At 34.9% G+C, this 72,089-nt stretch overlaps 1 pseudogene; it reads left to right on the forward strand.

Annotated features, from left to right (window-relative positions):
- The first annotated feature begins 21,603 nt into the window (after nt 1-21,603).
- LOC141516084 (alpha-enolase pseudogene) lies at nt 21,604-23,055 on the forward strand (annotated as a pseudogene).
- Nucleotides 23,056-72,089: the final 49,034 nt, after the last annotated feature.

A 72,089-nucleotide genomic window follows, 5' to 3' on the forward strand; every position in this document is an offset into this window, starting at 1 on the left:
AAGGTGCTAACTCTAAAAAAAAGGGATGATAAAAATGCCATCTCAGAAGGGGAAAACATTAACAAAATGAAGCATGTAAAGCCTAAAATGGATCTATAAATTGGTCTCAGAACCAAAAATACCTCTTGGAAGAGCTCAGAAAGGATTTTATAAAACCAAAGAAGAGAAAATGAAGAAAAATCCAGAAAAGAAATGAGTCTTGTAGGAGAATTATGAAAAATTGACTGAAGAAAATAAGATCTTTAAGAGTAAAATGGACTAAATGGGAAAAAGGAAGCCAATTCCTTTAAAAATAAAAATGGCTAACTGGAAGAGGAATTAACTCATCAAAAAGTAAAATTAACCAAGTGAAAAAGGAAAACAACACATCTAAAAAGTAAAATTAACCAACTAGAAAAGGAAACACAAAAGCTAACCGAGGAAAGTAAAACCTAAAAATTAGAATTGGACAAATGGAAATAATTACTCTATGAGACACCAAGACTCCATTGAACAAAACCAAAAGGTTGATAAAGTAGAAAAAATATGTTAGGTACCTTTTAGGAAAAATGACCAACCTGGAAAATAGATCCAGGAGGGATAATTTATGAATTGTTGATCTACTTGAAAACCATGATCATTAAAAGAGCCTGGACAATATCTTGAAGGAACTTATCATGGAAAACTGTCCTAATATCCTACAAAAAGAAGATTAAAATAATTCTTAAAAGAATCCATTGATCACTGCCAGAAAGAGACCCCCCAAATAAAAACTCCAAGGAATATTATAGTCAAATTTCAGAATTCTCAGTTAAAGGAGAATATACTGCAAGTAGTTAAAAGGAAGCAATTTAAATAAGAAGAAGGCAAAGTCAGGATAATGCAGGACTTACCATTTTTAGCATTAAAGGATCAGAAGGCCTTGAATATGATATTGGGGAGGGCAAAAAAAAAAGCTTGAATTACAATTAAAAATCAACTACTCTGCAATATTCAGCATATTCTTTCAGGTGAAAAGATGGATTTTTCAATGAAATATAGAACTTTCAAACTCACCTGATAAAAAGAGCAGAAATGGACAGAAAATTTGATCTTCAATTACAAGACTCACAAGATGCATAACAAAGTAAAAGGAAAGGGAAAAAAGTGCTAGTCAATAAGACTAAATTGTCTACAGTCCTGTACTGGAAGGCAATATTTATAACTCTTGAGAATTGTATTTCTCTTAGGTCAGTTGAAAGGAGCATACTTAGACAAAGGATGTGAGCTGAAAATGACTATGATGTGAGGGTTGTATTTCTATTGGAATAGTTAAAGTGGGTTCTTGGAAGGAGGATTTGTGTATAAATTGATTATAATTTGATGATGCTTATAGTTCTTGAGAACTGTTTTTATAATGGCATAGTTGAGAAGAGGGTACTTGAATAGAGGATGCATGTATCATGTGAGGAAGGTTAAAAATCAGAAAACCAACCAATCAACCCTTGAGAATGGTACTTTTATCAGGACAGATACAGGAGTATATTTTGACAGATGGTATGAGTGTAAGACAGGTATAAAAGAATTAAGACATGAAAAAGAGAATTATCCTGGGAGAAGAAGGCATTAGAAGATAAATAACAACACATATTAAATCACAAAAGATCTATTGTAGTAAAAGAAAAGGAGGAAAGGTGTGAGCACTGAGTAGATCTTACTCTCAACAGACTTGGCTCAAAGAGAGAATACAATTGGGTTTCGAATTTCATCCTGCCATATAAGAAAGTGGTAGTGGTGGTGGGGTGGTAAGAAAGATAAGGAAACAATTGACAAATGGTCAAAGGATATGCAAAGGCAATTTACAGATGAGGAGATCAAAGCAATTCATAGCCATATGAAAAATGCTCTAAATCATTAATTATTAGAGAAATGCAAATTAAAGCTTCTCTGAGGTACCACCTTACACCTCTCAGATTGGCCAATATGATCAGAAAGGATAATGATCATTGTTGGAAGAGTTGTGGGAAATCTGGGACACTATTCCACTTTTGGTGGAGCTGTGAACTCATCCAACCCTTCTGGAGAGCTATTTGGAACTATGCTCAAAGGGCAACAAAAATGTGCATACCCTTTGACCCAGCAATACTACTACTGGGTCTACATCCTGAAGAGATGATGAAAAAAGGGTAAAAATATTACTTGTACAAAAATATTTATAGCAGCCCTGCTTGTGGTGGCAAAGAATTGGAAATCAAGTAAATGTCCTTCAATTGGGGAATGGCTTAGCAAACTGTGGTATATGTATGTCATGGAACATTATTTTATGAGGACTTTTCTTTGCATTGAATGAATAGGAGGGACAGGTATTGAGTACTTGTAAATTTTTTGAATCAAAAATATATTCAAAGAAAAATGGGGAGATGATTCTGGGAAGATGGTGAAATAGGAAAAATAAACTTTCAGCTCTTAAAAATTTCCTCCACAAAAAGAAAGATAGAACAGAACCTCAGAGCAGTAAAAATAAATGTTGTAAATCAGTGATCCTCCAAAGACAATTTGAGAAGACCCCAGAAGGGGGGGTGGGGGAGGGAAGTAAGATGGGGAGAAAAATTGTAAAACTCAAAACTCAAATAAAATCTTTAAAAAAAGAGAGAAAAGACTCCCAGAAAAGCCTGGATCTGGGAAGGTTGGGAGGGAAAGAGGAAGGGGCAGGTTCAGTCAGAATGAAGTAGAAATACTTTCAGCCCAACTCTGCAGAATCAAAAAAGCATAAGCCCTGGGGCAAATGACTTGAGAGGCAGTTTCAACTTAAGAAACTTTACATCTTGCTGCCTAGAGATCTGACATTTGAGTAGGAAAAGACTGAAAGGTCTTCCACTGTCAAAACATGCCAAATCAAAACTTAAGAAAGAAAATAATTCCTTGAAAACAAAAATTGGGCAAATGGGAAGTTAATGACACTCTAAGATATCACAAAACAAAATCAATATAATTATTTAAAAAAATAGAAGAGAAAGTGAAACATCTCATCAGAAAAACTGATCTGGAGAAAAGATCAAGAGGAAATAATATAAGAATAATCAGACCACCAAAAATTATGATTAAAAAAAGATTTTTGATACATTATAAGAAATTATCAAGGAAAATTGTCCTGAAGTTCTCGAACAAGAAGGAAAAGCAGAAATAGAAAAAGAATCCACCAATCATGACCTGAAAGAGATTGCAGGAGAAAAGCTTACAGAATATAATAGTCAGGTTTCAAAGCTCCCAGGTTAAGGAGATGTTGGAAGTCAAAAGAAAAAAACATAATGTCATAAAGCGGCAACAAGGATTATATAAGACCTACCATCTACTACAATGTTGAAGGACATGATAGGGCTTATATAATCCTTGTTCAAGTACTGAAGGTCCTTGAATACTATATACTCTAGAGCAAAAAAAAGTAAGGTTATGACTAAAGGTAACTTACTCAGCAAAGTATAATACTGAAGGAAAAAAAAGAACATGAAGTCAAAGATTTTCATGTGTTTGTGACAAGAATCACAGAAATTAAGGGAAATTTTGAAATATAACATTGAGGAGAAATATGAGGTAAATATTAAAGACCAATTATAAGGAAGTCAATAAGTTCAAATTGTTTAATTTGTTTATATAAAAATATTAACAGTAATCATTATTTTCTTATTATTTGGGTAGCTTGAAAAAATGTGTGGGCTGAACTGAGTATGATGGGGTGATTCTAAAAAAATAAAACTCTGTTGGGAGAGATAAAAAAGGAGTAATTATCTCATACCAATGAGTCATAGAAGGAAAAATTGACATAGAAGCTAGTATTGGGGAGGGAAGGTAGTGCTAGAACCTTATTCTCATTGGGAATAGTTTTAAGATGGAATTCTGGGAGAAAGAGGGGGAGAGAGAGAGAGAGAGAGACAGAGAGAGAGAGAAAGAGAGAGAGAGAGCACAAGCTTCTAAATTTGAAAAGGAATTAAGTGGGCAAAAATAGGGTGGAAATAAGGATGAGGGAGGGTTTCTTAGTGGAATGGGTAGGTTAAGGAATAGGAGAGAAAGGTAGTATGTAGAACTAAAACAGAGGAATGGGGAGAGTAAATAGGGAAAGAAAGATAGTGAGATAGGAAAGAGGAAAATATCCAATAAATAATTGTAGTTTTAGAATGTTAATGGGATGAATTTACCCATACAACAGAAATAGATAACATATTAAAAATTTAAATTCAACAATGATGATATTTATCCTTCGTTCTCGAAGAAGAACATGATATCAGGGAGGTAAAAAATAGAAAAAATACCTAATGTGTCAACAATTTTATTCAATTGTATTTAAAATATCTTGATGGTATAAAAAATACACAAGTGTATATCTTCAAAAGAGACACAGGAATTTTATGAATATAAACATAAAACACTTTTTATACAAATAAACTCATAACTAAAGTAATATTTATTATTCATGGGTAGGTAGAAACAATATGATTTTAAAAATTAAAATTTTTACCTAACATATTTATTAAATATCATCCCAATTAAAAATGCTAAAATTTATTTTACTGAGTTAGAAAAAAATTATGATGAAGTTCATTTGGAAGAACAAATGCTCAGGAACTTCAAAGAAACCCGGGGGAAAAGATATAAGGAAAATAAATTCAGCAGTATCAGTCCTTAAACCCATTTTATAAGATAAGAGCATTGTTAAAATATATAAAGAGGATGATTTTGGTTATTTTAAATTGAAAGTTTCTTGTCTAATGAAGCCTAAACAGCCAAGAATAGAAGGAACACAGAAAATTGAGGAAAAAACTTTCATGTACCACCTCCCAGATAGGATGTGATTGCATTAGAATATTTCTGTGGTATAGGAAATGATGGGCTTGTTGATTTAGAAAAAGACAGAAAAACATGAAGGGAGATGCTATCCAACTTCAAAGAAATAGAAGATAGGAAAAAAAAGTATGTATGATCTTATATAAATATATATTTGTGTATATACATATAGGTGTCTCTATACACATGTTTATTTATAACCTTCTTTAGGGTGATGACAGTAGGGATGGGAAAAAGAAAGTACAAGTACACAGTAGAGAATAAAAGAAAACTAACAAATAAGCAAAGAAAAACTGGGTAACTTTGAAAATAATGTGTATTATTTATTATATAGATTTTCTTGAAATGGAAATTTGTTATTTTGGTATGCTGTCTATATGGCATTTTTTTCTTTTATCATTTTGTATTCTTTAAAATAAAAAATACCAAAAAGAAAATGTTGTTGATATTTATGCCCACTGAAATTCAGGAGAACTTATGCAAAGAGAAAACTTGATACCTCTGAATAAAAACCTTCTCAAATCAAGTCCAATGGAAATATAGTTAAATAAAGATGTAAATAATAGCTACCATTTATATAGGACTTTATGATTTACAGGGATCTCACTTTATTCTCATAATAACCCTGGGAGGTAGGTTTAATTATTATCTCTATTTTACAGGTAAGAAAATTGGCATGGAGAAGGCAAGAGACTTGCCCAGGGTCACTCAGCTAGTAAATATCTGCAGTAGGATTAGAATTCAATACTTACTAACTCCAGGACCAACACTCAAAGACCAAGAGCTCTGAATTCAGTGAGTGGCCATTGGTATGACCCTGAACAAGTCATTTAACCTCAGGCTCAATTTCCTCATCTGAAAAAAAGGGGATTCTAAAAGTATCTATTTCACATGATTATTGTGAAGATCAAATGAGATAATGTTTATAAGTGCTTGGCAAAGCTTTGAATGCAATACAAAGGCTAGATATAATGCTCAGAATAATCTTGCCTATTAATGGTAATATACTTAAAGGCAGGGAAAAATAGTTAAGAAACTTCATTCTAATGGAGTAAGATAATATACAAAAAGAGGCTGAAGAGCAGTCCTTTGTCCCACCTCTGGGAATGATACCTGGTTGGGCCCTTAACTTCTTACTGTTCTACAGTGATGGTGAAAAAGTTCAAATAGAAAAGGGAGCCCATACATAAGAATCCCTGTGACAAAGTTGACTTAGAAAACTAAATATTAGCATTATTTACATTCTTTCGCATTTTGTTTTATTAAATATTTCCAATGTACATTTTAATCTGTTCTAGGTAATTCTCTGAGACTACGAGATGCTGATCTCTGTTGGTTGAGGGAATTGATTCATCCAGGTGTTTCCTTTTTCTAAAGAATAGTTTTAAAGTCTATTCCCAGTTAAAGAAAGCTTTAAACAACTATCAAGAAAATGTCTACTGATATTTCTGAAAATCTTAAAGTAATAGTATTGACTTTTAACAATGTGGGGAGGGGGATAAGAAAGTATCCCAGGCATGGTGGAAAAATTCCAGAGAATGAGGAATGACACCTGGAAGAATATGAATCATGGCTAGCTAGGTCATTTTACTTAAAAAAGAAGGTTCAGAAAGGAACTAACCCAGGTATGATGTGAAGTTCCAGTGTGAGAAGTACAGGGGTAAAATGAACTTACAGAGTAAGGAGATTTTTTTATAGCATGATAGAGAAAATCCAGAGAGTCAAGTGGAGTCTGGAGAGAAATAAAGATATGTTTTTGGAGGGAATTTTCCTTAAAATGAAAGTTTTGCTTGTTTCACATCCATTCAGTATGCTGTGTGCTCCATGAAGGTAAGGATCAATAACGTATATTATCTCTGTATCCTCCCAACAACCCAACAAATATTTATTGTTTATTGATTGACTAAATAAAGACTATTTTTTTAAAAAGAATTTTGAGGAAATTTTTCTGCCACTTTTGGAAAGCCCCAATGATCTTTTAATGGTGTTTTTGTTTTCCCTTGGAAGTGATATGAGGGAATAGCAGTGATGAATATTGGCAAAACTGCAAAGGGACATACACATGCTTCTTGTTCAAATTATTTTATTTCCACCTTTGCTCATTTACTTTTCCTCCTACCCTTTTAGCTATCAAATAGCTATTGAGTTGGGGCTGAGTATCTTCCCCACATTTATTGCTTGATCTGAGAAAGCAGGAGATTATTAGGAGGGTTATAGATGATTGTGAAATGGCAGGAATTGAAAACAGGAGGTATGTGTTGCTAAACTGAGGGGGCCAGAGACTGAAAGTGGGTTCTACTCAAGAAGAATGAGGCAGCCAAAAGATCAACAGAAAGAAAAAAAATGCCGAGGCATGGTTTGGAAAAAGGCAGAAGAATTTGGAACCAAGAGAGAGAAAAGGGAGTGGTGGTTTGAGTTCTACATTAATTTAAAATTAATATGTAGTACTCAGCTTCTTAGGGTTATAACTGCTGTTAAGCCAAACTCACCTTTTAGCTTCCCCTAAATAAGAGATGCTGGACAGTTCCCTGAAGCCCCAGACTCAGCATTACTACCTGAGGAAATGGTTGTCTTTTAGTGGCTGTGGACAGCTCCCTTGTCTTCTTTTCACTGTGGTGAGCCAGAAAGCCAGATTGTGTTCAGCATTGAAGATAAGGGGGGAAAAAATGAAAATACCCTCCTTTTCCCTCAAGAACTTAACATTCTGATGGCAGAAAGCATATAAATATATACATATAAGATATTTCCGTCACAGAAGGAAGAAACTGAGGGTAGGAAGACAAATGTCTTTCTGTAGGAAATAAGATTTGAGCAGGGTCTTGAAGGAAGCCAAGGAAACTTCAGATCCAGGAATCTCCCTTCCCTGCTTCATTTCAGATATTGTTGGAGTGAGGAGGGGCATTATAAAAAACAGATTCTCTGAACTTAATTGCCATTTGTTCCTGAAGGCTGACTTCTTGATTTATAAAGATGTGATGCAAGGAAGTGAGCAAAGATATGAAATCCAGATCATTGGAAACATTTCTTTTGAGTGAGCTTTTTTTTTTTTGTAAAGAAGCACAGCCAGATTGAGCTGGGGTTAGTCATTACCTTTCTAAAAAAATTTAATTGATAGTAGGCAATAAGTAACTCTTTTTTATTTTGTCATATGTGGTTGGTGATGTTGCCAGCAGACATATATATGACTTAACCAGTGACTTATGTTTATTAAAGCAATATCCCAGATGAGGAAGGAACTGCCAAAAGGGCAATCAAAGTTAAAAGATTCAAGCATCTGTTTTCCTCCCACACCACCTCAACCATTTGCTGAGAAGTAGGGCCATCTGTATTTTCAGGATGTTTCAGTAACTTCAAGGTGGTGTCAATGGGAAAGAAGTAGAACACCAGGAAATTCAAATATTGTCAGGTTTTGGAGGGGTAGGATTGACAGTAGATATTTTATTTTAAAAGACTCACCTCTGCAAATGAGTAGACATGGCAAGATTGAAATACAACTCTTATTAATATGATCATGATGCAGTGGAATGAGTGTTATACTTTGAGTGAGGAGATATAGTTTTAATTTCTACTCTAAAACTAGTAGTAGTATGACTGTGTTAAGTCATTTAATTTCTGTTAGCATCAACTTCATCATCAGTAGAAGGGATAGGATAATATTATTTCCATTATGTTTCTTGCTTTCATAGAACTCCTAATCTAATTCTCAATTGTTTTTAAATTTCAATTTAAATTATTTTTCTTATTAACAACATGACTTTTCTCCTCACTTCTTATCCCCTGCCTGAATAATTTTTAAAAAAAGGGGAAAAAACTCTGCATAATAAATACACATCATCAAAGAAAACAAATTCTTTCACTGACCATTTCTCAAAAAGGTATTTCTTATTCTACATTTGAAATCCATCTCTCATCAAGAGGTAGATTCAGTTTTCAGGATTTGAGGTTGGTCATTGAATTGATCAGAGGCATGAAGTGTTTTCAAAGTTTTTTTAAACAATATAGTTGTCATTTTATAAATTGTTTGCCTAGTTCTTTTTACATCACTGCATCAGTTCAGGGACCTTTTCAATTTCCTTTGAAGCTGTTCATTTTATAATTTCTTATTATACAATAATATTCTATTACATTAATAAACAATAATTTTCTTTTTTGAACTAAAAATAACTGTAAATATTTTGTTCACATGGATTCTTTTCTTCTTTTATTGATCTCTTAGAGGTACAAACTCTATTTTGCATCTCCTGCTCTGGCTGGTTGCAACTTTACAAAACAAGATTTATCTCCTTTGATAAGTTCATTACTTCTAAACTTACCAAAGTGATGCTAACTTGAGCTTTGATTGACACCCCCTCTGTCAACCTCCCCCCCCCCCCCAGTTTGGAGGGTTAGAAGATGAAACTCATCCAATCCTTCCTATATAGAGAGAGTAGAAATTGCACCCTCATCTTGCTTTACTTTACATTAGCTGTTCTTCCTAGTTTCAACTCCATGAAATGGGGTGCTCCATAGCATTCCTACTCCACTTTCCTGCCTCTTTTTGTATGTTATCTTTTCTCATTGAATTGTAAACTTCTTAAGAGCAGGGACAGTCTTTCTTTCTTTTAATCTTTAGCACAGTGCCAAGAACATGGTAGGAGTTTGATAAATGTTTATTCAATTGGACATATGGTTGCTTAATTGTGCAGGTTCTTCTGGATTCTTGAAGCTTATGCTAAGAGAACCCAGGTTCTATCAGGCTTTAATCATACTAGAAAGACTTTAAGAATGGTTTTAAGATGGTACATCTGTCATTGGACTAAAAGCCTTGCCAAACTCAAAGAGAGAATAGGTAAGAATAGGTAATGATTTTCTTATACCCCTCCCTCCCTCCCTCTCTGACTCCCTCCAGACAAACATAAATCACACACACACACACACACACACACACACACACACACACACAGAACTGCATGGAAATGGTGTACTAAAGTGAGGAGAGCTTGTGGATTGTATGGGAAGACAATGATGACATCACTGATCCAATTTATCTCATGGGATTGTGTTAGGACAATATTTGGAAATTTAAGTGTGCTATGGAGAAATGTTGTATAGTGGCACTATTATACAGGGGAAATAATAGCAACTTTGGATTCAGTGGGCCTTGGGACAACACTGTCATTCACTCACTACCTTGCATTTCAGTCAAATCATTTTACTCCTCTGGCCATCAACAGCTCCAGCCATAAAATGAAGGAATTGGCCTAATTAGATTTTAAGGTCACTACTACCTCTAAGTTTATCATAATCTATAAGTGTGAGGTGCTATTTTTATCACTTGGCACATATGAAATTCATTCTAGCCATCTAAGAAAAGTGGATTAGGAATGAGCAAAGGGACATTTTAGTTGGCTGCTTTCCACCAGGTGTAACCAGAAAGCCCAGAGCAGACATCAGCATTTTCTAGACATTGAGAGAAGAGAGAATCATTCTCTAAAAATGTCAGCATTGATCCCTTTGGTTTGTTGTTTTCACTTATTTGAATTGTGATAGCTTTGTGCCTGAATATAATTGATATTTATAGTTGCCCACTAATTCTAGGCTTTTAATAAACCTTTCCAGTGATGAACCAATTATTATCTCTGAAACAGTGGAGAAAAAATGCTAGCAGATCTGCAATTATCCATCAAAAGCAAAACAAACAAAACATTATAAGACTCATTTTTTTTTAGGATTTTGCAAGGCAAATGGGGTTAAGTGACTTGCCCAAGTGACTTGCCAGATTTGAACTCAGGTACTCCTGACTCCAGGGCTGGTGCTCTATCCACTGTGCTACCTAGCTGCCCCAGGACTCATTTTTTAAAGAAGTAATACTTTCCTCTTCTCCCTCCCTCCCTCCCTCTCCAGACTGAGTATTTTCATTTGGTTTAGGCTAGAAATTCAATGACCATTTATGAGACAGATTCCATTATTCATCATCACTGGAGTTTTGACCTACTGCATTTTCAACATGGGCTAGTTCAATTTTCCTTAGGCAGGCTGGTGATCTTATACCTTTGGGGTTTTGCCATATTGGTACTATATTGAGTGATGATCAACTAAGCTCACTGACATTCAGAATTCATGAGCTCCTCAGAGTCAGGGACTATACTATATATATATATATATATATATATATATATATATATATATATATAATATAATATATATATATGACATCTTATCTGGGTAAGAAGTAGTTTTTAGTGGACATTGATAGTGAAAGCAATAAATTTAAGAGGAGACAATGCCATTTCATCACTCATATAAAATGTCCAGAGAAGAATAATTTAAGAAAAGCAAAAAAGTTAAGGGAATACTTTTAGTAAGAAAAGATTAATTCTAATTTTTTGGAATTTAAAATTTTTATAAGTTAGCATGCTATACTTTTACTCAAGTGATTATGATATAATTTTGTAATCTGATTTCTTTTCTTAAAACTATACTTTATAGTTGAACAGCAGCAAAATCAGTGGAAAGAACAAAGCAATTAGAGAGAGGAAACGTGGATTGTGGCCCTCCCATGACCATCAACTGGTCAAGTCTCTCAATTTCTCTGCCCCTCACTTGCTTCACGTGTAAAATTAGAACTATTGTATTTTACCATCACAAAGGAAGGAGACTACAACAAATGATAATTTGACATCCTTGGTTTATAATAGGTGCTTCTTGGGTAATTTATCCTCTTCTTTTTGTTTAATTGTTTCAGTAATGTTCCATACTTTGCCACCCGATTTGGGGTTTTCTTGACAAAGTGGTTTGTCATTTCATTCTCCAAATCATTTTACATATTAAGAAACTAAGGCAAATAGGATAAAGTGACTTTCCCAGGGTCACAGAACTAGTAAGTGTTTGAGGTCATATTTGAACTCAGATCTTCCTAACTTTAGGGTCCAGTGCTCTATCCACTGTACCACCTAGATGCCCAGAGACTATGGTCTTTTAGGCCTCTGCTTTGAAGGACCAACAGTGAAAGAATTATTTTTATTCTACATTGTGAATTTGAATGCCTCTGTGTTGGCTGGATACTTAGGAAAAATTAAACAATTTAGTGGTTTGAATGCAATGAAAACTTAGAACCAGGTAAGCCAGATTCCCATTACATAAGCCAGGATCCTGAAATCTTAATGATGTGAATGTAAGTGCTGCAATTCAGTAAGCAAAGGTTGCTATACTTGCCCAAACTCATATGACCAGTTCAGGTTGGAGACATTTTGATGAGCAAGTTTTCTACAATTGCTGATATCCCCCATCTCTGATATATGTCCAGGAGACTAATTTTCTGGCATTTACCTTTCTCTGGTTGCCATATTTCTAATTCTGTGGATAGAGTGCCCTGGGGAAAAATGTACAACAGCTCTCCATTTTTCTTTCCTTCACTGAATTTTTCCTTTGATTCTCAACTCTTAGCCAAAGTGATTAAATCCAGGAGGTTCTGGTAAAAGTTTATTTTGTTTTGTAATTCACTTGAAATGTGTTTTTAAAAGAATAATCATTCATATTTGACCTCTAATATTTTTGCTTTTTTGTTTCTGTGTTTCACAAATCTATAAACTAGAACAAATAAAAAAATTAAACAGGGTAATTAATATCTTCTCATTACTTGCTGTCACTTTCCACTGTTTAGTTTGGAGAGTGCTGATGTTCTTATTGCCCACCAGGGGGAGTTACATACACATAAAGAGCTCAGGTTTTTGAGTCCCAATTATTGGAGAGAGCATCAAACATACCAACCTGTAATAATGACGGAAAGGAAACTGCTAAATATACTTTGGATTGCAAAGGAAGCAGTAATTCAAGTTGGCAAATATAGGTTTCAAGATTTGGAAAATTGTTTTATGGTTTTCTACTCTCTGCTACCCTTTAATCCCTCCCTCTCTCATAGGCATGGAAACTAATGGAATAGAAAGGACTATCTTATGAGAAAATATATCACTTTTCTCTCTAGGACCTCTTCCTTCCATCCCTATACTTAAAAAGTCTTCATTTGAATTGAAAAATGTTGACAATAAATATATTTTATTTAATAATTTTATAATTCTTTAAAGAAAGTAGCCATGATATATAGGCTTGAGGCTTCTTTGCAGATGATTACCCTTTGACCTACCTTTTGGAATCAGATGCAGAGCAGTAAAAGACCTCAGAGTCTATCTAGTCCCATCTTGTCATTTTATAGAGGAAACTCAGGTCTAGAGACATAAAATTATTTGCTTAAGGTCACACAGGTGTTAAGTGGCAGAGTAAGGATTTGATCTTAGTTATATGATTGAACTCAGGGCTCTTTCCTTTGCACAATTCCTTAGTTCTGAACCTCATTTTCCAATCTATTTCTTGCTAAATTTTATGTCTATTTCCTTAATATTAAATATTAGAAGATATATCAGTTCTAATTGGAAGGATTAATCAAGTTCTCAGTAAAATTCCTCTAGCTATTCAACTGATGCTGGTGCAAAAACTTTATTTTCAGTCCTTTTGAAAATATTTTCATCAATACTAGAATAGATGATGACTAAGTACTCTATGAGTGATGTTTCTGTTGATCTAATTTCATGATGGCTAAGTGTTTTGTATGCCATCCTAACAGATTGTAAGGTCATGTTGCTTATATAAAAATTCCCATTAATTATTCTGGGAATTTACATGAATTTTTTCGTGGCCCCTCCAACTACTAATTTTTCTCCTTCCAATTACCTTATGATTATTTTATATATAATTATTCATATAAATATTATTGCAGAAGGTCTACTATTTGAGCATAAACTGAGAAAATGTTTTTGGTATCTCTAGGTGGTAAACAGAGTGCCTGGACATAGTAGATTTTTAATTAATTTTTAAATTTTTATTTGTCTTGTTTTCTCCATTTGTGACTGTTTGATTTTAGTTGTGTTCCACTCTTTTTTTATTAAAGATATTATTTGAGTTTTACAATTTTCCCCCAATCTTGCTTCCCTCCCCCACCCCCACCCCACAGATAGCACTCCGTCATTCTTTACTTTGTTTCCATGTTGTACCCTGATCCAATTTGGGTGTGATGAGAGAGAAATCATATCCTTAAAGAGAATAGAATTCTCAGGGGTTGTGTTCCACTCTTTATGACTACATTTGGGTTTTTTGGGGAGAGATTCTGGAATGGTGAGGATTAAGTAACTTGCCTAGGGTCACATTGTTAATAAGTTTCTAAGGCCAGATTTGAACGCAGGAAGATGAGTCTTCTTGATGTCAAGCCCAGCACTCTCTTCACTGAACCAGCTAGCTGCCCCTTGTCAGTCACCATTTTCCAGTTTCTACTAAGTTCAATTTCTTTTTATTTTTTTCTATGAACTAAAGGTAATTTTCTTCAAATTTGTCAAAAGACAATAGCAAGAAACCAATCTATGATCGTGAGTGGTAGAAAATCATTGTAGCATCATCCATTGTACTTAATACCATGGTACTCTTTCTTGATTTTATGCATTACTGAATAATGTGCCCTGAGAACATGTGGAAAATAGGAGAAAATATAGGATTCTGCATTTAGTCTGTTTACTACTCTTAAGACCTTCTTATTGCCAGAGAAAGAGGAGAGCTAGTATATTGGAGATCCTGCTGCATTAATCAAATACCAACTGTAGATCAAGAATAGTGCCAGATAGTGAAGTTATAATTATAAAAATGAAATGGTTCATACTCTAAAGAAGCTTGCATTTTTAGACATATTTATCACTAATGATGAAGACTTTTTTACTTTAACTGGTGAATTTGGGACCTCAATCTACCAAACATTTCTTGCCTCATTTGCTTTCTAGTTAACTATATATTTATGATGGATTGGTCATTGTCAGAGTAGCCACTTGAAAATGATGGCAGTCCCTGTATAATTCATGAGTTGTGATGGATGGTGGTGGTGATGATGATCATAATAACAACATTTATATAGCATTTTAAGATTTGCAAATAACTTTACAAAGGTTATCCTCACAACAACTCTGAAAGGAATATAATTTCCATTTTTCAAATGGGAAATCTGAAAATTAGAGAGGTAGAGTGACTCAGGCAGCATTATGTGGTTAGGAGATATCTAAGTCTGGATTTGAACTCATATCTTTCTGTCTCCAAGTCCAGCTCTTTAACCACTGTATCACCTAGCTGTTTCTAATCAATTTTGGGTCCAACTGAAGTGCTTGTATTTTATATAGTCAGTAAGTCAACTAGTAATTTTTAAATACCTACTGTATTTTAGTTACAGTGTTTTGTTCTGGAGATAAAAAGAATGACAAAATATAACTATTTGCTATGTGACTGTGACAAGGGAGTGAGTTGACTTGTACTCTGAATTTAAGCCAACTTCGTTGATTCTTACTGGAACTTTTATTACATTAAATTTCAACCACAAGCACATTTCAACTCATCATTCCTTCTTGCTGTTTATTCCTTTTGTCCCAGCTATCTCACAGTCACACCCAGTTCTTGATGTGACTTAAGGTCCAATTCTTTTGTGCCTATAGAACTTACTCAATCATTGTTTGTTTCTTATCTGCACAATATATCCTCAGACTTTGAGTACATTTGTAGCCCAAAGTTATTTATGTTTCAGATATTTTATATATTCCATTAAAAAAAATCTCTAGGTGCTCAATCAATCCCATCCCCTCTTAATTTCAGTTTTATCTCTACAATCTTTTAATCTCAAGCATCTTTTAATCTATTGATTTATTAAAATAAAACCTCATCTTGTTCCCCTTTCTGTAGTCAATCCTTCCTCCAGCCTTTACCCAAAGCTGCAATTCTTCTCACCCACACACTTTCCTAAGACTCTTCTTTCCTCATTGCTTATTAATATTCTCTTATATGTTAGCCCATTCTAATCTCTGATAACTAGTAACACCTAGAAGGATGATAAATTATAATGATAATGCATAAGGGATCAGGGAATTCATGAGATTTCTTAAATCATTGATTTAAGTTAATGATTCCTTAAATCATTAAAGAACTTGATAATTAAATGGTTTTTTAGGTTTAAATCATTCCTTTCCATGAATCTTCCAGCTCAGATAACATCTTGATCATGGTATTTAATCAATGAGCAAGTATTATGTTCTAAGCATTGTGCATTCTGATAGTACTAATTGCCTAACTCAATGGACTGTCCTTTAAATGATATGACAGAATTTAGTCAAAAATGCATTGTTCATACACTTGGTTTTCCTTTGTGGATTGATAGGCTTGGATTTCCTATGTGGATTGATAGGCTGATTTTTATTTTTTTATTATATTTATTTTTTTGTACAAATGATGTTTTTTATACATTATTAAAATATTCTTAAGAGTAAACAAAATACCCCCTCCCCACAAAAAATATAGACCCTCATGATCAATAAAGAAAAAAATTAAAATTAAAATTAAAAAAGTAATAGGGGCAACTAGGTGACGCAGCGGACAGAGCACCAGCCCTGGATTCAGGAGCACCTGAACCCAAATCCGACCCCAGACACTCAACAATCACCCAGCTGTGTGACCCTAGGCAAGCCACCCCAACCTCATTGCCCTGCAAAAACCAAAAAATGAAATAAAATAAAATAAAATAATAATAATAATGGAGCGGCTAGGTGGTGCAGTGGACACAGCACCATCCCTGGAGCCCAGAGCAGCGGGGCTCAAATCTGGCCTCAGATACCCAACAACCACCCAGCTGTGTGGCCCTGGGAAAATCACCCAATCCCATTTACCATGCAAATCCACCCCCTAATAATAATGATGATAATGATGATGATGATAATAATAATAATAATAATAATAATAATCATTGTACTGCAGACTGTGTTTCAACATCCCCAGCTCTGTTGCGGGTGGATCACATTCTTTAAGATAAATCCATCACAAAAGCTACTTCCAGATTTTTCCACTATTGCCACTGCTAATTGCAACTCCCTCCATTCATACTTCCCCACTACCATGTACTATATTTTCTCTCTCCTTTCACTCTGCCCCTCTTCTTAAATATTCTGTAGGGTAGCTGAGTGGCACAACAGAATGATCACTGACTCTGGGGCCAAGAGGCTCTGAGCCCACATAACACCCCTAAGGCCCAGCATCCACCCGGCCCTGTGGTCCCGGACAGGCCATCCAATCCTTGCAAGAAGTAAAAAAGAAAATGTGTTATATCTGACCACTCTCCCCCACAGTCCACCTTCTCTTCCATCACTCATATTGCCCCCCTTCCCCCTTTCCCCCTTCTCTCCTTCTTACTCTAGATGTCTATACCCCATTGAGTATATATGCTGTTTCCTCTCTGACCCCTCCAAGCCACCTCTGATGAGAGCGAAGGTTCCCTCATTCCCCGTCATCTTCCCCCCTTCTGTATCATTGCAATAGCTCATTATAATGAAAAAATATTATTATATGAAATATATTAGCCTATTTCAGTTTTCCTGTTTCTTACTCCCATTACATTTCCCTTTTAGCCATTGGCTCCATTTTTACAATATATTATATCTTCAAATTCAGCTCTCTCCTGTGCTTCATCTATAAAAGCTACTTCTACCTGCTCTATTAAATGAGAATTTTCTTAGTATTATCAGTATCATTTTTCTATACAGGAATACATGTAGTTCATCATCATTATGTCCTTCATATTTTACCCCTCTCCTCCACTCTCTGAGTCCTGTATTTGAAGATCAAACTTTCTGTGCAGCTCTGGCCATTTTAACAGGAACATTTGAAATTCCCCTGGTTCATTGAAAGTCCATCTTTTTCCCTGGAAGAGCACATTCAGTTTTGCTGGGTAGTTTATTCTCAGTTGCATGCTGAGCTCATTTACCTTCTGGAATATTATATTCCAAGTCCTACGAGCCTTTAATATAGTTGCTGCTAAGTCCTGTGTGATCCTGACTGCAGCTCCATGATATTTGAATTGTGTCCTTCTGGCTGCTTGTAATATTCTCTCTTTTACTTGGGAGTTCTAGAACTTGGCTATAATATTCCTGGGGGGTTCTTTAGGATCTTTTTCCGGGGGAGGTGGGTGGATTCTCTCAATTTCTATTTTTCCCTCTGCTTCTAGGAAATCTGGGCAATTTTCCTGTAAGAATTCTTTATAAATGATGTCAAGGCTCTTTTCCTGATCATGACTTTCAGGTACCCCAATAATTTTTAAATTATTTTTCCTTAATCTATTTTCCAGATCAGTTGTTTTTTCAATGAGATATTTCACATTTTCTTCTAATTATTCATTCTTTTGGTTTTGAAGTATTGTGTCTTGACTTCTCATAAAATCAGCAGCTTCCTTCAGCTCCATTCTGCATCTGAAGGATTTATTTTCCTGAGAGAGCTTTCTTATCTCTTTTTCCATCTGGCCAGTTCTGCTTTTTAAAGCATTCTTCTCCTCAATAACTTTTTGAACTGTTTTATCCATTTGACTTATGCTGGTTAACATGTTATTTTCTTCAACATCTTTTTGAATCTCCTTTCACTAAGCTACTGACTTCTTTTTCATGTTTTTCCTGCATCTCTCTCATTTCTTTTCCCAATTTTTCTTCTATCTCCCTCACTTGATTTTCAAAATCTTTTTTGAGTTCTGTTTTAACCTGAGCCCAATTTCTATTTTTCTTGCAGTCTTTAGATGCTGGAGTTTGTATTTCCTCATCTTCAGATTGAGTATCTTGATCCTTCTTGGGATCATAAACAATGTATTTCTCAATGGTGTTCCTCTTTTTTCTGTTTACTCATTTCCCCAGCCTGTGCCTGGTCTTGGGGGGCTTCCTGAGCTTTTGGGTATTATTGGGACACCACCCCCCACAAGGATCTCAGTGTGTGAGGCTCTGTCTTCCCTGCTGGTCTGTGAATGACCACAAGTGCCCCCCTCTGCCACAGGGCTGCTGTTCTATGGGGTGTCTGGGCTGCGATCAGGATCTGAATGTGGTCAGAGCCCCAGAGTCCTGTTTCAGGGACAGAGGACACCTACCTCAGCTCAGCACTCATGCCTGGGGGCTCCTGCTTACCAGCACTTTCTGTTTCCAGTTCCTGGATCTGAGCTGCCTCTGCCACGCTGCTCGCTGAATGCCCTGAGGGCTGAGTTTCATGGGTTCTCTCTGGCAGAGGTGTCCCCCACCCCTGCTGATTTTCGAAGTTGTGCCCTGTGCTCCCTGGGGTGTAGATCAGGAAACTGCCCCCACTTCCTTGAGCCTTGGCTCTCAGGCACCCTGGGGTTGCCTCCGGGAGGCTGAAGTTCCTTCACTCTGGTGGGCCACCCCTCTAACCCTGTGGAACGGAGCCTTTCCAATATTTTCCATGTTAGCTTGGGCTGGAGAATTACCTCACTGGATCCCTCTGTGGGTTCTGTCTCTCAAAAATTTAGTGAGTTTTGAGAGAGAGCACCTTAGAGAGGTTCTTCTCCTGTTGCCATCTAGGTTCTGCCCCGCCCCCCCATAGGCTGATTTTTAATGAGTGAACTTTGCTTTCATTTAGATGTCCCTTCAGTATTCTAGAGATTTTTACCCATCACAAAAATTTTGTTCACAAACAAAAGCATCTAAAACTTTTATAGCTCATAAGAAATTCCTTTCCTTTGGAACCTTGAACACTCAGTGACACTGAAATTTCCCTTCTATGACTATCCACTTTTTTTTAGGTTTTTTTGCAAGGCAATGGGGTTAAATGACTTGTCCAAGGCCACACAACTTTTTAATTTTTAAATGTCTGAGGCTAGATTTGAACTCAGGTACTCCTGTCTCCAGGGCCACTGCTCTATCCACTGCACCATGTAGCTGCCCTGACTATACTTTTATACTTGATACTAATACAAGGATATTTGTTGCCCAAAGTTATCTCTGTGAATGCATTTTATTGAGGAATATTATAGGATTTTAATGTGTAAGTAGGAGATATCTTATTTGAAGAGAACTGCCAAATTTCCACTTTGCTCCATAGGGTAAAATGTCTAATTTTTGTAATCAACAAATCACAATTTAAGTGACGTCTTCATGATATATTATCAATTCCAATATAACTCAGGCAACTAAGACACTGTGAAGATTATATCTATTGTACAAAGTTGCTTGGAAAAACTGACAGGCCCATTACCTTATTATAGTTTAAACAAGGATGAACTTAATGATTGTAAAAATTATCCCCATCAAACCTTTATAAAGGTTATCATAATGTGAGTTCCTTGAAGGTTGGGAAAGTCTTTCACCTCCCTTTCTATTCTCAATGCTTAGCAAGGGTTGCCTGTTACATAACTGGAGCTTAACCAATGCTTTTTGACCAAGTGACAAATGAGAAGCAAGACATATAGACCAATAGCTGCTATTATCTCATTTTAAAATCTCATTTAAAAACAATGTATCAATAAAATTGATAATAAACATCATATATACATATATATCCATATGTGTGTGGGTATATATCATTGTCCACAAAGTCCTATACCAAAACTTTGCAATGATATGGATTTCACCTTTCTTTTAAAATATAAAATTTAAAAATTATATTGTTTCCATTTTTTGCAAATGAAAAAATCCTTTGGAATATTCTCCTTTTTTATAGTATCTTCAGAACTGACTTCTAAGTACCTTTTAAATTGTGTTGCTCCTAATGGGATTCTCCCCATCCCCTCCTGCAACCCATATTTAGTCAGGTTCAACTGTTTTCCATTTCATCTTCTTAAGTAGCATTAGATAATGAGATATCCTAGTAGAGAGAGTGCCAGCCTGATGATTCAGATTGATTTTGCATTCCTGCACTAGCACTTACTATTTTGAGGAAACACCTTGGGGACTCTCTGGGCTGCAGTATCTTTATCTGTGAAAGGAAAGATTGGTCTGGTTCTTTAAAATGCTAGTTGACTGACTGACTGATAGCAGGGCCTCCAAGGTCCTTTTTTAGCCTTAATATGTGATTCTTAAGTTCAGTTGGGATGATTCCATTATTATTTCTATTGTTGCAACAGCCATAATAGATCTGTCCATTTCAGATGTATTTGGATTTTTTTTTGATGAAATGGCATGCCTTTGAAGCCTTTTCATCTTTTTAGAACCTGCCAATATTTTCCTTAGGTTAGTATAGTATTTGAGATTCCATAGCATTGCAAAGTTTGTTATAGATCTTTGTGGACAATTGTATATATACACATACACACATATGTATATATGATGTTTATTATCAATTTTATTGATATCTTGTTTTTATTATCACTATCATTTCTGAATATATTGCCTCTTTACTACTTCACTACCCTAATTAATCAACATTTCACCCTTCTCATATGATATATATATATATATATATATAAATATAAAATTGCACAAAGATAATTCTTCAACATTTCAAAAAAGGAAAAGGAATCATGTTTTAATTTTTACTATATAGTCAGACATCTTGATGTACCTCTATGAGTTCAGTAACTAGAGAGACTGAGCTTGCTATTTCTAATTGAGTTGTAGAGGGATGAATTATTGGATGTCTACTCCAAATCTGGCATTAAAATGATGAGATCTGATCCAACCTTTCTGGAGAACAATTTAGAAATATGTTCAAAGGGCAATGAAGCTGTGCAAACTTTTTGATCCAACAATACCACTACTAGGTATGTATCCCAAAGAGATCTTAAAAAACGGAAAAGATTCCAAAGTATAAAAAATATTTATAGAAGCTCTTTTTGAATTGGCAAAAAAAAATGGAAATTGAGGGAATACCATCAACTGAGAAATGTGTGAACAAACTATGGTATATTAATATAATGGAATATTATTGCTCTATTAGAATGGAGGAGGCCCTCGGTCTCTCTCCTCTGAACTGCGGAGTCAGCCCCGGCCAGAAATTCAGCATGTCGATTTTGAAGATCATTGCAAGAGAGATCTTGGACTCTCGTGGAAACCCCACTGTTGAAGTTGATTTCTATACTTCAAAAGGTCTCTTCAGAGCTGCTGTGCCCAGTGGGGCTTCTACTGGCATCCATGAAGCCCTGGAGCTCTGAGACAATGATAAGATCCGATATATGGGGAAAGGTGTCTCAAAAGCGGTTGAGCACATCAATAAAACTATTGGCCCGACCCTGATTAGCAAGAAACTGAATGTTGTGGAGCAGAAGACTGACAAATTGATGATAGAGATGGATGGTTCTGAGAATAAATCTAAATTTGGAGCAAATGCTATATTGGGAGTGTCTCTGGCTGTTTGTAAGGCTGGGGCTGCAGAGAAAGGTGTCTCCTTGTGCCGCCATATTGCTGATCTTGCAGGCAATGAAGAAGTCATCCTGCCAGTTCCAGCCTTCAATGTGATCAATGGTGGCTCCCATGCTGGCAACAAGCTAGCAATGCAAGAGTTCATGATCCTCCCTGTTGGAGCATCAAACTTCAAGGAGGCCATGCGCATTGGAGCTGAGGTCTACCACAACCTGAAGAATGTGATTAAGAAGAAATATGGACAGGATGTCATCAATGTAGGAGATGAAGGTGGCTTTGCTCCTAACATCCTGGAGAATAAAGAAGCTCTCGAACTGCTGAAGGAAGCGATTGGCAAGGCTGGCTATACTGACAAGGTTGTAATTGGCATGGATGTTGTTGCTGCATCTGAATTCTTCCGGTCTGGGAAATATGACTTGGACTTCAAGTCTCCTGATGATCCCAGCAGATGATCCCTTCAGAAACCCTGCTGAGCTTGGGGACCTTTACAAGAGCTTCATCCGGGACTATCTAGTGGTGTCTATTGAAGATCCCTTTGACCAGGATGATTGGGAAGCTTGGAAGAATTTTACTGAAACAGCAGGCATCCAGGTTGTAGGGGATTATCTCACAGTGACCAATCCCAAGCACATGAATGAGAATGAGAAAGCTTGCAATTTCCTCCTGCTCAAAGTGAACCAGATTGGCTCCGTGATGGAATCTCCCCAGGCATGTAAGCTGGCCCAGTCCAATGGGTGGGGAGTAGTGGTTTCCCATCCCTCTGGAGAGACTGAAGATACCTTCATTGCAGACCTGGTGGTGGGTCTCTGCACTGGGCAGATCAAGACTGGGGCCCCCTGCCGATCTGAGCGTTTGGCCAAGTATAACCAAATTCTCAGAATTGAGGAAGAACTGGGCAGCAAGGCTAAATATGCTGGAAGGAACTTCAGAAGCCCTCTGGCCAAGTAAGCTCCATGACCATGAAGCCTCAGAGCTAGTAGGCTACAGTCACCTCAGTAGAAGTCCTCCAAAGAATGGGCAGCACCAAGTAGTAGACCAGTTTTGTTTTGGGGATGGGGACTCAGCGCTACATAACTCCACCCCGCTCTCTTCCACCTTTCTGTGTTCTCACTGCTTCTTCTTGTACCTGATCATTTGGTCCTTTTTTGGAAGACCTCATCTTGTGACTCGGTAGAATGATCTGTTCTCACCCCCACCCCCAGTGTTGATGTGCAGAGTCATATACTTGTGATGCAGCCCCCCAACAAGCCCATGGGCCAGATCCTTTAGTGGCTTCTATGTGCAGAATAAAAGTATTCAGTAATCCACTGGAACAAAAAAAAAAGAATGGAGGAGGAGGGGGATGGCTAGGTGGCACAGTGGATAGAGCCCCAGCTCTAGAGTCAAGAGCGCCTGAGTTCAAATCCAGCCTCAGTTACTTAATAATTACTTAGCTGTGTGACCTTGGGCAAATCACTTAACCCCATTGTTTTGCAAAAAACAAAAACAAAAACAAAAAAGAAAAGATGAGGAGGTAGATTTCAGAAAACCCTAGAAAGACTTGCATGAAGACTTTAAAGACTTTACATTTCACTTGTTGAGTGAAATGAATAGAACCAGGAGAACATTGTATACAGTAACAGCAACATTGTGTGATGACCAATTATGATAGACTTTTTTAGCAATATGGTGATCAAAGACAATTTTAAAAGATTTGAGATGGGAAAGGCTAGGTGGCATGGTGGATAGAGCTCCGGCCCTGGAGTCAGGTGTACCTGAGTTCAAATCTGGCCTCAGACACTTAATAATTACCTAGTTGTGTGGCCTTGGGCAAACCACTTAACCCCATTTGCCTTAAAACCTAAAAAAAAAAAAAAGAATTGAATACAGATCCAAATATACTGTTTTCACCTTTTCAATATTTGTTTTTTGCTTTTTATTTCTTGTAGTTTTCTCCCTTTATTCTGATTCTTCTTTCACAGCAACTAATAAGGAAATATGTGTAACATGAATGAACATGTATAACCTATATGTGATTACTTACTATCCTAGGATGGGGAAGGAAGAAAACTTTAAAAATGCATATTAAAAATCTGTCTTTAAATATAATTGAAAAAATAAGTAGGAAAAATTAAAAAAATATGATGAGAATTTAGAAATGGGTTTAAATTGTTGAAGAAGGAATGAATCAGTCTGGGTTAGTAAATGGAACAGATCATAACTTCTATAATGATCACAGTGAGGTTACTGCCCCTGTATCTCCAGCCTGGTTAAAATAGGGAGACCTAATCTCAAGAATAATAACAAAAACCCACAATATATATATATATACATGCAATATACCAGATAGATTTCAATATAGTAGAGATAGATATAGGTATAGGAATGATTATAAATGTAGCTCTAGATGTGTTTGAAAATAAGTCTGAAGATACGAGATTACAGATCAAGATTTTCTAAGACGTATTATCAATTAACACCATATTTTTAGAAGTAGAAGATTTAGAAATTGTCAATCCTAAACCTCTAATTTTACTGTAAGATAGTTGAGGAACAGAGAAATGAAATGACTTGTACCAAATTTTTATTCTCAATTTCATTATAACAACTAGCTAAAACATTGGTTGTTGGTGTATTAAATTATTAAGATGTTATCTCCATAAAGTGTCAACATTGTAACTTCCCAGATGGGGTTTCATGTCAAAATCTACCTGTCTGGGGATTTACTTTAAGAGAAACTCCTCCTTATTTTTCTTTTTACATAAAGTTAATTTGAAAGTTGTGTATGTTGAACTGATATAACACAGACTCCTTTTTCCTATCAGTGTCAATTTACATAGAGTTCTGGGCTGCTGTTCTCTGAAGACTATCTTGTCTGTTCACTATTATTTCCCTTTCACAAGAAACATTTTTTTGTATTTATTGAAGTGTCTAATATAAAGGAGGGAAATGTAAGTTTCTTTCTCAATCACTTAGCCACATCTTCCTTAAACTTCATTTTAAGAATAAATATTGGATTTTAATCAATCCTTTCTTTCAGCTCCAATGCCAAATTCTGATGGAGTGGAAGGTGAAAGGGAATCATACATGTATATAACTAAGAAGGGAATCTGATCTTTACACTTCAAACAGCTCAACTATCCCAGAGGAGTAGATGGCTATTGTACAATATGGAAGAGAGTCATAATAAATCAGGTAGAAAATTTAGAGAAAACTGGTGATCTACAGGTTTGGGGGAAGTACTGATAGATACTCTAAATAATGAAGTATCATAGCACAGTGGAAAGAGCACTCCTATAGGTTTGGATTCTGGCTTGATAATTTGCTGTATGACCTTAGAGAAATCACTTTAGTCTCCTTCTGGATCTCAGTTTTTCATTTGTAAAATGATATTAATGATAATGATATATATAAATATATATAAATATTTAAATGATATAAAATGATAATCTCAAAAGTTCTACTCAATCTCTAAATCCAGTGATAATAAAAGAATTGTTTTCTTTTCATTTCCTAACAAAACAAAATAGTTTTTCATGCTTTCATTTTTTTCTTTTCAAAAGTTTTCTCTTGTTCCAAAAACAAGTCTTCAAACATAAAAAGAAAAGGGGATATGGTAGTCAATGAAAGAAATGGACAATAATATAATCAATGAAAGTTAAAACAACTGTTAGCAAGAGTTCTACAAAATGTTACTAAGGTAATATCTTAATCAAAATAATTGTATATAGTTTTTTCCCCATATAGATGCCATTTTCAGACAGTATTCCAGCTTTATAAATGAGAAAAATGGTGTTTATTAGACTTGTAAAGGACCTTCACAGAGTAAGAAGACTGTGAACTAAAAGGAACCTTAGGAGTTCATTCCAGCTCACTTACTTTACCAAAAAGGAAAGTAAGACTTAGAGAGTTAAGAGAAATGACTTGTTCAGGCAAAATTTGTCCAGGTGGCTCAGTGGATAGAGCACTGGCCTTGGAATCAGGAGAAGAGGAGTTCAAATCCAACCTCTGACACTTACTAGCTGTGTGACCTTGGACAAGTTCCTTAACCCTGATTGCCTTGTATCTGAGATCATCTTCAGTTGTCCTGATTCATATCTGGCCACTGGACCCAAATGACCCTGGAGTTCAAATCCGGCCTCAGACACTTAATAATTAACTAGCTGTGTGGCCTTGGGCAAGCCACTTAACCCCATTGCCTTGCAAAAAATCTAAAAATAATTAAAAAATGAAGGACAAACATAAATATTTATTTATACATATCTGTGTGTATGTATATGTATGTGTATGTGTATGTGTATGTGTATATGTATATGTATATGTATATGTATATGTATGTATATCACTGGGGTGAATTGGATGAACTAGGATTTAAGCCCAGTTTTTCTGACTCCTTTATAATATGCCTGAAAAGTTGTATCCTTTACCACTAACATACTATTTAGTGTTCTTACTTCTATATTCTAGTTAGACTATTTAGAGATCTGAATTAATTTTCAAAGGTATCTAGCTGTGATCATTAATAGCAACATTATTAAAAATAATTAGACTCATTGGAAAAGGAAAGAGCTGATCACTGAATACTATGAAGTGATCTCAAAATAACAATGAGAAGAAACTCTTTTTTAACTGATGGAGGAAGGATAACCTTTCTAATAACTAGTGCGAGTGTCTGAGAGACTGGTGTGATTCCATAAATATTTTTATGGAAACCATAGTCAAATCTTGCTTTTTTGCTCTCCTCCCCCACCACCACTTATGGGCCAGGAAATTGAATTCTATAGAGTGATTTTGTAACTGTCCCACCACACCAAACTCCCAAATAGGCCCAAAACTCTCTCCAAATATCTCTCCACTAGATCTAGTATTAGTTCCTCTATCAGAAGTCACAATTTTGGTTTTTGTTTCTTCAAACATAAGTAACTTGGTGAGTGGTAGCAATTCAATACAGGGAAACTTAGATTCCTAAAGGAATGACAAATCTAGGAGATTCCTACCTGATCCATTCATTTCTTTGAACATAACATTCTTTTTACCCTGTTCCCCATCACATCCTATTCGTTTCTTTTACTCCCACTCATCACTTCTTCCTGTTTTTCTTCTCTCCTAATCTCTCTCCTCCCACAGTCATTCTTTGCTGGACTCTTTCCTCTCCCCTTTAGCTGCTTGAACTTCCTTTCAGAATACTTTCAGAAGTGGGAGAGGCTCAAAGACGGATTTTGCCTACTTTATAATTTGACTTAGGATCAACCAACCCTGTTTGGGATGAGGGATAATAGCAAGAATTTTTTTTTTGTGGAAGTGATTTCCATTGATGGTTCATGATTTTAAATGAACCTAAACTATGTTCCAAATGCAACCCTCCCCCATCCCACATCACCCCCCCCCCCACAAAAAAAAAGCTCCATTCTCTACATCACAGCAAGCAGTCCTGTGCAAGGTCTTATGTAGACAGTATCAATGCAAAGTCTTGCATAAAATTCTGTTTTCTTGAAAGTTCAAGTTCAGACATTTCTAGGTTTTGCACCTCAGCTTTTAGCTGAGAGTTCAAACACCAGCTACTTGAAGGCTGTGCAGCTGTAATTCAGCCTCGGGTTTCTAGGGATCAAAGGTCAGTACATTAATCTGTTGAGGATAATTCATAAGGGTTCTTTGGAGAAAGAAGGAGTGAGGGGCCGGAGAACAAAAAAGGACCAGCAAGTCAAGTGGTTGTTATATTTTTTTAGTTGACAATTCAATCTATGTTTTTTGCACATTGATTTTCTTTTTCTCTTTTATTATTTTTTATCATACTCATGAACTGACCTGATGATATTGCTGATTAAGGGGAATATGTGTTCTGAAATTGTTAGGGTTTGCAATCAATCATGACACCTTAACTCTGTTTAGTAATAGAAATTTATAACTGTAAAAGGATGGTTAGTGTCCTAGAGAAATGCACATTAATTTTACAATGTACATTATTTACATATGATGTCTATACATACTTTATGGAGTAAGTGCTAGGAAAATTCTGCAGGTGGATTTTGCAGAGCAATCATGCCTAGCTGCGAGTGAGTTCTAACAGTATTTACAGCAAGAGTGGATTATGGTGAGACATTACCTTCTTGTGTGATTTTATTATAGATTACTTATTTACTTAGTTTTAATATTTTTCTAATTCAATTCCATTTCAAAATTTTTAGCATGTAAATTGCTCACTTTTAAATGAAAAAAATGTAAAAAATAAGTGTAAAGATATGGTAGAATCAATTTTGGGGTAATAATCTTTTATTTTCCATTCAAGTTCCATATCTCTAGAATGCCAGCAGAACCAATGAATTCATAAAAGGAAAAAAATTGGCTTGTTCCATGAAGAAAGGATGTGGGGATAGACTGTAGATCATAGAGGTCATTTAGTTAGACCCCCTTATTTTATACTTGGACTAAATGATGTCAGAAAGGTTAAGTATTTAGTTCAAAGTCAGATAGGGTCAGTTAGGGTCAGAGGACTTGAAATTGGGCAGGTGTGGGTTCAAATGCTGTTTCTGAAAAATAAGCTTTGTGATCCTAGAGGTCTAATCTGATTGAGCCTCAGTGTTCCATAATATGAGAATAATAATAATATGTATAGTACCCATATGCTTATGGGTAAATCTTTAATGAAATAATGTATACAAAATACTTTGCAATCTTAAAAGCACATCATTTGATTGGTACTGTGGGGTAATGAATAGAGACTCAAGAGGACCTCAATTTAAGTTTATCTCTTACACACACTTACTGTTTCATCAATATCTCCAGACAATTCATTCAGAATATAACCTGGACAATGTTACAATTTCTAGTGATAGAGCAAGTTCCTCATTGAGAGTTTTCAATACCAATTAAGGGTTAGGATAAGAATTTTTAAAAAGTTCATTATTATGGATCTATGTTTAGCATGGTTATTCATGTATAACCTATTTATTTGCTTTCTTTTAGGGGAGGGTGGAGGGAAGAGAGTGAGGGAGAAAAATGTAAAACTCAAAACCTAGCAAAAAATGACTGTTGAAAAAACTATCATTGCATGTGCTTGGAAATATAACTAAATAACTAAATATTATTTCCTGAAAAAATAGAAGTAAAAGTTCATTATTAGTAGAGTCCAATAAATTACGGGGGTCACCCATATTGAATTTCCAATTTCTTTAAAGTTGCTGTTTTTTTATTTTTATTTTTTATCTTCTTTCCCAACATTGTCAGGGGGCAGAGATGAATGATCATTCTTATGAATGACATATTTATGGCAAGAAAAAGGAGATGAGTTAGCCGTCTGGAGAAACACATACCATTTTATAGCCACATCTGGAATCTTGAATCTGTGAGAAGTCTCTCCCTGAGATCAATAGGAAAGTTGTGATTATCTGAGTGTAGTCTTGGGGTGGGGTGGGGAGAGAACTCCAAAAGGCATCAAACCCAAATATTTGTTTTAAATATGTACTTCAATTGACTACTTATTTGTTTAGTGGATATCAGAATTGTGTTTCTCCATGAAAGCTAAAGCCAGATGTGAAGGCAGTCATATATTTTAATATCTTTGGGTCTAATATTTGATTTTGTGTCTTTTTTAATGCAAGATGGAAACAAGCTGAATCCAGAAAGAATCAGTCAAGATGTCTATTTGAGCACCAAGACACAAAAACTACAGCACTGGTAGAACTGAAAGATTCATCAATCTGCATTATTTTATATATATAAGACTTCTCATTGCAGGTCAAAGGGAGAATATGGTTATTTTATTTTGCATTCACAAGAAATCAAAACACAAGTACTCATTAATTAGAAGGGTTAGGCTTTGCCATTCTCACTCAAGGACTTCTCTGTGTATTGACTTCAGAGTTCTTTGAATTTGAGCTTAGCATGGAAATTCAAACTACTAATAAATTTTACTACTAATATAACTATGGTCAAGTCAATATCTGTGGGTCTCATTTCCCTCATCTGTAAAATGATGAATTTGCAGGAGATGAACTATGTTCTGGATCTATTTTCACTAGCTGTCCTTCATGGACATGATTTGCTATTTCTTTCTCCAGCTCATTTTTACAGATGAGAAACTGAGACAAACAGATTTAAATGAATTGTACAGGATCACCAGCTATTAAATGTTGAAGAACAGTTTTGAACTGAGAAAGATATGCTTATTAGCTTCAGGTCCAGCACTCTACACACTGCTTCACCTACCTCCCATTGGTAGGATACACAGTAGGTGTTTATTAAATTTTTTTTGACTTGATTTATGATCCTATTCTCAGTATTCAATTAAGTCCTTAAAGACATGTAATTCCAATAGAAAAACTATTCCATGATCTACACATTTTAGCTACAATAAGGAAGGAGGAGGAGGATCAAAAAAGGGATAAAACTTTCTTTATGGACAGGATAATAAAGACTGACAAAATGGGAAAGATTGAACTATTTAATTCTTGTTTCTGTTTTATTGTCTTTTTTTTGCATTAGAAACTTTTTCTTTTGCTGAATATGGCAGAACAAATATGATGACTAAACCTCAATATCTGATAAGTGGAGACACTGTCCTTGATGAATTCAAGCCCTGATGAATTATATCCTTAGATCCTAAAGAATTTTGTGAGGGAGATTGCTGAACCTCTGTCAATGATGAAACAGAAGTACTGTAGGACAAAACAAGAAAGAAAGAAAGAAAGAAAGAAAGAAAGAAAGAAAGAAAGAAAGAAAGAAAGAAAGAAAGAAAGAAAGAAAGGAAGGAAGGAAGGAAGGAAGGAAGGAAGGAAGGAAGGAAGGAAGGAAGGAAGGAAGGAAGAAAGGAAGGAAGGAAGGAAGAAAGAGAGAAAGAAGAAAAAAACAAAGAAAAAAGAACAATTTTATATGATAGATCAATGAATTTCACTTAAATTTCTGAGAAAATTCTAGGTCATTAAAAAAGATTGCTAATGAATATCTGGGATAGAAAATCACAAAGAGCCTGCATGACCTCATCAAGAATAATTCAGTACAAATTAACCTTAGTTCCCTTTCTGATAGGAATACTCTATCAGAGAAAGGAAAAACTATAGTGTTTATATATAGTTATATAGAAAAGCATTTAACACTTAGCATGCTATGCCCTGTCCTAAACTCTAGGGAAACAAATGGTAACATGCAAGACAGTCCTGACTCTCAAGGAGTTAACATTCTAATGAGAAAGCTAAAACATAAAGGAAAGCTTGTAAGAGAGAAGAGGGTAAAGAAAACGAACTGGCAGTAAGGTAAGAGACTAAATAGGAAATGTCTTGGTGGTCTGGTTCTGTCCAAGATAAGGTGAAAGTTCATCTACAATGAGACTCTGATTGTTCCTGGACAAAGTTCCTATACAGAGGTCAAGGGGATAATGATTGGAATGAAGGTGTAGTGGTGGGGAGGTAGTGTTTACCTAGACTATAAGAAAACATTTTAAAAAGTATGTTATCTATTCATGTGAAGAAAAAGGAGAGATATAGACTGGATAGTTGTAACAATTAAGATTTTGACCTGGTTAACTGGTCTGAGCCAAAGATTAGTTGTTTAATGTTAGCTTGGAAGAATGCCTCTACCACAGTAAGTCAAGGACTTTATGTTTATCAGTGACTTACATAAAAGCCTAGATGTCATGCTTGCCAAAACTGCAGAAGATATAGCCACACTGAATTAGAATTAAAAAAAATGTGTAGGAAGGTTAATGGGTTGGGATAAATCTAAAAAGGTAAAATTCAATAGAGATAAATATTAAATCTTGAACAGGTTCAAAATATCACCTTCACACATAGAGGATGGGGCAGTACAGTTATATCTGTCTGAAAACAAGATCCAGAAATGTAATACTTTGAACTCAGTATAAACAAGCAGCCCCTGACCTCCCATTCCTGATCCATTCAAAACTAATGAGATCTTAAGATGCAATAAGTCTATAAACTTCCAGGAATCAACATGCCAAATTTCTTCTGAGCTCTTCCTTGATCCAAATACATTTATTGTTTTGTCTGGGTGCCAAGTATATAAAAAATATTGGTAAACTGAAGAGGGACCAGAGACTGGCAATCAGGATGACAAAGGGTCCTGAGTCCATGCCATATGACGAAAAATTTATAGAGCTGGGGATGCTTAAAATAAAGAAGAGAATAGTTTGAGTGATTAGACTATTGCTGTCATATGGAGTAGAATTTAGACATGTTTTGTTTGAACCTAGAAGCAGAATTAGGAGGACTAGGTAAAAATATATGACATAAGTGATATAAGAAAAATAAATCTTAAGAATTAACAATACCCCAAAAGGGAATCATTACCTTAAAAGATTGTAGATTATCCCTCTACAGACCAATTTTCAGTCTTTAACAGAGACTGAATGACCATCTGCTAGCAATATTATACTGGGAGTAGTTGATATTAGTTGTACTGGATGGATACTCTTTTTTTTTTCCTTAGAAAGATTTTATTTATTTTGAGTTTTACAATTTTTCCCCTAATCTTGCTTCCTTACCCCTCCCCTCAGAAGGCAGTCTGTTAGATTTTACATTATTTGGATGGATACTCTTTTATTCTGTGACATTGGTTTCCTCGTTGTTCTATGGACAAGACTCTCCATCTCTTGACTCCAACTTTTTCTCAGACTGTCCACTTTGCCTGGAAAGCTTTTTCTTCTCCTCTTTGACTACTCACCTCCCTTTAAGTACCAATCCAAATCTCAATTTCTTTATTAAGACTTTCCTACCACTCTCTTAAGTCCAGTGCCTTCTCTCTTTTCATTATTTCCCATTTTCTTATATAACATTTGCTTTGTATATATTTATTTGCATGTTGTCTCATTAGATAGTTTTTTTAAAATTTAAGGCAATGGGGTTAAGTGACTTGCCCAAGGTCACACAGCCAGGCAATTATTAAATGTCTGAGGTGGGATTTGAGCTCAGATCCTCCTGACTTCAGGGCCCATGCTATATCCTTTGCAACACCTAGTTGCACCTTGTCTCATTAGATTGTAAACTCCCTGAGGGCTGGAGATGTCTTTTGCCTCTTTTTATGTCTCAGTAAAGTGCCCAACACCTTTCAGGCACTTAATTAGTATTTATTGATTGATAATGTCTTACATTTGGATATTTTCTATTTATTTTTCTATTATTATAGTTTTTGCTATGAGTCTATGTTTTCATAGAAAGAATAAGAGCTGGAAAATTAATCAGAAAGACAATAGAGGAACCCACTTGATTTATTCAATAGATCAGATTATCAAAAAAAATGATGGATTATTTAGATCTGTGATAATGTAGAGATGTAGAGAGAGTCTGAGTGAAAAAAATATGAAGATGGTACAAAATTTCCCATGACAGCTGTTTTATTTTATTTATTTCTTTTCAACTTGACATTCCAAAGCAAAAACAAACAATGCATGCAAAAGCAGATGGCTACTATGTATTTTGCAGCATATTTCCAAACATTCACAATCCATGACATCTAGCATAAGCTGGAAAGACTGCCCAGAACATTGTTTTGACTTGATTTACAACATTCAACCAAATGTAAATAATGAATGCAGAGAATGTATGGCAGGACCTATAGGGGCCATTTGCTAAATATGTTTGCCAACTTCTGTCCTTAGATGAACATCTTATTGAAATGGAATTTGTTGGACATTCTCACATTCAGTTATTTATTTGCAGCATGAGGGTTTGACCTCAAGCAGGTCTAAACAACTGTTAAATCCCTTATTATTTCCTCATGAAAGTAACTATCATTTAATTTCAGAGATATGGAGAGACTTGATGTGTCTAGATTTTCTGCCTATCTTAAATCAGCACCAACATCTGATATCTGACAGTCATGGCCATCAGTAAGAATTGCATGAGCATTTGAGAATGGAATCTGGTCCACTGGGTTCAAACAAATGCTTGCTTCAAAGCCACTTTAGTGACCCAAACTGAACATGATAGAATGTGTGGTTTTTCTAGGGCAATTGTGAAGACTTTTGACACATTTGGCCTTCTTGTAGGCAATTTGCCATAATTTCATAGCTTTGATGTTCAAAGTTCCTTATTGGTCTGGTGGAAAATTTGGAGAGCCGGAAAATCAAGTCAGGGTTGAAATGACAGTTCTTCATGGTAGACATAATATCAAAGCTAAACTGAAGATATACAGTTAACATTTTGGCAAACATATGCACCTGTTATAAATTAGTTCGGCCATCTAGATACATAAGCATATGCATACTTTCTCTCTGTTCAATACATATATACTTATATAATCAGAATATATTAGTACATAGATAATATAAAATATCTAGAATGGATCACTTCTATTACTAAATATATCTACATAGTAAATATTTTGAATCTCTATATCGCCAAAATGTAATGGAACTATGTATTTTGCTATTTGGAATTTGACCATTGTCTATAAGCTTATGAAGCTTATAAAATTTACTTTAAAAATGAAAAATATACAGCACATTATATCTCTCTATATATTTATTATATATGTATATTTTGCAATTCAGAGTTGAAAAATAAATTAAATAATATTCTTACAAAAATGGAACTAAATGTTTGACTTCTTAGGGATTAGTAGGGCAATACTCAGGGGATTTTCAAATGGCATTTTAGGATTTTCAAAATACTTTTTAATTTTTTTAATTATTTACTATATTTTTTACTATATTTACTATAATATACATGTGTATATAATGTATATAGTCTATGTGTATTTTATATATGTAGACACACATAAAATTCAGAAGATAGGCAGCATAGTTGATAGGGTGCAGTACATGGAGTCAGGAAGACCTGAATTAAAATGTGACCTCATATACTTACTAGTTGCATGTCACTTAACCTCTTTCTGCTTCAGTTTCCTCATCTATAAGATGAAGGTGCTAATAGTTCCTTCCTCCCAATGTTCTTGAGAAGATAAAATGAGATAATTTTGTAGAGTTCTGTGCAAATCTTTTTTTTTTTATTTAAGGCAATGAGATTAAGTGAATTACCCAAGGTCACACAAGCTAGACAATTATTAAGTGTTTGAGTTCAGATTTGAATTCAGGTCCTCCTGACTCCAGGGCCAGTGATGTATCCACTATGCCACCTAGCTGTCCCCTGCTATGCAAATATTGAAGTGCTAGCTATACAAATCCTGATTCTCAACCTTATCCTCATCCTAATTTTGTTTCTGATCAGTTTTGTGCCTGTAAAACAGCTAGATAATAAAATAAAATTTGCTGTCCCAAGGACATTAATCTAATCTGTTTGAATTCACGGTTAGAGCTCTTGATGGGAAGACAAGTCTTCTGGGAGGTAGGTTCAAACCTATGAGTTCTGTTACAATAACATTCATTTTATGTTTTAAGATTTACAAAGCATAGATTATTCATCTGATCCTCCTAACAATTATGGTGAACTAGGTAGCATTATTTGATCTCAATTTAAAGACAAGGAAACCCAAACTTAGAAAAAAAATTATTATTTAAGGATTCCCATAGGTTTCTAGGGTGGCATTTGGAAAAAGAACTGCTTCAACATGCTTGCCACTATAATTCATTGCATTTGTTTTTCTCCCTCCAGTCTTCCTTTTTCCCTTTCTTTTTTTCCTTCCTTCCTTCCTTCCTTCCTTCCTTCCTTCCTTCCTTCCTTCCTTCCTTCCTTCATTCCTTCTCTCCTTCTTTTCCCCATTAGGGTTGAAAGTTCAGCAACCACTACCAGGTTTGATTCCCAATGCTAATTAGTATGTGCTACTTCATTTTTTCAAATCAAACTGATTTACCTCTCTTAAGCAATATGGTGGATCTCCTAGGGACACATCATATTTGTGCTACATTTAGTGAAAATAGAAAATTTTTACACTGTAGCTCAGAATCCCTGAACTCAACTTATCCCCAGGAGCCCGATTATGGGTGTATACTACCATGATCCAATTTTTATTACATTACATTTCAAGGTGGAATGGATGGGCAAAATCACTAGGAATTAGAATTAATGGGATTTGATTAATCAGTTATTTCCTAGGCATATTGAATAAGAGACTTGAGTGAGAGAGTAGGGGGGGGGGGAAGAAAAAATTGCACATGAGAAACTTGATCAACAATATTTCCAGTAGTGGAAAATATGAATTCACAAAATTTAGTATAAATAGAAATAAACTCAAGGTGGGGTATGCTGAACTGATAAGATAATCATTAAGAGATATTTTTTAGGCAGTCAAAAGATGAAATTGCAGGATCTTCAAAGATTGATTAACTCTATATCAAATTGTTTGGAGCTGTGAGAATAAAGATGTTTCAAAGAAGAAAATATACATGTATCCATGAATACATATATGTATGTATATAGCATCCATTCAAATAAAATACAATGGGAATTGTGCCCTCACATTTTCTGTCAAGATTTGTTTAAAAATGGAACTGGCCCAGTAATCAGCAAACCTTTAGTCTTTTGGGATAAAGCAACTGAATTGGCACATTACTTCTTCCTATTCCTGAGATTCTGGAAGTATTGTGCTGATTTTTGGCCAGTTTGATTTTTCTATGGAACAAAATAAATAGATGATGAACTGAAGCCCGGATATCTTTAATCTTGAGAAGCAGAAGCTAGAATGTGGAAAATAATGAAATTCAAAGTCACTGCAACACATATGTGGGAGAGATTATAATTTGATTTGAAAGTATTGTCAAAATAAAGTGATAAAGTAAAGGGGATACAATATTAACACAAGTCACTAATGAATTAGAGAAGATTTTGTATTTCAATAATGGTCAGGATTTTCTGAACTTAACTTTTGATTCTTTTTTCATCTCAGAGATCAGAGGATCATATATCATAGGATCATAAAAGTATTGTAAAATGTAGAAATTCTACAAATGTAGAAACTGAAGCCTAGAAAAGTTAAATGATTTATGCAACGTTGTACTGTTTGTGAATGAAAGAACTGGTATTCCAATCCAAGTCCAATATTCTTTTAATTTTTCATGCTTTTCTTCTATTTATTTCCTTTTTCTTGTCTTTTGGAAAATAGGATAGAATCTATTGTAATTTTAAAATATTTTTCCATTTCTATATTGCAGATATTTATACATAAATGCACAGCACATCCATATTTTTTCTGGGTTCCAATGATTACTTAAGGAGCAAATCTGATTTTTATTCTAGTTTTATAGAGATAATTTTCATTTTCAGGAAAAAATAAAATACATGTGACAACAAAATTATTACCCAGAGTGAAAAATATAAATTTTATGAAGGAGAATGACGAGACAAGAGAATGATGCTTTCCTTTGAAAGTGTTTGCAGCAATCTTTCTCAAAGTCTTCTTGACTTCCTCTCTTGGAAAATAGGACTGTGTTTAAGACCCAGAGAATTCTCTCCAAAGGTCAGAAAATGATTAGTCTTCTGAACATGTTCTTTACATATAATCTTTAGAATGGTTGGATGGACATTCTAGCAACTTCAGTGAGAGCAAAGATCCACTCCAAATGCCAGTGGGACCCTGGTCTGTGCTTAGAAAAATAGCCTCAGGGCCCCAAAAGGCCAAGGAGACAACTAATGCCAAGTTGATTTCTGCTAATTCCACATTAATGAAGCTTCTTTTTACCTACTTTCAGCACAGAGAAGTACAAAAGATCTTTGCACTCAGAAGCCTTGTCAAACTATGAATGTACCCTCTTGGAGTAGTTCCAATATCCTCACTTTACCTCCAGTGTGTGCTTTAATTGAGTTTCAGCATGCTCACTGGAATCCAGAGAGGTAGTAATCAGCCTTCTTTTTAAATCTGGCAAGTAATGCAAGTCCTTGTTTGTTAATCTCTTTCTTTCCCACATACTATCCACTTTAATTTGGTGGTTTGTAGGTTTCCTTTCAAGGGGTCAAAATTTTCTTTAATTATTCTGTAAAATTAATTGCTTCTGTGTCACTACACTAATAAACATATATTGGTAATCCAGTCATCATCAAGGCAATTTATTTAAGCTTATTTATGATTAAAATAAACACATCAGCAAACATAAAGCTATCAGCTAGCATGTTGTCCGAACACGGTCAGGTCATGCCTATACTTGAGCTAATGCAGTGGCCTTTTGCAATGATTGATTTGGGCCATTAACTACAAACCAAAGTTGGTTTCAGTTCATCCATCTTCTACTAGCCCAGGCAAAAATGTTATTCAAAATAAACATTGTGTCTGAGTCTTTTTTTGGCAAAAGGAAGACTAGAGAACCTATTGGCCTATCACATGCTTATTTCTTCATCTGATGTGACAGGAACATTGTACTTCCAAGAAAGTTAACCAAAACCCCTAAGTTTGATATGTCAACAATTCTGGCATATCTAACAACAATGGGGCAACAAAGAGCCATCCCTACAGGATAATTAACTTTCTCCCTTTAGATAGTTCCAGTGACTACTAAGAATAGTCTGAAAAAAAAGTGAGGGCACTTAATGCTGGCACATATTTAAAAAAACTCTGAAACTGTGATACACTTGTATGTGTAAATATGTGTGTTTCATGATTACATATTTTTATTTGCAAAATCCTGAAGAGTTGACATAAGATATTACAGAAAAGATATGATCCTTTTGGCAGTTATTTCCTAAGAGAATTCAGTTGTTATTCTGGGTTTTGAATCAATGAACTTTGAATCAGTAGATTTAAGCCTAAATATAAGCTTTACTATCAGTTAGCTGTGTGGCTTTAATAAGACATTTGACCTCCCTGGACTTTGGTCTTCTCCATTAAAAGTAAAAGAAGAGTAAGATGATCCTGGGCAGATTCCTTCTAAATGTTACACTCTATCTTATAATTTTAAAACTATAGTCCCATTTCCAAGTCTTTCCATTCTGTATACTAGACTGTTAATGAATTTTTTTATAAAAAAATCTGATTTCTTCTTTTTTTCTCAATATTTTCTTGATGCATTTTTTCCTCTGACCCTCTTCATCATTGAGGCAGTTAAGTAAAATAAGCTGGCAGTGATTTCAACTGACAGCATATGCCAAAAATCCACACCTACCTTCTAAGAAGACAAGGAAATTTTGCATTTATTTATCAGTATAACTGGACCTAAAATTAGACATTGTTTGATTTCTGAATTCTGATGTCCTTTTGTGTTAAATTTTCATTTTTATTGTAAATTAAATTATCAGTAAGCACAAATATTTCAAAATACAAAGATGAATGAGAGATTATATGAGAAACAATTTCTGTTACATACCTATTTAAAAATATTTACCTATGCACATAATTACTTTTGCATATATATATATATATATATATATATATATATATATATATGTATGTATATGCACATATAGGGTATTCCAAAAGTCTTAGTGCTGTTTTCATGTGAAAGCTAAAAATGGCAACAAATCATTCAATCCTCATTTATTTTCACTTATTCAGTGTCATAAACATTATTAAGTTCTGGTGATACAAAGAAGGACCTGAGCAGACTGCATCCTAATGAGGGAGACAACAAACAATATGCTATGCTTACAGTGGAAAATAGAGGTAATCTTTGAGGAAAAAAGTTCTTTGCCAAAATATTTGTATCATCAAATTCTGATGTCTTCTTATTTTCATTTATACTACTATAATCAATGTGTACATTGTGTTCTTAGTTCTGCAAATTTTGTCTATATTCATTCATACAAATCTCAAATTATCAGATTTCACAGTTAACATAATATTTAATTGTATAACATAATAACTATAGTCACATTCCTCAATTTCTTCTGCTCACTGAAGTGAATAACTGGTAGGCACTCTGTTCCTACCTAGTTTTTCAGTTTTGGCTTTTGCTACTACAAAAAAAAAAACACCATTCTGAATATTTTAGTATGATTGGCACCTACTTTCTGACTTTGACCACTTGTAGAAAGATCATTGGGTCATAGTTTAGGGGCTTTTCTCACACAGCACAGTTCAAGCTGATCCTAACGATTCATAGCTCTACCACCAACAGGTTATCAATATTCCTGACTTCATGTAAACTGCTATTGAAAAAAAGAGATTTCTTTATTCTCTATCCCAGGGCAACCATCAGTGTAATCTGAGGATTATTTGGAATCTTAATGGGAAGAGTCTCCAAGAAAATGCACTGCCGTCATTTTCTCTTAGGTTCACTGCTCTATTTTCTGTTCTGCAGTAAGGATCATTCAGTAGAATTTACTTTCATGCTTTGGCCAAAAAAAAAAAAAAGATACAAAGAGGGATTTAGTGCAAATTGAGAAGCCACCCCATACAGTGTAGGACCATTGAATTGATTAGGACTAAGGTTATCTTTAGACCAAACATGTCCTGGGGAGTTGGGTTATATTCCTTCCCTTTTGTCTTTCAAATGAGCTTTCTTGTGGTCCACATTGTCACCTAAGGGAGTAATATAGCATTCTCTTTCTTTTACACATTAATCCTATCAGTAGGGCCTCAGCTTGTCACTGGAAGATGGAGCCAACCTTCAAGGTTAGTCCAGCAACTCTGAAGCAGAGTTCCTCTGTGAAGATTAACCCATTGTTCACCTTATGTATTCCAATAATGACAAAACCAATAAAAGAGACTTTTTTTTGTCATGTATCCCATTGATAGATCCTATAGATTACTTCTAAGGAAATTGTTTTGTTTTCTATATTCATAATTGAAAGAAATATCAAATTTCATTTAGAAATTAGTGAAAATAAAAATGGTAATTTTTTCCTCATTCATATTGGAAAAAAAATCTATCAACATCTCCTCACCCTATGGATCTCTGATTAAAGAGTCATGCAATTACATTTTCTTGTTTTCTTCAAAATTAATAATGCCGACTGAGTCTTCCAGATCCTCCTCTCCCAAAAGTGAGATGTTATAAAAAAAAATCTCCTGGTTCTCTGTAAGTATGAGAACTAAAAAAATATCAGATCCCACTTGTGATAATTTAATAAAAAATCAAACAGAAGGGACTACTGATTAACTATGGGTTCTGGAATTACCAAGTCATGAAGCATACATCAAAAGAAGTTTCTGAAATGGAGATTATGGGGTTTTGTTTTCTAAAAATGCTTCTGCTTTCAAGGCATTCTTTTAGTTTAGTCTATGGGCTCTTAACTCTGTGTCTATGAGTGTGTGTGTTTGTGTGTGTGTCTGTGTGTGTGTATGTGTATGTTTGTGTGTGTTAGGGACTTCTTCAGCAGTCTGGTGAAACCTAAGAATCTTTACTTAGAATGATGTTTTTAAATTAATAAAATAAAATACATAGTATTATCAAGGAAAACAAATTATATTTAAATATCAATCACAATTCAATAAGCATTTATTAAACATTGACCATATCTCTGTTCTCAAGGAGTTTATACTTTATTGTTTTGAGGAAACAAGGTATACCTAATGAAATATATTAAAAGGAAACTGGGCTAAAAATAGCATGCATACACAAATATTCATGTAATAAATATATAATAATATATAAAATATATACAATATATAATATATAATACATAATGTATATAATATATAATAATATGCAATATATAATATATATAATATATAAAATATATAATAAATATATAATAATAAATAAATCTACATATACACACATAAATATATGTGTATATTTACCTATTTATCTTTTTGTATTTGCAAAGTAGATTTGGGGGGAGATTGGGGGGAGTCATGCACCTACTATGAAGTGCAATTTGTTAACAATAGAACAGGAATTCCAAAGGATATAATGGAAAAAAGAAGAGAACATGATAAAAGTATGAGAGTAAAGAGCCCAAGACTTGGAGGAGGATGTAGACCTGGAATCATCTTTATTCTGCCTGGGTAAAAGCATCTGGTAAAGGAAGTTTCTCTTCAATTCTCCATCTTTCCCTTTTTGCTTTTCTCTTTATTCAATGAATTCCTTGTCTCCACTCTCCCAAAACTGTCAAAATGAGTCCTGGTTTCCCAAGAGCTTCCTGAAGGCAATGGTTCCTGATAGGCAATGGTTCGTCTTCAATTCAGTTCAAATCAACTCAATTTGTCAATGATGTACCTGGGTAAGACAGTCCACTGGAAATACAAAGACAAAATAATCTCTATCCTCAAAGAGGACACACACACACACACACACACACACACACACACACACACACAACACACACACAGACACAAACACACAAACACAGAAATATAGAAAAGTAAATCTGTGATAATTTGAGGAGAGAAGATAAGAGAACAGGTATCAAGAAGCTAAGGATTCTAAGGAGAAGAAACTTGGAGAAAGAAAGCAGGAGATGGCTGGAGGAGAATAACATGAAATTAGTCTAGAAGTGCAGATGGTTACCAGATTGATGCTTTGCAATGAATATTTTACATGATAGTGAAAAGGAGAATATAACTGTCAGTAATCATTAATAACAAATATCTTTCTCTATCATCTGTTTATCTTATAGAATGAACATTGTACATCCTTCACCCAGCTTTCAAACTGCTCCTCCTAAAGTTTATCACTCTCCATTTCTCTTCTCCCCTGCCTCCCTCCTCCCCCCAGTGGCTCTCTATTGGTTAAAGGATCTAATATAAAATCCTCTGTTTGGCTTTTAAAGCCCTTTATAATCTAGTTCCTTCTGCCTTTCTATACTTTTTTTTAACTTAAGATTCTCCACTTTGCTATTCAGTGACAATTCCTTCTTACTGCTCCTTGAACATGACAATGCCTCTCCTGAATCCTTGTATTTTTATTGGCTATTACTAGAAATCTGTCCTTCCTCATCTTCCCCTCTTGGTTTCCCTGACTTCCTTCAGGTCCCAGCTAAAATCCCACCATCTATAAGAAGCCTTTCCTGATCCTCTTCGATACTAGTGCCTTCATTTTGATGTGTTCTCCAATTTATACCATACTTTTATCTAGTCACACAGTACATACACATGCACATGAACATGCACATGTGTGTATATATAGTTTTAAATGCTGTTTACTTGACTTTGAATTAGAATATAAGTTATTTAAGGTCAGGGGCTATTATACTTAATTGTTCTAAGTATTTAAGAAAGTCTCTCTCTCTCCCCTCCCTTCTCTTCTTCTCTTCCCATTCTGAAACAATGAAACTATGATGAAGGAATTAATAAATTCTATGAATATCATTTCATTTTTCATACCAGCTAATCTCCTCCTTCCTCAGTCAAAGGCATCCCTGAGATTCCCCAAAAGCTATTCATGGGTAGGAGCTTGGGCCCCACCAAAATGAAAATTGCTACACAATCATTTTTATGTACCATACCTATTTTAATGTCTAAATTTAATCATTCTATTTCCTTTCCCACAAAATTTTCTATTCAAATAATTAAGTTATGTGTTCTTCACCCCACCTCCTCTGCCACCTTCTGTCTTCCCTTCATTAAACTATATATCTCCAATTCCTTCTATAATCTCCATATGCAAATTCATTTAATAAAAGCTAACTGACTGAATAGTTTCATTCAGTTTTAGGTATATCCCTAAACCCTATCAGCAATCCCTTAATTGTTTGCCCTGGTTCCACAGAGCTTCATAGAAGAGGATATTGATGAGTCATTAGAAATCCCTCACAGCTACTGCAATTGTCTGCTTTTGTGGGAAAAATATGCATATTCAACATTCAAATAGAAAATGTCAAATTTTGCACATTTTTGAGTTTGAACTGATAATTTCATTTTCTTAACTCCAGATGAGGAAATTTTAGGCAATATCTTTTACCAAAGAATCATAACTGAATTTATAAACTGCTATACAACTCTAAATTTGAGAGTTTGGAGGTGGGGGGTACCCAGACCTGTAATTGTATCAGTGTAGAGGACTCTGATGTGGAAACTACCTAAACTAATGCAAATCAGTAACTTGTCTGCTACTTAGAATCCTAGAGAATTTTCCATGGTGCTTAAAGTTAAGTGGCCTGTGATTTCATTTGCAAGGGAACGCCCCATGAAAAAATGTACTTTCTTCATGCAGATCAACAACTGTTCTGCAACTTATAGTCCAAGGGAATTGCCTGGGTACTGAGAGACCATGTGACTTGCTCAGGGCTATGCATCAAGTATGTATCAGAGACTGGACTTGAATCTATGTCTTCCTGCATTCAAAGCCAGAAATGTATCCCCTTTACTAGGTGTCTGTTCAAAGTAAATAAATTAACATGATCATTTGTCTCACACACAAAAAGAAGAATTTGCTAAATATTTTCTTTGAATTATAAATGTGTTTAGATACTATAGATAATTATTTGATTTATTTACTACATATATTTATGTATACTTATGTTAGTTTCTACATATGTATAGAACTTGAAATCTAGTTTGTAATTATGGAAATGCTAGTTATTATTATGCTTATGATAAATTTTTCTAGTGTGAAGTGGGAGCTAGCTATAAAGGAGAACCACCCCAGAGCATCCAAGCATCTCTGGAATCATCTTCATTTATTCAGAGTATCATTTCTCAAAAAATACATGCCGACTGGAAGGCAGGAGAGATGGTGACAAATCCTCAGGACAAAGAAACACTGAGAAACATTGGAGGACTTTTCTGGTGGTGACCTGGAACTTCAAAGCATAAAGAAAGCTTCAGTGAACAGAGGATATGCCATACTATGCTTTAAATTAATTTGGGAATGAAATGTACATAAAATTGATTTAAATGGTGATGCTATATTAAATAAGACTATGCCCGTGCCTTTTTGATCATGAAATTCCCAGGAGGCTTATTCATTTTGGAAAATATTGGATAAAAAAACTCACTGGAAATACAGAATCTTAATACCTTTTTATGAGGAGCCAAATCATTTAGTGGATAGGGTACTGGACCCAGAATCATGAAAACCTGAGGTCTAATGTGGCACCAGATAGTAACTGTATGATGCTTAATATGTCATTTAACCTATCTCTGCCTCAGTTTGTCCATCTGTAATTTGTACCTACTTCCTAGAGCTGTGAAGAAAAAATTAGATAATATTTGTAAAGTGTTTTATAAATCTTAATAAATTACATAAAAACTAGCTATTATGATTATTATTTTTCCAAACCCATTTGACTTTCTGTAAAACCCAGAGATAATCAAAGTTGCCACTGGTGGAATGGGATAGGAGAATTATCACACAAATGTATACAAATATGCAATATACATAAAAAGAAAAATCTCTGCTTACTTTCAGTTTGCTTCTGAAGATTTAAAATTCTTCTACCTCTATGTTTTGCTATTAGTCTATATCTTAAAAGGAAACTGGGCTATAGACTCCCCCCAATCTCCCCCCAAATCTACTTTGAAAATACGAAGAGATAAATAGGTAAATATACACATATATTTATGTGTGTATATGTAGATTTATTTATATATGTACATGAATATTTGTGTATGCATGCTATTTTTAGCCCAGTTTCCTTTTAAGAGATATAGAATCATCTCTGTCTTGGTGACATGAACTTCCATTTCATCATGGAATCCTTAAACTGATAGGGTGGAGGTTGGTTTGATAAAAGCAGAGAGAGCAAGAAATATGAAGGGGTTCTTGACCTTTCTTATGCAGACTGGTGAAGCCCATAGACTCTTCCTACAGAGGGCAGTTAGGTGGTGCAGTGGACAGTGTCAGGTTTGAAATCAGGAAGACATCTTCCTGAGTTCAAATCTGCCCTCAGACACTTATTAGATGAGTGACCTGAATAAGTCACTTAGCCCCATTTGCCACAGTTTTCTCATCTGTAAAATGAACTGGAGAAGGAAATGACAAACCACTCCAGTATCTCTGTCAAGAAAACTCCAAATGGGTAAACAAAGATTGAATTCATCTGAACAGACTGAACAACAACATGGACTTCTCAGGATAATAATTGAGAAAAATGATAAATTTCAGTTAGTTAATGAAATTTTTTTTTACTTATGCAAGTTTGCAGACATGCTGAAACCCTTTTTCTAAACTATCTGCTAAGCTAATGACCTTTACTTGTTCATTATGGGGTTCAGAACACTTGCTAAGCCTTTTCTAACTTGGAGCCAATTAGAAAAAAAAAAGCACATTTATTTTCATGCCCTCTTCCTCCTTTATCTTTCTAATATTTGCACTGTCATGTCTTTGTAATCCTTATGTGTCTGTTAACATGTTGTACATCTATTGCCCTACACTAGATGGACTCAGGACTCTTATCTAACTCCGCTTTTATGTTATTCTCTGGGGGAAAGAATCATAGCAGAAAGACCATTAGACTGAGGAAACTGGCTTGAGTGAGATTGGCCTTTTTCTAGTCTAACCAATATCAGAGATGACATACAAACTGCTTAATAATTAGAACCATTCCAAAGTCGAATGGATTGCCATCAGAGGAAATGGGCTTCCTCTTCACTTATTGGCAGAACTCTGATCTTTGAGGACCCTTTTAATTCTAAGACAATTAGATCTGATCTGGGATGAACATTGTTCAGCAGCTTGAAAAATAATCATTGGGTACAGTCTTTTAAAAAAGAGTTTTCCAAAAAAAAAATTTAGTTTTAAAAAAAATCATTGTGAGGATTTAATTAAGGAAAAGTTAGCCATCCCTAATAACAAAATGGCAAGACTTTAAATTGTGCTTGACTTAGATAACATTTCTCACAATTGTACTATTGGCTCTCTTGGGACTCTTGTGAGAAAGAGATTGGCCTCTAGTTGGGAAATATTGCTAGAATTCATAAAGCAAATGAAGTTTGCAAAGTGCTTTACATGCATTATCTCATATAATGGTCCTCAAGACCTGAGAAGAGGTTATTATTATCTCCATTTTATAGATGAAGAGACTGGGACTGAAAATCTAAGCTGACTTGTCCAGAACCACACAACTAGTCCTCAGCTTCCTCTGCCATGCTAGACTGCAGACACCCAGAGAGTAGTTTTCATCAAATCTATGATCTCCTTCCTGTTCCACTGCTCCTCACAGAGTAAGCAAATGATAATTGTTACATTACATTGCTGATTTAAATACCATGCATTTTCACTAATTGAAACTAAATGGAAGAAAGGCTGATTTAAATTATTACTAATTTATAGTATAGACAAAACCTGCAGTTTAATTGTTTTCAAATACAGTAATTTAAGCTATGTACTTATAAACTTCTTCCAATTTATGTATTACAACAATATATCAAAGAAAAACAATATGATCCTATTTTTTAAAATGTACTCTTTTCAAAAAAACATCTCTCATTCCCATTGCCTCTCAAATGAATAAGAAAAGAAAAAATAAATCTCACACAGCAAATATTCCTAGTACAACAAAACAAATCCCCACAATGGGAATATATGCCCATTTTGCATTTTAAGTCCATCAGTTCTCTGGCAGGGAGTGGGAGATGTGTTTCATCTTCAGTCCTCTGGACATATGGTTAGTCATTGCATTGATCAGAGGATTGATCATCAAGTTGTTTTTCTCTGTAATATTGCTGTAACTGCATAAATTCTTCCTTCTGATTGTGCTCACTTTGCTCAGCATTAATTCATAGAGGTTTTCCTAGTTTTTCTGAAACTGCCCTTCCTGTCATTTTGGTATTTTGGCACAAAAATCCTCAATTTGTCCAAATACCACATTTTGTATCGTTATTTCCCAAAGGAGATGGCTCCTTTGTTTCCATTTTGGGATATTACAAAAACTGCTATCAATATTTTTTGGTGCATATATGGCCTTTTCTTCTTTCTTAGAAGAATGATAGTTGGAACAAAAGGTTTTCTCTGTTAGTATCTTTCGAAATATGGCTCCAAATTGTATAAATCCTATTTTTAACTGTTAACTTGCTTAGTGTGAGATCCTTGTCTAACAGCAAATGAGGGCAGCTAGGTGGCGCAGTGGATAAAGCACCGGCCCTGGAGTCAGGAGTACCTGGGTTCAAATCCGGTCTCAGACACTTAATAATTACCTAGCTGTGTGGCCTTGGGCAAGCCACTGAACCCCGTCTGCCTTGCAAAAACCTAACAGCAAATGAGCTGATGTACTACTGGAGGAAATAAGATACATTTAGACACACAGACACACACAAAAAACACAGACACACAGACATCAGACACAAACACATACACACAGACATTCTTGTTATATATAAATGGCAGAAAAAAATGTTGCATCTCGGTGGAAGATTGGCTCACAGGTTCCTTTTAAAGACCATTGCTGGTATCAATTTCATTGTCTGACAAATAGTACAAAAATGAATGAATGAACAAAAAGCACTTATTATGAATAAAGCACTATATTTTGTGGGATATTTAGTCATCTCAAATTTCGGTCAGCTTATAGAAGATGATTGCAGCCTTTGTAACAACAACTTTTGTAGAGAAGGAAGAAGAAAGGTCAATTGGAGATCCAGAAGCTGTCAGCTTATCCTATCAAAGGTCTAGATGTGGTCTACTTGTTGTTATTGTTTAGTCCTTTCAGTCCTATCTGATTCTTTGTGACTCTGTTGGGGGTTTTCCTGGCAAAGATGCTGGAATGATTTGCCATATCTATCTCCAGCTCATTAGACAGATGAGGAAATTGAGGCAAGCAGGGCTAAATGACTTCCCTAGGGATCACATAGTTTCTAAGTATCTAAGGCCAGAGTTTTCATTCAAGAAGATGATTCTTGCTGACTGTACCACCTAGCTACCCTATAAATATAGAATATGTAACATTTCTTCAAATAATAAACTAATAACTAACAAATATTTACATGCCACTTTTCAAAGCTAAAACTCTTTACATACATGATATCATTTGAGCCTCACAACAAATTTGTAAGATAAATAAACAATCCTAGCAGGTTACACATCTATTAAGTGTCAGAATTGGCTACATGAACAACATTTTCTTTCATTAAAAAAGAAGATTCTGCTTGTTGAGAAAATGTCAAGTTATCAGCTGGCTAAGATAGATCCTGAAGGTTTTTTCCTAGCTGTGAGTCTGGATATAAATGATTAGCTAGGACAAAGTTGTTTCTAGAAGTTTTTTGTCTGGGACACAAATTAAGGTCAGGTGAAATCTACTGACAGTTTAGAGAACAGCCCCAAAAATAGTTGGGGAGAAGCACAGAGGGTGGGAATGTCAATGCAGAGAACTCTGTGACAGTGTGATTGTGTTCAGAGGGGGACATCCATGAATGATGGAGAAGAATTCAAGTCCAAGGGAATTTCCTCTCTCCTTTTTTACCCCCTCCACCCTGAGGGATGATCTAGGACCTGAAAGAGAGTACTGGATTGTACTGCTCAGTACAGAAAACATTCACTGTTCCTAGGAAAAAGACAGCACCCTGACAGAAGAAGTCTGGTCATCCTGCCTTAGTTATGGGCTCATGAACTCTCTGAAGATGCTGGGGATATTCCTTAGAACATTGTGAAACATTATTGGTTATTTAGTGATGGAAGGGTACAAATTGATGTGTGTGTGTGTGTGTGTGTGTGTGTGTACACCCCTTCATAATTAGACAGAAATACTGAGAACTCTGTAAGGACCTGAGAGAAAGCAACCTCTTTGAGGAATGAACTGATAGGACAGAGAAAGCATTGCTTCAGAGGAGAGAGATGGATGAAACGTCTTGTTTTCTAGCTTCATTTATTTTGGACCCCTGGAACTAATTCAAGGGAAACCTTGATAATTGTAGCTTTTAATAACCATGGGACAATTGTACATTGTCTAGTTGTGCAGATTCTAACTAAAATGTGAATGCTAGTTTTTCACCAGATAGGCTGAGTCAGGGGCCAGAGACAGAAGCAGAGTTGCCTAGGCACTTTCTCAAATGTTATATTTGAAGAATTCTATCAAAATTTTAACTTTTAAGTAAGTCATATTCCAGAAAAGCATACATTTTAAGACTTACTTCTCAGTTCCACTAGTTACTTACTATTTCTCCTACAGTATACTCCAAATCACTCTGACTCTTATGGATTGGCCAACAACAGATCCCAGGCCAAGTCCCACCTGGTCATTACTTGGGCCTTGAATGGATCAGAACAAACCTAAATAGTAATTGTTCCTGTTTTGAGCCAAAACCCTGAAGTTCTTCTCTTCCCAGTTTTGAAATAAATATTTTTGGAGGGTGCTTAACCACTAACTGCTGATGCCTCAGTTAGAGATCCTCATTTAAAAAAAGCCAAGGTCTCCCATAGCATATAGGGTCGCTGGACCCAGACAGCTTCAGAGGAGAAAGTGAGACTGATGACAGCCCTCCCTCACCTAAATTCAATTTCCTTTCATGTTGTGTCATCATCTCCGGATGTCTTAGTACTTTTCAGAAACTACAAATAAATAGCAACAATAGCTTTTTATTGACCTCACCCATGCTTATCTCTTTCTCTTAGCTACTCTGCCTTTCATAAATCTAGTTCTTGTTGTTCAGTCATTTTTCACTCCTGTCTCCAACTTTCCTGACCCTATTTAGTTTTCTTGGCAAGGAAAAAGTACTTTGCTAATTCCCTTTAGTTTACTTCACAGAAAAGGAAACTGAGACAAATAAGATGAAATAATTTGCCCACTGTCAGAGGTCAGATTTGAACTCACAAAGATGAGTTTTCCTGACTCCAGGCCTGATACTTTATTTTCCACTGATCCATCTTCTTCAGGAGGTCATTCTTCTTTCTCCCTTCCCTCTCCTCCTTTCCAAGGCCTTCCTTCTGAGATGATCTTTCATTGATACTCTATTTTACATATACCTAGCTATTCGCATTTTATTTTCCATTGAAAGATTAGCTCTTTAAGGCTATTTTTTGCCTTTTTTTTTTAGTTTTTTTTTTTTTGCAAGGCAAACGGGGTTAAGTGCCTTGCCCAAGGCCACACAGCTAGGTAATTATTAAGTGTCTGAGGCAGGATTTGAACTCAGGTACTCCTGACTCCAGGGCCGGTGCTTTATCCACTATGCCACCTAGCTGCCCCATATTTTTTGCCTTTTTAAAAATTATCTCACCTCTTCTTTGCATTGTGCTCAATACATAGTACGTCTTTAATAAATACCTGTTGATCGACTGTGGCAAAAGGAAACGATAGGGTGGACTGCTTGCGCTACAAGGATTTATCACAACTTTATTACTAGCTAGCATGATTCCCACTACATAAATACTGACCTTCTCCTCTAAGAGGAGTTCTAATGATGGCTCTCTCCTTGTAGTAAAGGGGTATGGGGAAGCTATACACAAGTCATTATACCTTGCATTTCTTGAATTCAGTACATCGAGTCTTTACTGGAGAAAGAGGCTGCTGCTAATCACTCTTAAAAATAAGGAAATAGAAAAATTATGATGAAAGGTGGTTCTATACGAGAACTGTTTCATTTCCATTGAGATAAATTGAATGCAATTCAAGAAACATTTTTAGCTATGGCCAAGGTACCAGATGCTTACTAGTTTTGTGACCCTGAGCAAATCACTTATTCCTGTTTGTCTCAGTTTCATCATCTGCAAAATGTGCTAGAGAAGGAGATGATAAACCACTCTAGTATCTTTGCTAAGAAAATCCCAAAGGGGGCCAGGGGGAATGAGACACAGCTGCAATAGCTGAATGGCAATAGCCTGTAAGAAAATGAAAGACTTTTTGGACTGAAGCTGCTTACATTTTGCTAGTGGTGATAGATATAATAAAAGGAAATAAAACAAAGTATTTACAGAGTTGTAAAAAGTAATTTCAGAGGGCAAAGTACACTACTATCTACTTTTCAAGGAGGGGAGGTGGAATGGGAAAGCTTGAATCAGGAGGTGGCACCAGAACATGATTTTTAAAGGAAACAAAGCATGTCAGGGGATTTGAGAACGGAATACATTTCAGATATACCTATACAAAGATCCAGAGGTGGGAGATGAAATATGATGTTTGGGGGAAAAAAGCAATTTGAATGCATGAACAAAGCCTAGGTAACTGTATCCAACTCTGTTATCATGATCTGTCTGAACGAAAGGTATTTCAGCTCTTGTTGTGTGTGAAGGATAATGATTATTATATTATTATATTCTTGCCTAATATTAAATCTATTGTGCAGTAGAAAGAATGCAGGATGCAAGATCAGAGGACCAATATTTAAATCATGACTCTGCCATTTACTGTCTCTGTAACCTTAGGCAAGTCATTTGACTTTAACATAAATTTCTCCATCTGTGAAGTGACAGAGTAAGATCCTTTTTAGTTTTAAATCTATGATCTTATGATTCAGACTAATCATTTTCTGGATCTTTAGAGTATATAATTACAGTTACAGTTACTCACTTTGGTGAGATGTTTTAGTGGTTATTGAATATCACTTTTCTCCAATGGTAACAGTAATCATAATTCATCCTCATTGGTATTTTATTGTTTGATTGCATTGGGAAACCACTTTCATTTCATCACATGGTTTCACTGAGAGCCCTGAATGTGGGGATCAAAGGCAGGAGATCTGCCAAGTTCAGATAGGGAGCTGCTCGCCTAAGAGTGTTCTGGGATCAAGGTGGATAAACACAGGCCTTCAGCCTGTAGTGGTTTGACGAATCTTTAGAAACCTAATCCTCACTCACTGTCAAGCTGTCTGCTCCTTGCATGGCCTTCATTTTATCTCCTCCTCTTCAGGCACTAAATAGTATTTGAGAAGGTGAATCGAAACAAAATGAGTTTCCCTGATTAGCCCAGCAAAGATAGATTTTTAGCTAGTTCTTTGAAATTTGGCTATATGGCTAGGCTTATCAGTTTATAATCCTTTTTTTTAAATTTAAGAAAAAAAAGTAACTGAATAAAAGCTTATGATATCAACTCTTTTGAGTGTGGCATTTATGTTTATTTGTGGGGAAGATGGAGCTTGAGCTTGTCTTGAATGGCCAGATATGAACCTGGTGCTATTTGGTGCTAGGCCCCACTGACAGATTTACAGTCCCTGTTGAGGCTGCTGCTGCTGTCTGATGAAAATGGCAGGTGTGGCTTCCACAAAGAGGATTCCTGTCTCCAGTGTCTGCCCTGCACACATGTGTAACTGAGAGCGTCCAAAGGTCACTGAAGGGCAAGTCTATGTTTAAAGTGAATTATATATAATATTGGAAAAAAAAAAGACAAAAGTGATGTTTTTTAATCTCTCATTCTTCACTATTCTGGGGAAAGTTAGAAGACGTTCCAAAATGACCAAATCCAACTTAATCATCTAACTTTGAGAGTTTCGGAATGACTATTATTTTTTTTAAATGGATATTGAATGATTTTATTTAAAGGAAGATTTATATGGCAACTCTCTCCAATATTTTTTGACACTTATAGAAAGATAATGGAATAATGGAAAGAGTTTTTAGATTTGGATTCAGAGTTCAAAGCATGGATTCAAATCTTGATTTTGCCATTATTAGCTGCTTGATATTGGGGAAGTCATTGAGTCTCTCTTAACCTCAATTTTTCATCTATAAAATAATGCAATTGGACTAGAGAAATCTCTGAAGTGATTTCAAACTCCAGATCAATTATCTTATGAATTATACAGGTTATACAGCACAGTATGTAAAAAAAAAGAAATAGGAATTTTATTTTCCCCAACCTAGAATCATTAGAATGTAATTATTCAAAGAAATGAAAAAAAGAAGGATATCAACCTGTTGGACTATGTCCTATTGGGCCAGGAGACTTTTTTTTCTTTATATCTCTAGGATCTGACAGAGTATTCATATTTATATATCTACATATGTATATTATTTGTTTTCCAATTATATACAATAGTAGCTTCTACCTATCATTTTTGTAAGTATCTGAATTTTACAATTTTCTCCCACTCTCCCTTCCCTCCCTCTACGCTGCCCCCTCATAAGGCAGTCTGATAATCTTTACATTGTTTCCATGCTATACATTGATTAAAATTGAATGTATCGAGACAGACTATCCTTGATGGGTATTTAATAATTGTTGGTTGAATTAAATTGAATTGAAGATTATTATAGACTAGAAGTTTGGGAGTTATAGGAATATGCTGGTATATATATATATATATATATATATATATATATAATTTTAGAGATAAATTATTCCTCAGTATTCTTCTGAAGTGGCATAGATATGCCCAATTGGAGGTCACCCCCTTTCTCTCTGAAACAAAGAAATTTTAGAAGATTAACAGAGAAATTTCCCACTTCCAGTTAATGGTGGGTGCCTTTCTGTTGTTTGAAAGGGCTGATATTTCTCATTCTTTTTCAGTAAAATATTTTTTTCTTCCTTAGACTCTTTTATCTTTTATTCCTGCCCTTGTAAGTAGACAATATCTTTGGTTAGCCCATTATATACTATATGTGCTATCAGAAAAAAATCCAAGAGTTCTAATGTGATACAAGTTGTTTATTTTATTCCTGTAAAAATAAGCACAATGGAATGTGAATAATTTATATGATTAGACTAACAATATACATTTTTAGTAGACAGCATTGTAAATAACATATACATTTGGAACAAAATGTATATATTTCATAAAGTGCTCAGAAGACTTTCAGTTTGGAATTCAAGCTGTTAGCTTAGAGTAATGTTGTCTCTTAAATCTTACTATTCGGTATGATTTGTACATGATGAGTTTAATTTTTCTCTTTTGGTCATGTCTCATGTTTTCTTTGGTTTGGTGAATTTCCAGTGTGGAAGCTTCCTCTACTATTGGGGCTCAGTAATTTATTTGTTAAAAACTAAGTAACAAGACTAGGAGTCTAGAACCAGGATTCTCATAGCCAATAACTGGTGCCAGTTCTTTTCAGACTCTAAGGCAGAAATTGTTACCTTGGGGACTATGAATTTTTAACTTTTAAGAGAATTTTTTTGTAATCCTATGTATTTTATTTTATGCATTTAAAACATAATTCTGAGAAGGTATGCCCCATCCTGCCAAAAGGGTCTATGACAAAAAAAGGATTAAGAACCCCTGCCCTAAGGCCAACCCTCTGATCTCAATGACACATTGCCACCATGCAGGAGTACTGTAAATAGCTGAGTACTGTGGAGCCTATTAATAATTCCACCTTTGCATTTCCTAAGAATTTTGAAGTTGAGATTTCCCTGGCTAGCAGCCATTACTTAGGGTCAGTTGTTCTGTGGAAGAATTTTTCAAGTCAAATCAATTTACATAAAATAAGGAGTGATTATTCTTTCATAAGGCTTTTTAAAATAATTAAACATTTTGAGCAACAGTACCAACTAGACATATCCATTTGTGTATTAGAAAGCTCCTCAAAGAGCTATTGAGGATTGATTAGGAAAAAGTTTTAATGAATTTGAACTGTAACATAAGACTCATCCATCCATCCATCTTGTCAGTACACAGTACAACAGCATTTGGTGACATGCAGTAACACTTTCATTTTGACTCATGCTATCTGATGATGGCCAAAGAATGTTGATTAGCCCTCTGGACCATCTGATTTATGTTTTACCATGAAATAGATTTTCCAAAGTCTTTGCCCATTAATGAATAAGGTTAATAAGGGAAAGTGACCAATGTTGGGATCAAAGCTTGGATACATCTCAGAGCATTCTTGAACAATATGGTTTTCTGAGATGGATCTATAGAGGATATCTATAGAAATGAAAAAAAAGTCAACATATGAAACATTCTATATATTTTATAAAACATAATTTGTAATTTAATTATATTGTCAAGGTTATTTGTTTTATTTGTTTATTTGTTACCTCATTCCTTGAAAATTATTTTTTCATTTTTTTCTATTTAAATTCATATTTTTTATTTTGAACCTGAAAGTGAAGGAATAAATTTAGAAAGTGCTTAATAAATGCTTTCTTAATTTATTCACTCATTTTCGGATTCATAATAAAAAAAATTGCCTAGATATGCCTAGAACTATGTTAAGTTCTGAAATACAAGTAGGAAAAAACAAGACTTGGTTGCTGTCATGGAGCTCTTGCTTCAACTGGAGATAACACATGAAATAAAGTTCAGTTTTAGGGCAAAGAAAAAGATCCAGATCCCAGGGGTACAACAATTGGGGTAAGAAGATTTTAGGAAATCTATCTAGTTGATTGATATAATAGTGCCAGCAGATTGCAGGGAATAGACATAGATTATAAATCCTGGAAGATCTTGGGAAGTCATGCAGTTAGTAAGACCTGGTCGTCCTCCATCTTAACAGAAGAAATATGAACTTCCAAGCATCATGGGCAAAGAAGGATGGGATTTTCTTGGTGGTAGTGGCTCTTTCCACTCCCTCCCACCGAAACCACTTGAATTATGTAAATGGTATATATTGTTGCTTTTTGATTAACTTTTAAAAATAATAACTTTAGCAGACCTATCAAATGGAGGTGAATTTTTACAAAACTACTGGGAGACTTACTAAAATGAAAAGAAGGAAAAGCATAGACTGGAGTCAGAGTGGGTTCAAGTTCCAGTTCCAATTCTAACATTAGTTTTGGGACTATGAACAAATCACTTTGCATCTCAGCACCTCAGTCCCTTCCTTAAATTGAGATGGTTGTATTATAAAGGTCCAAAATTCTTTTCATTATGAGATTGGTGATCACATATTGAATCATCCATTTACTAAAAATCTTTCTTAGATGAAGCAAAAGTGTCACGTGATTTCATGGCTTGTTCTTCAGTGGGCAATTATTGCAAAGTGTAAGTGCACTCTTCACCATCTTTCTATCACTTACCAACCCAAATTCCATTTTTTTATAGGTCTGTGAAATACGAATTCCAACATAGTTTGATTCCTGACCTGACTGGGTAATCAAATCCTAGGTTTTTGGAAATGCCAGGCTGAAAATTATCAGCTCTCTGGCAGGATATACTACTTGATGTTTACATTTTTATTATCACTTAATCTTTTTTTTTTTTTCATTTCAATGTCAGCATGTGTGAGGGCTTTTGTCTTTCTATAAAAGTATTTTAATTGTAAGTAGTAGAATAATATTATGGCAGGGTCATAAAAAGATAGTAGTAGATTCAATGAGAGAATATTAACCATAGAATATGTTTTCATAAAGATAGTCTACATTTGGACTTTTATTTAGTGAACTTCTTGATAGTCAATTTATCCATTAGTTTTTATCGCATCCCTACCCGCCCATAGGCAAATAAAAGCTTACATAAAAGAGAGATCATTGTCATTTAATCACTAGTTTTATAGAACATTGATGAAGAAATAACTAATAATAAAAAATCAAAAGCGTTTATTTGTAACCAATTTTAATTGATTTAAGAGCTTAGAAAGCATTGTTACATCTCATTATTCCCTGCATGACTTATCTCATTTCTATGTTCACACATATATGCAACTATATATTTCTTATTTTTCAAAATACCCGTGCCCTGGTTTTAAGGAGAGAAGAGAACAATGTTTAGGAGTAGATACTTATTCAATATTCAATAGAAATGTTAACTATAGCAATAAATGAGGAAAAGGAAGAAATTTTGGACAAAGAAAACTGAAGGAATTAGAATAGACCAGGAAGTAACAAAACCATTTGCTTTTTGTAGACTTAAAGAATTCTAGAGATTAAAGTACAATTTTAGCAAAGTTGTAGAACATATACTAAACCCACATGAATCCTCAGCATGTCTACACATTACCAGTAAGGTTCAGAGGCAAGAAATGGAAAGAAATATTCCATTTAAAATAACTACAGATAATTTAAGTACTGAGGAATCTACCCGCCAAGACAAATGCAGGAACTATATGAAATTTCTTCATACCTATGAACACAGTGGAGTTTGAAGTTCAAAAATCCCAAGACATTGAGGTGACTTAGGATGGCAGTTGGTTAGTTAGAGTCAATGAACATTTATTAAGCATTCATTATTGCCTAGTAATGGAAGCACATTAAGGGTAGGCATACAAAGAAAGGCAACAACTGTGGCAACATAGTTTTCTTATATAAACAAATTCACATTCTAACTAGGGAAAAAATGAGCAAATAACTATACACATGCAAGTGATAAATAAATGTAATGAAACTAATCCCAGTAAGAAGGCACCAACTTGGACTGGGATGGGGGTGGGGTGGGGGGAGGGAGGGAGGGAGGGAATGGGAAAGGAACTCAGTAAAGCCAGGTGGTAGAGGTGAGGTGGGAAAGCATTCCAGGCATAGGGATGCCAGGGTTATTTTCCCTCCTTTGAAGTTTTTATTTTACAAAATATTTATTACTTGCAACATCTCAAAATGAGAAGTGGTTCACTCATGAAGTAATCATGATTGATTTTTCTGTCTATGTCATTTGCTTCAATATTCTTTGCTTTTTTTTCCCCAAAAGGAAAGGAGAAATCAAACTTTTTTATGGAGGCTTTTCAAGATTCTTAAATATTTTGAGATCTCCAAGTTATAGTTTCTGACTGTTTCAGATAACTCTATTCTTGGTAGTAGAATTGTCCTAGCATTTTTATTTTCCAAATGGAAGGCCCATGGGTGATCAGTAGAACTAAAATTCTATTCAATTCAATAATTTATAAATATGTTGCAGGCCTTGGAGATAGGTGATAAAAAGAATTCATGAGGGAACTCACAATTTAGTAATGCAGAGAAGATATGTATACAAATAACTAATACATAATTCAAAGAAAGGAAGAATGGAGCAGAATGTCATGACAGAATCAGGAAGGACAGGATCACTTTTGACTGGACTAATAAGGAAAGATTTCACAGAGGAAGTGCACTTGAACTAGACCTTGTTGAAAAACTAGCAGAATTCAAATGTAGGGTAATTTTTTTCCCAGGTAGTGATTATTAGATTGAAATAAGAGAATAGAGGGCCTTGAAAATCAGGCTAAGGATTTCATATTTTAACTTATAGTGAAACTTTTGATCAGGGAATAAATATTACCCAATCTGTACATTAGAATGACTACTTTGGCAACAGTGTGAAGATGAATTGCAGAGGGGAGATTCTGGAGAGAAGGACACCAGTTAGGAAGATTCTATAGCAATCCAAGGTAGACAACCTGAATTACGAGGAAGGTGATGGGATATAATGAAGTTTATAGGAATATTGAATTAATGAGTTTTGTCAGAGCTAATTTGAGAACTTTTATGTTGCGTTTCATAGAAATAGCCATTGTTATTGTTAATTTGTTTCAGTCATGCCTGACTCTTTATGGCCCCATTTGGGGTTTTCTTGGCAAAGATTCTAGAGTGGTATGCCAACTCATTTTGCCATTGAGGAAAGTAAGGCAAACTGGATTAAATGATTTGTTCAGGGTCACACAGCTGATAAGTGTCTGAGGCTAGATTTGAATTCAGGAAGATGAGTCTTCCTGACTCCAGGCCTGGCACTCTATCCACTGCACAACCTAGCTTCCTATAAATAGCTATAAGGGTCCTAATTTAGATGTGACTAATTTAATTTTATGCTCATTGAAATTATCAGATGCCTTTTAATGATGTGATTCTCCCAGTTCTCTAGTCCAATAAGCTTCATAGAATAAAAATTTTTATCAGAAAACTATAATAAACTACTTAAACACATCTTTTTTATAAATCTTTTTATTGTGAACTTGACAACCATTTAAAATCCATAAATATTTCATATATGCATACATGAGCAAATACACATGTATGTATTTACTCATACATATATTTATGCATATATGCTATATAACTGGCTTCTCATACAATCTTCGTTCTTGTTTTACTTTGTGTATGAAATATTTATGTTTCTTTAAAGTTGCCAACTTAGCATATATGGATACCTGGCCTGTGATTTCACTGATACAGCAACTCTGAGTTAAGGAAACTCCTTTTGCTACTGCAAATTAGGGCCTTCTCTCTTTCCTTAAAGGACTGAGATGAAGGGGCTATTTAGAGCTGCAGAGCAAGGGTTGGGCAAATACAACTCTTGCTGGTTCTAAAGGTACCTTCTTTCCATCACCCAGGTTAATTCACCTGTAGGAAGCTTATAGCTATAGTTGTAGATGTGAATATGTATCATAAAAACATGTATCATAAGAAAAGTACATTATTCAAGGACTATCAGGACCAAATATATTAAACTTCCATTTTTAGTTTTTTTTATTAACTCATTATTTATTGCTTATTTTTCTTACTTGATCAAAGACAATAAAGACATATATTTCCTCATAAAATGGTAGAGATGTGAAATCTCTAATTATGTAATTAGCTTGATCCTTTTTAAAAAAATCAGAGAAACCTCTTTTCACATAAACTTGCTTTCCTCTCTCATTCTCAAATTCCAAATTCATAGGTTTAAGCAAGCTTTAATATTTTTTCACTATACTTTATTAACAATGAATATCAATAAAGAAACAGAAGAACATTGGAACAATGTATTGACTGAGTAAGGTCCCAGTCACAGCCCTAGTACCTCTTACCAATTAATAATGGTATCTATTAAATCCTCCAAAAATAATGGAACCATCAATTTAGTTTTATCAGCATGGCATTTGAAGTCTTTCAGGAATTTTCCTTACAATGGCTTCTTCATAGAATAAGAGATGAACTCTGTTCTCACAAAATATCTCCTTGGTTTCTCTCAAAGAAGTCTTTCACTCTCTCCCTAACAAGTAAATCTAATCACTTTGGTGAAGAAATTTTCTTAGTTCTTTCTCTGTGTCCCTATTTTGAGATTCTCTTCACAGATGATAGAAGCTCATTCTCAAGATTCCCTTTTGTCTCTTTAAGGCAAAATTATAATATCTAAACTTTCTGTGAGGTAGACAGTTTAAGTTGTACCTGCATCTACATCTGTGGATATAACTTCTTTTTTTCTGACATTTAATATCTCATTAATGCATTTTTGCATATCTATAATTATCTAATATTTCATCTTCCATTCCCCTTTGCAGCAGCAAATGGGTGACAAGTGAAAAAAGTCACTGACAAAAGAGAGAAATATTGGTTGTTGAAGGAATTACAGGAAGACAGGAACAATCCTATGCTATTAGAGGAACAATGAATTGGTTAATCCATGATTAAAAAAAGAGAGAGAGATCTGTACTTCTGAATACTGTTCTTTATCCAGAATCATAGAATCACTTAGTTCCCAAGGATTTATTAAATACTTCCTGGGTTCTTAGCACTATATTCAATATGAGGGGTAAAGAAAGGTGAAAATCCTGTTCCTACCCTCAAGGAGCTCACATTTTTAAAAATTATGTTAACATATTATGTTTTCCAATTATATACAACAGTAGTTTCTATCTATCATATTTTGTAAGGTTTTGAATTTTACAATTCCTTCCCCCATTTTTCCTTCCTCCCCCCCCCAACAAAAGGCAATCTGATAATCTTAAACTGTTTCCATGATATTCATTGATCAAAATTGATTAAGGAGCTCACATTGTAATGTGGAAGAGTCCATATTAAATATTGCATCCTGGATCCTTTCATGATAAGCTTATCTCATAAACTTAACCACTATGTTGCTAACCCTAGGGTTGGTGAACATCTCCCTGTGCCTCCTTTCCCCTGTGATTAAAGGACAGGGGGGCAGAGTACCACACTCCTCCCAATGACTTACTTCATAGAAAGCAGGAATTAGATTCTCTGCCTATTCCATTTTGCATCCACTGCTCTACCTGGTTTCTATTCCATGAAATATGGTGCCTCTAGCTTGGGGCCCCCATCACCTCCCACTCTTATCTCACATTTTTGTTGTCTCCCCTTCAGATTGTAAACTTCTTGAGGGCAGGGACAATCTTTCTTTTTATTAATTTTACCTCCAGCATTTACTAAAGGCCAGGCACACGACAGACAGTTAATAAACATTTATTGAATTATATTGATTAGATACATACAAGATTTATATCCACATACACACACATATTGTAGGTGGAAAGCAGTTTCAGAGAGGAGTCAGTAGCATCAAAGGTAGAATGGGAAAGGTCTCCTACTGAAGGTGAAATTTGATCTGAGTCTCAAAGGAAGCAAAAGGAATTAGGAGTTAAAGGTAATGAAGAAGGAAATTCCTGGTGTGGAGTAAAGCTAGGGCAAAGACTAAGTGTTGGGATATAGGGTGTGGTGTTTGAGGACCAGTTTGGTAGTTCTTGAAATAAATATTTTAACTGAGAAATCTTAACTTGATATAGTCCAGAGGATCATGATTTAATGAACTTAATTTTGTATTGCTCCCTATATAATTCTTTAATTCCAGACAAGCTAATTTATTTGCCTTATCCCTCTCCTCTTACCCATAGCTCATGAATGATTTGTCCATTTCCAAGGTACAGAACTTTGCAAATGATGTAATTCCCAAACATAATAATGTATTATGTACATATTTCATATTATAACTTTAAATTTTCAAGAGTTAACAGTCAATAAAATTTAGCAAATATATATTGAGCATCCCAAGGTAGTTCCAAATTGTTTTTCAGAATAAATGAATCAATTCATTCTTTCTCCAGTACTGTATGCATGTCTTTATCCAGGCTTCAATATTGAAAGTCCTTATTGTAAAATCATGCTTAAAATTCATATACCAGAGCCATACTATATGTGTGCATGTCTGTAAGCATATGCTGTACTTGTGTTTTGTGTGTGTGTGTGTGTGTGTGTGATAGTGTGTTTTTTTTTCTCCCTAGCTAGACAGTTCTTGAATAATCATTGATTACTACTTTACCGATATATTCAGGTTCCTAGACCTGATATATTTTATACTTACATTCCCTTCTCCTTACAGCATTCTTCTCTCTCTCTCTCTCTCTCTCTCTCAGAATTTTGCAAGGCAATGGGGTTAAGAGACTTGCCCAAGGTCCCACAGCTAGGTAGTTATTAAGTATCTAAGGCTGGATTTGAACTCAGGTCCTCCTGACTCCAGGGCTGATGCTCTATCCACTGTCACCTAGCTGCCCCAGCATTCTTAATCTCCATTTCTTTTTCCATTTTTTCCCTCTACCCTTATTCATAGGAGAAAAATAGCAAGTTTCACCCTCGAGAACTTCCCTGAAGTTTCTAGTGTAGCAAGGTGGTGATAGGGGCATGATGGAGATTATCAACTCCTCATATATTAGTTTCTTGCTAGTCTTCTCTCAGCAGCCTTAAATAGATTTGATCCTATCTTGCCTCTTGAAACTGAAAGCCAAAAGAACTAGAAGCAATCACAGAGCCCAAGAAGAGACCTAAAGAGACCCAAATTCAAAGAAAGTCAATCTGTTTTGCTCTCACTAAAACAGTTGTCTTGGTGAAACATCTACTTGAGGATAGATGGGAGGTGTGGAAGTCTTGATTTCCACAAATAAAGAGAAAGTCATATTAGTGGGTATTGGCTCTAAGTTTACAAATATAGCATTACAAAAATAGCGTTAATATAGTTAAGGTTTGCAAATGCCTTACACATTTTAATCTCATTTTATCTTCGCAATAACTCTGTAAGATGGATGCTATTACTATATTTTAGAGCTTAGGAAACTAAAGCACACAGAGGTTAAATGACTTGTCTAGAGTCACATAACTAAGTATCAAAGGAAGGACTTGAACTCAGGTTCCTGTGAAAGCAAACAGACTTTACTATCTGTAGCTGACTTGATAATGAACTTTTCCAAAATTACAATGATACTTGGAAAATAGCAATATAGCCCATGAGCAAAAACACAAGATTTAGCCTCCACCAGTATAGTCTTTGAATTATATATCAGCACCTTCACAACTTGATGAGACATTAGAATAAGGCTTTAGGGAAGGATTGGGGATAATTAACAAGAAAATTACTATTTAAAATATTTCATTTATTTCAGCTGGGATGATATGCATGCAATTGGATTGACACATAAAGGAGATTAAAAGCAATTTAATTTGTAATAAATCATCCTTTGATTTCACTCTTCCTCCCATATTCAAATAAGTTGCCAGGTCTGATTGATTACATTGTCACATCTTTTTATTCACACTACATCTAAACTAGCCCAGGCATTCCTGGCCATCCTCCTGAATTACTGAAATAACCTCTTTATTCATTGCTCTGCACCTAGTCTCTCCCTTCTCCAATCTCATTTTCTAGACAACTACTAAATTAATATTATTAAAATACAAGTGTAGTGATGTCATTCCTCTCCTCATGAAGCTTCAATGGCTTATTCTTGTTTTTAGATTAAAATTAAACTCCATTTGGCATTTAAACCCCTTCCTAATCTGTCTTCAGCTCATCTTTTCATGTTAATTGTTCATTTCTCCCCCTGCCACACCCATGACACTTTGTAGTTCAGCCAAACTGATATGCTTTATTGTCATTCAAAATATTTCCCCCCATGTCTGTGACAAGATTTTCCCTTTGCCCAGAATGCTCTTCCTCTCCATAATTTATAAGTCCTTTCAAGATTCATTCCAAGCACCACTGCCTTCAAATGGTCTTTCCTGCTTCTCCCCAGTTGTAGTACTTGGACACCCTAATTCAGTGTTTTTATTTTATAAATGTCTGGAATTTTTTTTTTATCTCTGAAGATATTGTATCCTCCAATTAGAATGTAAGCTCTTTGAGAGCAAGAATCGAATACTTTTTTTTGTATTTTATCTTCAGCTTTACTATAATGCCAGGCAAACAATAAATGCTGTTTGGTTAAGCTCACTCACATTTACTAGCTCCATTTATTCTCCTTTTCATGAAATAATCATCATTGCCTTATATAATTGAACTCAGAAAAAACTTTTTTGACTGTAAATCAGATGAAAAGTTTTAGTTGTCCTCAGCAGCAAAGCACATGCATTAGTTAGCACCTTCTTTGGTAGCATTTCCATTTTTTTATTTGTTCCTATTTTATTATTTATTTTTGACATTTAAAAAAAATGTTGAGCTCTCTTTTCTTTTTTGTTTGTCCCATCCATTTGCTGCTTCCAAAATGGTTTGATTTGGTGTGTAGTCATGTACATTTTCTTCCTGAGCATTTTTCAACAAATAAGAGATTACTTGAAAAACAAAGAAAAAGTACTGAAAAAAGAGTGACATAGTGTTGTCCTAGAACCTGAGTTCAAATCTTGTCAGTAACAGCTTGGTCTTAGACAATCAATTAACTTTTCTGTACCCAGTTTCCTCAACTGCAAAAGGCAACCTTTGAGGTCTCTTTCAGACCTGAAACTATGATTCTTATAATAGTTTTACATTTTTTGTTGTTATGGATTTGATAGCCACCAATCACCATGGATATTTTCATGTACAAGAAGAACAGAAAATGATTCACATGTGAAACTACAACTCCTATGTAAACAAACAAAAAGGAAGAAAAAGCAAATATTTAATTACTATTGGGTCTACTAACTGGTTTTTGTTGGCCCTATTAACTGATTCTCTTTAGGTACCTGAGCAGGTGTACCTTTTCACTATTGTATTAGTCAAGGTTATGAATTGGTGATGATGGACATAAGTTAACGGGTGTGTGTTTAGCTATACTATATAATTTCTGAAGCACAGATTTAGGCTTTTTCAATTAAGTAGCCCAGTCTGGAATCCTATATTTTGAAAAGCCATAGTTGTACAATGGCAATTAGGCATTTCATAACACAGAAAGATGATCCATCTTTGAGTGTTTCTTATTTTTTTTCTCAAATTTTATATAGATATAGGCTGAAGAGGATGAAAGTGTCAGTTTTTACATTTAAGGATTTGTGCTTTATGAGGCTTGATATGTTAATGCTTCCTTTGGGGCTCTTCTGGATGAGTGCATTGCACAGGTGGCCTCCTGCAATTTATAGACACAATAATTGAACAGGAGAAATAAGAGACAAGAACATTCGTGGCACATGGAAGGCAGCTGGTCCAGCTACTTTAAGAGCAGGCATAACTTTTCTATGACAGCGTCACCTTCTGAAACAGAAGACTTTTTTTCTTTCTTGGGACCCCCACATGTTGGTTTTCATGTCCTCACCTTTCCCTTTCTCTATTCCAGCACATAGCAAGGACACATTTAGAGAACCATTTTGTCAACTCCCTAAATTAGTAATTTGTTATAATTTATAATGCTGTAGAGCTCCTTGTGATGAACATCTGTTAAGTGCAAAGTAAATTTGAGAAAAGGACAAAATTCCAGTAATTTAAACAGGATGCTACATGAACATTTAAATGAGTAAATTCTTTAATATTAAAAAGCCATCCAGAAAATTTTTGAGCAGCAAAATTAAATGACTGCTTCTTATTGCTCACTTTAAACTTATATCATTTACCAATCAATGCTTTTTTTTTTTTCCACAAAGAAAAAACAATTAAGCAAAACCAACCTACCCATCTGGGCAACATATGTATACAATATTGCATACCCAGAGTCCCTCACCTTTTCAACCTTAAATGTGGGAGGTATACTTTTATGGAATCATGGATTTAAAGTTGGTAGGGACCATAGAGTCCATCTAGTTCCCCTTCACTTTGCATGTGAGTGAATTGAAACTTAGTTATGAAATGTCACAAATGAATAGATGGAAGGATGGATGGACAGATGTGTGAGCATTTATTAGATAATTACTAAAGGTAGCAAAGTGGAACAATAGTTAGAAACACCTGATGTCAAATCCAGCCTCAATCACTTAATAGCTCTATGATAATGAGATCTCAGGATCTGTTTACCCTCAGCTTCCTCATCTTCAAAATAGGGAAAATAGCACTATCTCTGAGGGATGTTGTGAGGCTTAAATGTAATAATTATTGCAAAAGCCCTAGCACAGTGCCTTGTACATAGTAAATGCTCTCTTAATGATAATGATTGATATTGTTGTTCTGTTTAAGAGATTTGTCCAGGGTCACATAGGTAACAAATATCAGAAATTGAGTCTGAAACCAAATTTTTTTCCTCTCGAGAGAAGACTTTTCCCATGGTTTCCCCTTCTTCTAAGCCAAAGATTGCTTATTATTAGTGTGATCTGAAGCGTGTTCTTATTGTCCTTTTAGTTTCTAGTACTACAGCCAATGGGTACACTATCCCTTTATTTCTACATTTGCTGATTTTCTAAATTTTTCTATTTCACTTAACCTTCTTGGTGGGATTGTTGAAATCACTTGCATCTCCTGGAGAATCTGAACCAAGAATGATTTAGAATGACTGTAAGAAGTAAATTCTAAACTGAACTTAGTTTTAAATCAGAATAGAATTTTTTAAAAAATATATAGAAAATAGAAACAGCTACTGGCAAAATTTTTTCAGATTTTTTTTTTTTTTTAGTTTTTGCAAGGCAATGGGGTTAAGTGGCTTGCCCAAGGCCACACGGCTAGGTAATTATTAAGTGTCTGAGACCAGATTTGAACCCAGGTACTCCTGACTCCAAGGCCAGTGCTCTAAAATTTTTTTCAGATTTAAGAAGATTTTCATTAATTTTAGAAGATATAAGCTTAGAGGCCAAGGCAATCAGATGAGGCCAGAGAAACTGAAGGTGTGAACATGGAAGAGGGAAAGGAAGAAAGAGAACAGGACAATTTTTCTGTCTTTGCATCGTGCTTATTTTATTTCAGTTATTTCTTTGATACTTTTATCCATTTAAATTTGCATGTTTTTAAAAAATGAAATTTCTTTCATGAACTTGATAAACAACAAATATGAATGAATATGTATTTGTAAAACAGAAAGAGCATTATTATATATATATATATATATATATATAATCATACATATTTAATGTAGCTTTTTTTTAAGTATATATTACATTTATTGGGGGTGGTACCAAAATATCTTGCCTGTCAGTGTCCCTTTCTGTATTTCCTTTCCCTCACTTCTGTTTATTATTAAATGATTCAGTTTTTCTCTCTTTCTCTCTCTCTCTCTTTCTTTTTTCTCTCTTTCTCTTTCTTTGTTTCTTTCTTCCCTTCTTCCTTTCCTTCCTTCCTTCCTTCCTTCCTTCCTTCCTTCCTTCCTTCCTTCCTTCCTTCCTTCCTTCCTTCCTTCCTTCGTTTCTTTCTATTACTCCTGTTCCCCTCCATAATTCTTGCCATGCCTTGAAAATCCCTCATTGCACTTCTTCATCCTTCTTAAAACCACCTATATCTTCTCTCAATTTCTACCTCTTTCTATGTTGAGTTAAATGAATGTCTACAAACTCTATATATGTGAATCCATATGTATGTTTGATCTATCTTAGTCTACTTCAAAGAAATGTGAGCTTCATGGAATATTTGATTCTGACCCATGCCTCTATATTTTAAGAAATGTGTGCACCTCAATTATGTGAAATAGAGTATTCTTCATTTCTTTTTCCTCACTTCTTCCCAGATGTATTTTCCCTCTCTTATGTTTCTTTTTTCCATAAAACCAACACAACAGAATGAATTCTCACCCACTATGATCCTTAAATACAGTGGGATTTTGAAATGTCATTTTCTTCTTTTCACCCATGAGAGTATAAACATTTTTTCATCATTTGGCCCCTTTCCCATTACTCAAATATATTTCTTTTTCTAAATTTCTTTTATCTACTATGTTTGCATTTCAAAAATTCTAAATAACTCTGGTCTTTTCATCAGAATTTTTTGAAAGTTGATAGGTGTGGGGAAGTTGGGTAGTATACCCATCCTGGAGTCAGGAGGACCTGCATTCAAATCTGATCTCAGACACTTATTTGACCTTGGGCAAAGTCACTTAACCCTCTTGTCTTGCAAAAACCAAAAAAAAAGTTGATAGGAGTGAAATGAAATGTGAGAGTTGTTTTAATTTGCTTTTCTCTGATCAGTAGTGATTTAGAGATTTTTATATGATTATATATGTCTTTCATATCTTCTTCTAAAAACTACCTGTTCAAATACTTTGACCATTTATCAGTTAGAAAATGTTTACTTGCTTAATGTTTTCCACCTTCAGGTTTAAGCTATTTATCATCCTATTTTATTTCTCAAGATTTTCTTTCATTTTCAAGTTTTAATTGTCAGCTTCATTTCTTCCAAACATTTCTTTACTCCTTATGACCAAATCATTCTATTCTTTGAGAGTCTATATCTGCTTAATGGTAGAATTATGCTTTTTCTCTTGAGTTTCTCTTTTTTATTATTTATTATTTTATTTTGTTAGTCATGCCACTGGCCTCATTTCCTAGGTTGGGATTGTGTCAAAAGCTAGGCTCTAGCTCTTCCTATACTCTTGGATGGGGTTAGTAATTTGATTTTGGTCCTGTCTCAGATGTAATTTGTACATCACTACCTTTGCAATTCTAGATGGGGTGACTGATACTAGGTACATTTTTTCACTACTCTCCGGCTCTTAGTGCTTCAATGGAGGTGTTGTCTTGGGCTATAAGATAGTTTTCTCTACTGCAGTGTCTCTCAATACTCTGAGGAAAATAAAACCGGGCAGTGGCTTTGCATGTTAGTTATCTGTTGAGTTGGTCTATTGCCATTTCTCTTTTAACAATCCAGGACTGAGATCCCACTGGCTTTAGATATCAATTATTAAAAGTTATGGAGCAACCAGGTGATATTGTGGATAGTGCCCTTATGTTGAGTCAGGAAGATCCCAGTTCAAACCTGGAAAGAAACTTACTAGCTATATATCCCTGGGTAAGTCTAAGTCCTATTTGCCTCAGTTCCTTGTTTGCAAAGTGGGGATACGCTGGAAAACAAAATGGCAAATGGCTCCAGTAAAAATAATAAAAATATGTAGAGAACTGAATAAAACTGATAAGATTAAAAGTCATTCCCCAATTTATAAATGATCAAAGGATATGAACAGGCAAGTTTCAGATGAAATTGAAGCTATTTATAGTCATTTGAAAAAATGCTCCAAATCATTATTGATCAGAAAAATGAAAATTAAAACAACTATGATTTGGAGCATTTTATTAGATTGAATAAGATGCCAAAAAAAGCAAAATGATAAATATTAAAGAAGATGTTGGAAAATTGGGACATTACTGCACCATTGGTGGAGCTGTGAACTGATCCAACCATTCTGGAGAATAATCTGGAGCTATGTCCAAATAGCAATAAAACTGTTCATACCCTTTGATTCAGGAATACCAATACTAGATCTATATCCCAAAGAAATCATAAAAATTAGGAAAGTTCTTACATGTTCAAAAATATTTATTGCAGTTATTTATGTAATAATGAAGTGAACATTGAAGGTATCTCCATCAAGTGGGGAATGGCTGAACAAATTATAGTATATGAATGTTCTGTAAAAAATCAAGAGTGGTCTGCCTTTAGAGAATCCTGGAAGGACTTGCATGAACAGATGCTGAATAAACTGAGAGCCAAGAGAACACTGTATACATTATCAACAATATTGAGAGATGATCAACTATGTTCAAAGATCAAGAATGATCCTGAAAGATCTGCTGTGGACTATGTCATTCATAGCCAGGGGGAAAAAAACTATGGAGTCTGAATGTTTTTCCTTTCTTTCTCATGATTTTTTCTTTTTTTTTTAGTTCTAATTCCTCTTTTACAACATGATTAATATGGAAAAGTGTTAAATCAATTGTACATGTACAACTTGTACATGGGGAGGTGGGAGAAAAGGGATGGTGGTAGGAAAATATGCAATACATAAACTTGCAAATGGATGAATGTTGAAAAACTACCTTTGCAGGTAATTGGAAAAATAAAATAAAATTTCAATTAAAAAGAGGAAAAAGACTCCAAAGACTTTTGTACATGGGAGCATAAAGAATCAGACACAATCAGACACAACTGAACACCAATAATAACACTAAAATTTGCAGTCACTTCTGACCACTGATCCTCCCCATTTAGAGCACCTCCAAGTTTTAGATCCATTTATCATTTAGCTCCCTTGGTATTTTTTCTTGAAATGTGCAGGTTAATAGTAATCTCTTATTTCAGTGGTGAATTAGATAAAGGAGCTTATTAATTTCGGATTATAGATTGTACCTTCTATGTTGACATTTTGATGGTGTCTATTGTATCATGTCTAAAAGGGCAGGGTAGCAAGTAGAGTGTTGCTGAGCACAGAATTGGAAATCCTGGATCCAAATTCATAGGACACTTACAAGTTGAATAACTATAGGAACATCACTTATGCCTATCCTAATTGCCTAGAACTTGTCAGAGAGAAGCACTGGAAAGAATGATGGCTTTGGGGTCAAAGAATATGAATTCCAACTCTGGCTCTAACAATTACTAGCCTAAGGTCCTTTAGGCAAGTCATAATCTCCTTCAACTTTAGTGTCTTCATCTGTAAAATGAGAAAGTCAGAATAAGTTCCCTTCTAGCTCCAGATCTATGGACCTTTTAAGTTTTTGATTATTTTTTTTCATGCTGGGATATAATTACAGACCCTTCACATACTATTTTTACCTATTTGAGTAATATTGTTATCAAAAGATCAGTTTACTTGGTTGTTATTATTACAACTCAAAGGTGCTGGTCAGTCAGCATACTCTTACTAAGAAGCATCTGCTCTATGCTAGGTACTGGGGATACAAATAGGTAGGTATAACCCGAGTTCCAAAGCACATTGATAGAAGACTCTGTCCAAAGTGGTAGAGATAAATATTCTTGTGTTTGCATGAGGTCTGGGGGTGACAGTGGGTGGAGAGCCTTGCAAAGAAAGACTGTTCCTGTCTTCAAGAAGTTTATAGTCTAATAAATGAAAAAACAATATACAAAAAAAATCTGCAAAGCAAAGTAGGGTGTGTGAGAACATGATAGAGAAGTCCAAAAGGATGAAGTTAAGGAGGATAGTAGGTAGGAGAAGAAGAATTGTTTGAATGGGGCATTCTTTTTTAATGGAGGCTTTGAGAAGAGCTCTTTTTTCTTTTCTCCAATCAGAGTAGGGCAGAGGGTACTTAGATGATCCCTAAAAACATGATAGAAAAATCCAAAGTTGATCTAAACTACCAAATAAAATATAATTCAAAAAGAAAAGAAAAAAGTGAACTTATTTTCACAAGAGTGAAGCCCTACAAATAAAATCACCACTGATCCAGGATAGGAGCTAAACTTAAGATAAATGAGAAGAAAATTCATAGTATACAACATTTGGTAGGATCGATAATAATAGTACATTAAAGGAAACTACTTTCAAGTCCTTTAGAACTTGAACATTTTCATACAAATAAGCTGATTTGATGATCATGAAATAGAGCTATCTATTCATTAGTTGACCTTTTAAGGGTCTCTACTTGGCACTATTTTTGTTATCTTTGTTTCAGTTCTGTTTTTTTATTTCAACACTATACCATTGTGCAGTGATGGGACTATTTTATAATTCAAGTTATTTAACAATTCATTTTCTCCTCTCAACAAGATGTTAATTGATCAGAGTGATCACTGTACAAAGTTGACTTTCTAGATGAATTGACTCTTGACTAAGATATAAACTATCCCTTTGACTTCAGTTTTTAAAGAAAGATTTTATTTATTTTGAGTTTTACAATG

The sequence above is a fragment of the Macrotis lagotis genome, chromosome 3 (genome assembly GCF_037893015.1).
Source record: "Macrotis lagotis isolate mMagLag1 chromosome 3, bilby.v1.9.chrom.fasta, whole genome shotgun sequence".
Classification (NCBI taxonomy): domain Eukaryota; kingdom Metazoa; phylum Chordata; class Mammalia; order Peramelemorphia; family Peramelidae; genus Macrotis; species Macrotis lagotis.